Consider the following 72,089-nt stretch of genomic DNA (forward strand, 5'->3'; position numbering starts at 1 on the left):
AAAAGGAAAAAAATAAAAAAAACTTAATACATTCTGCTTCCTTTTAGGAAAGAAAACACAAGTTCAGCATCAATTTGCCTTCCGAACTTCCAAAATCCAACTATATTTCTTTCTCTTTTGTCAATAAAAGTAAGTTCTACAGCAAACAAATTACCCAGACAACTATATAAAAGACAAATATATAAATGGAAGACAGAAATAAGTGTGCTGTAAATGACTCTACCATGTTGCCATGGGATTGCTTATAATAATAATAATAATAATAATAATAAACATGTTGACTATTTAAAATGTTTATTTGATTTACATTATGTAAAAAAAGTTAAAAGACAAAACTTGAAATACTATTAACAAAACACCACAAAAAATGCTTATGAAACAAAAAACAGGTAACCCATGTCATCTTGCATTTATTCCTTTTTAACTGGTTTGAGTTAACATAGAAACAAAATTTAACAGTCACGTTTCATACTTGCAGTGTTTACCCTCTTCGCTCTGTTATCCTTCATAGTATTTTATTTATTTATTTATTTTTTTAGCAAATACCTCTTAACTTCAGAACACCTTCCATTATCCTTTCCAAACTCAGGCACTTGCATTTGTTGCACGTTTAAAGATGGAGTGCTTTTATGGATGCATTTATAGCAACTAGGAGCTAATGACCATAGAGCAAAAGTCAGCACACGATTGTTGGTGCTCCCAGTATTGTCAAGTCAAACTGGGCACCTATTTAACACTGATTTAGTTTTCTGATAAACAAATGAATGGAAAACAAAACACAAAAACATTTTTAGTAACATAAAAACCCACACTTCCAAATGTAGTGTTAACAATAAACATGTTTATCAAATGTATGCTTGAAGCCAGTCAAGCATGAATGTTAAAACATTTGACAATGATTGTAAAATATCTAAGCACCTTTAGTCAATGGTATGAAAATACTTTGTTTGGGCAATACTGACATATAAAATAATGACAATATTATGGCTGCTCTGAGGTAATCCATTATTCCCTAATGCTTTTTATATCAATGTTTGCTATAACATTATCATGACAGAAATCAAATATAAATGAAATAAGAATAGAAATGGGTGCCAACGTTCTGTAAACATTAAGGCCATGTGTTTATGCGTTTCCTGCTTCTCCTCATTCTGCATCTTCTCTTTACTCATCAGTTCCAAAGTGCAGAGTTCTATGCAAATTCTATAAAAAGTGCAGCTTGAAACCAAAAAATTTAAAATTAAAGTAGAGTTTTGTAGTGTTAGAACCTGAAAGCAGACCCATTTTTATGACTATTTGCATTCGGCTTTAATCTAAAAGATTCAAAATAAGAAATGTAGCGTTATAAAGCTAGAGTGTTTAACAAGTTCTCTAAGCTTCGATTTTGGCGTTTAAGCTCAAACTTGCTCATTGTAAGGTTTCATAGTGTGTAATATAGAATCATACTCAAATTCTAAATCTAGACTCAATCTGCTGATATACACTGCTCAGACATCAAGTTTTACTTTACTATTTGCATATACTACGCAAAAAGCACAGAACACTTTGCATATTATACTGAGGCACAATATCATGGAGGCTGTGAAAAGTCATTAGTTATATATTGCTAGTCACTTAAACCTTTAGCGATACATATAAGGTTTGATTAACATAAGAATGGGCAAGTAACGTGATGTTACATATAAAGCACACATGGTTTTCCCTAAAAGGCAGAGTTACAAAATACAAAAAGCAAGCAAACCAATTATTATGGCCTGTTTGAACTTGCAAAAGGATGGAATGTAGTTTAAAAAAAAAAGGTACCCATAAATAAAAGATGTTAATTAAATAAGTTTTCTTTAGGCAGCTATGTCAAGAGTACCTAAGGTTTCTTGGTCAGGTAATTGGAAGGAATCCAGCCCTCCATCACTGGCCCATCACTCACATTTTTACAAAACCACCAGCCGCTACCACTTTTCTCCAGCACTTCGAAGACGGCGCCCTCTTTAAATCCAGGCGTCTGCTCGTCTCCTTCAAAGTCTGCCACGGCTAAGAACAGCTCCTCTTTGGCTGGCTCCTTGATAAGGGGTGGGAGTTTGTCTCTCGGAGGCCCTGGTTTTTCCGTCTTAATGAGGGGCTTTGGTGGCACAGGTACTTTGGGCTTGGGTTCCTCCTTCTCCTTGTCTTTGGAGGCAGGCAAAGGGAAGGCTTTCGTTTTGGGTGGAGGGGGTCTGCTCTGAGGAGGGGCAGCTGGCTTGGCTTCCGGCAAGTCTTTTTGCGGAGCTTTGGTGTCTGTAGGACTGGCTGGCTCAGAACTCTTCTTTGGTGGTGGAGGTCTTCTAGGTGCCACAGACGGCCTCTGGGGAGGCTCTTTTGGCGGTTTAGTTGTTTCTGATGGGTTATGGCCGTTTTGTTGCTTAGGGGGGCATTTTGGCTCTCCATTTGTTCCGCCATTATTTGGAGGGTTAGTGGATGACACATCATTCTGTTGGTTGGGATCACTTGAGTTGCCGCCGAGCTCTGGAGGCTTAGACGGACGAAGTTTACTCCGAAGGTTTGTGATGTCCAGCTCATTCTTAGCTACCGGCTCTGGTTTCGCTGCAGGGGCGGGCTTTGGTCTGACCACTGGTTTTGGCTTCAGGAACGGGGCTGGGTTGGCTGAATCAGGCTTCTCTTCGTGCAAGTCTGGTTTGGGTTTGGGAGGCTGCTTGGCCACATGCTTTAGGTTAAACTTTTTCACCTCCTTGGCTGAGATATTGTGGCCACACTCCAAGCCCATTTCATTGCGCAGATAGAGTTGCTTGTTCTTCTCCTCCTTCTTCATCTCTGGGGGTTTATCTGGTTTGAGAGGAGCTGCTTTTGGTGTCACCAATGGGACGATGACCCCTGGGGCCGGAGGTTTGGGTGGGAGTGGTTTAGAAACCTCTGCTTTGGGTTTGTCCTCCAATTCCAGGCTCTTGTTGATGGATTCTCTCCTTGGTGGTAAAGCTGGCTTCTCTTCAGCCGTAGGTGAGGATGGAGGTGGGGGTAGGGGCCCAGAAAAATGGGAGCTGGCCTTGACCGCGTTGGGCTTCCATTCTCTCAGCTTGGAACGGGTGGAAGATTCAGAGTTGGATGAAGGTTCGTCTGGCAGGGGTTTGGTCCAACTATGTTCAGAGTTGGTATTATTGCTTGAGGTATCATCTAACTTCAGCTGGCCCATCTCACCAGGAAGGGGAGCCAAAAAGTTAGGCCTAGAGGCATTGCTAGTCTTCTTGTATTTATCAATGAATGTGATTGGAGCCCAGCCTTCTTTATCATCAATCTGAATGTACCACCAGCCACTGGAGTTCTTCTCAATGACCTGGGAATACAAGATTTGAGGTATATGTAGAGATGCATTTGGATGTATTCAAGTAATATGTTGGCCTCTGTTATACTCACTTCAACTTTTACTCCCGCCTGGAAGCTAATGCCATCTGGAATGGTTGTCTGAAAGTCAGCAATGGTGTAATATTCCTCCTCTACTTGTGGGGGCACTGGAGGTTTAGGCAGGTTTACTCCTCGTGGCTGGAATTAGAGACAGGCCAAAAGCACATGTCAACATCTTGAGCATCCTGTAGAACCTTATAGAAATATTTGGCCTAATGGTTAAAGAGTCAGACTGGTAACCCAAAGGTTGTGGGTTTGATTCTCAATTCCAGCAAAGCAAGGCACCTGACCCCCATTTGCATTGGCTGACCACTGCTCAGGATGTCTTCACTACTTACTGCTCCTAATATTGTTTTGGTCCAGTACCAGCAGGAAAGGACTTAGGTGCCCTTGAGCAAGGCACCTAAGCTTCATTCGCTCCCCGGGCGCCACAGCAAAAAGACTGCCCACTGCTCCGGGTGTATTCACTACTCACTACTCCTAATATTGTTTTGGGGCAGTCGTGGCCTAATGGTTAGAGAGTCATACTGGTAACCCGAAGGTTGTGGGTTCGATTCTCAATACCGGCAGGAAATGACTGAGGTACCCTTGAGCAAGGCACCTAACCTCCAATCTCTCCCCCGGCGCCACAGCAAAAATGGCTGCCTACTGCTCGGGGACATACTATTTCTAATATTTGTGCAGTAATTTGGATGGGTTAAATGCAGAGGACAAATTCCGAGTATGGGTTACCTATCTTGGCCTTCACACGTCACCTCACTTACTATTGTAAGATCCCGGCGTGGTGGAGGTCTCTGTCGAGCTCCTGCTTCTGCAAAAGAAAAGAGGGCAGAGTTTAGAGAGCCAGAAAAGTCTCTCTCACTTTCGGCTGCTCTTGTTAGGGGTTGCCACAATGGATCATCCGCATATTTATTTGGCAATACGTTGGATACCTTTTCTTATGCAACTCAGCACTGGGAGTGCACTACAATCTTTTCAAGCAAGTAAATGCAACTAATCAGTCCACTGAACAAACTGTTGCTTACTGCGCTTGCTGTCTGAAAATGGTGAAAACCGGTCACGCTGATTCTCCTTGTTTTCCTTGTTGGCATTTTGCTGTTTGCAAGCCACTTCTAAGTCATTAGTGCTGGCATGAACGGGGGCACCAGCAGCCATCTTCTGACTGAGGATGTCAGCCTTCTTCAGATAGGACGCCGGGGCCCAGCCCTCTTTTCCTTGGTATCTATGGGGTGTAAAAGGCACAATGCTCTGTCCAAGAAAATGCTTAAGTACTTTTGTCCCTTTTCTGAGGACATTTACATTTGTTTTTACCTGATCTTCCACCAGCCTTCCAAGTTTTTCTGAATGACCTCTACAGTCATGCCTCTCTCCAAATCAATTTCATCTTGATCACGTGCAGAGTATGGATAAATTGCAGTGTATTTTTCCTCTGAGGATATGAAAGGGATATTTCAACTTTTTTAGTTAAATATGCTGTTCATGAATAACATTAAACCACTACAGCCAATTTACCACTTAAGTTTTCATTAACTTTGTTTTGCTCGAATTTAATACAAATAACATTAATGTTCCACTAGAGCTTGACAGCCAGAAATTATCCGAATATTAATTATCGAACCTAAATTATCCAATCTATTCCTTTCATCTTAATTTGAAAGTTTATCTTTGTTTTACTAATAGATATGTATAATTCTTTATTTGCTAAATTTGATATTTTGTTATGTAATGCAATGACATCCATGCATTTTTGAAAAGATGCTTTCACAGTTTTGCCAAAAAAAGTTGAATGGAAAACGTGAAGTGGTAAATTGGATATAGAGGTAACATTTTTACTTTTCACATATTTTACAATAAATGACTGCTTGAAATTGCATTTTCTCTTTCTTTTTTGAACTTTTGAATAGCAGATGAAGGAGGGTGGGGGAGGATCTGATCAGAGTATTGACAGCATAAGCACATTTGCAGGGAAGAATGAATATTTTCACATGCTACCAACAAAATCACGATCTAAACATAACATGACTCCACCAGGCTTCTTATCTCTATTCATACATTCAGATCTATGCCAGATACAAACTTTAGTTTGAACTCTTGACGGCATCTCACCTGCTCTTTGCTTGTGTGATTAATTTGTTTAAATTGTGATTGTGTTTTATTGTCTGACAGTTTTCATGCATCAACCAACACCATCTAATGGTGGAGTTATTTCATGTGCTTTGGCAATTATTTTGTAAACAAGATATAACTCAATAAATAAAGTAAAAGGAAAGTATTGTACATATAATGATAATAATAATAATAATGACACCTGTGTTACAATGCCCTGATTCATGCTTTGTTCAGGTCTAGGAAATACAGTGCAGTGCATGCATTGGCACATGCAGAAGTCACACATGCAAGGGGAGAGGGAGAGACCATCACATGATAAAGCAGTATGCTTTCCACCTTGGCCAAAGCCTGTGCTGAACAGATCCCCTAAAGTACGCCGGCGACCAACGTGCCTCGGCAGTGACCAGAATCTCCGGCACACTCCAGCAGAGAGCAAGCAGACACATGTGAAAACCTTCAAGTCTTTATACTGGATGTGTTGGGCTACCAAATATCCAATCTTTGCCATGTAGTGCAGAAATAATCTAAAAACTGCACTTAAATTTGAAAAGCTGAGAATAACTCTATCCTTTCCCATCTCTCTTTCTGAATAACATTTGAGTGACTCCTTTTAAATAACTTCCTAGAATGGTAAAGTGTGTAATTTTTGTATCACTAAACATAATTGCAGAAATAAGCCGATTATTACTAAGACCGTGATGCTAAAGTGTTGTGGGTGGTTGCCAGGGTGTTAAAATGTTCAGTCTGGTCGCTAGGGTGGTTGCTTACTTTCCCAAGTGAAAACATCCCCACCTCCAAATCTTTATGGCTTAGCAAGATTTACCATACACAACACTTAAGCAAAGAATATGAACCTAAGAACTCCAGACTTCTAAAGAAAACAACTGGTTTGCTAACTTTATATTGTTTGGGAAGGGAAAAAGTTGACACTCTGTGGTCTTTTACCTGCTCAATAGTCATAAGATGTCTGATCTCTTAAGCCCAAAGTATACATGCTTTTTTTTTACGTGTACATTAGTGTATGCATACAAACTACTGGAGTCGGCATCAACAATAGAAAGGTTTCAGAGATACCCGCAGATCTAGTTTAAATGCATACAAAGACTGCACAAGGATAAGACTTTCTAGTGTGCATGTGTTGAGCCTCTATGTTTGTGCACACTATCAAATGGAGTTTACCTTAAAAAAGGTTGTGTTTGACTATACTCATTCACTAAGCATTCACGTCAAAACTGAAGAATACTTAGTGGTTTTGAAATGTAATAGCAACTCCCCTCAAAAATTCTTACTATTTGAGGTATGGTATACTTCATTTTCAGAGCTGAATGTGCAAGCCTTTTAAAGTTTATCTTGTTGACCTTTCTTTTCATGTGCTCAAATCACTTACATATGCTGATGTTTGCACGAACACAAAAAATGGGCTGCTAGTGAAAGGTGTGCTCAGACATCAGTAGACTGTGCTGATGACAGAAACTACATCACGCTGACTGTCTGCGAGTCGGCGTGGAATGCGGATACTTTCAGCTTTATTCAAACAGTGCGAATGAGTCTTGCAGCAACGTTTTATACTTAAGGCTACTGGTTTCTTGAGGTCACTTGTTTGAGCCGGAAGCTGAGACTTTCAAACAAAGCAATGTTGTGAAAGTGCCACAAAAATAGTGATTGAAAAACTATGAAAGACTTATTTATATTTGTCATTCTTAAGGGGTTAGTTCACCCAAAAATGAAGATTCTGTCATCATTTACTCACCATCATGTCAATCCACACCACTTTCGTTCATCTTCAGAACACAAATGAAGATATTTTTGAGGAAATCTGAGAGCTTTCTGTCCTTCCATTGACAACTACGCAACTACCACTTTGACGCTTAAAAAGTTAATAAAGAGATCGTAAAACTAATCCATATGAGTTGAGCGGTTTAGTCCAAATTATCTGAAGAGACACGATCGCATATGATGAACTGATTGAATTTAGGCTTTTATTCACATATAAACATTCAGTTGTGGTAAACGGAAGCTCAAGCATGTTTGCTTTATGTGCGAGAAACAATGAGGTTCATTCTCGTGTTACGCAGCACATTTGAGCTTCTGCAAGAAGTAAAAAGGTTCAGATCTTCATTTGTGTTCTGAAGATGAACGAAAGTCTTACAGGTTTGGAAAGACATGAGGGTGAGTAAATCATGACAAAATTTTCATTTTTGGATGAACTAACCCTTTAAGGTGAAATTTTCATGGGCAAAAAAGGTCTATTGTCAATAGCGTAGCAATGTTTGAAGCACAGCTCACACAGAAGTCACTTTCAAACAAAGCAGCTTTCTGTGAGTCAATGCAGCAAATAAACGTGACCAACTTGAACAAAATGCAAAACTTACATGGGGAAATCTTTTACCCTCAAGTGAAACTCAAGACCATGTGTTTCTATTGAAATGACCACACATTTACTCTTATAGCCTCTGCATTAAACATTTAAAAAAAAATTACACACTTCACCTTTATGAGATCCCAAATCTGAATAAACAGAAGGTAGCACTTTTTTTATTGTTGTTGACATTTTATTCAGGTGAGATTGATGTGGAACATTTGATGACAAGCAGGACTCACCTTCTTCTGCTGGAAATGAGAAATCATCAGGGTCATCCTGAGCTTCCAGACATGTGGCTGGTACCCAACCTTGAGCATCCTCGGAGCTAACAAACCACCAGCCTGGGAAAAGGAATATTAAATGCTTTTTCAGGAAAGACTACACTCAAGCCCATAGAAGAAAGAAAATCATGCAGGTTTAGAGCATCATGCAGGCTGAGCTTCATTTAACAGCACAGGTTTTTCTTAATCCAGTCTGAATGAATTAATGGCGATTGACAAGGATCCTACCGGACTCATTTTTCTCAATGACCTCCACCACCTGCCCCACATACAGGCTGATCTCAGAGCTCTCCTGTTTCTCATAGTCGGTGACGGCCACGTATTGGTCCAGCAGCAGCGGGTCAGCTGAGGACGAGTCTCCTCCTGGAGGGACAGAGTGGACAGGTATCGACAACTCTCCTAGCGTTCCACCACCACGACAAGAGAAGAAGGAAGCAAATGTGATTGGAAAAGATCAAAGCAGGAAAGCCAGAGTTTTTAGTGCTGGGAGTTTTGCAAGGAAACAAACCCACACCAAATCAGCAACACTGCTGCAGCAAATACGGACCAGAGTGGAATAATTATCAAATGATTCATTTTGAAGGCTTTCTAGATGAAGAAAAAAAGCACATTTGCCTGAGCCTAGAACAATATTACCCATTGTATAACCAACACTATTGCAGCGCATGATATTAGTTTGGTGATTTATACCAAATCATTGAAGCAGAGACTGATTGTGTTCCAGCTAAATCGATTTGCCCATTTCTGTGAATGATTTCATGAGAGACATTCAAAACCATGTCTGTCCATCTTAACTATTTCAGTGATCTCAGTTTTGGATGAAACTGAAAATGGTACACTACCACTGAAAAATGTATGGTCAGTAAGAAAGAAGTATCTTGTGTTCACTAGGGTTATATCTTTTTAACCATTTTTCAAATAAAAGATTTCCTGTATCATAAATCGATGGACTTTTGCTTAAAAACAATGGGAAAAAGGTCACCCCAGATAAAAAAATTGGAATAACCATATAACAAATGTTACTACTTTAAGTAAGTAGCACTTCCTAAAACTTTCTAGAACTGTTTAGAACTTTCTGGAATTTTCTAGAACTGTTTTTCTACAACAATCAAAATCTTGGTATACATATATATAGAAGAGAGGGACAGAAAGAGAGAGAGGGAGATTTATGAGCAAACAACTCAACTTGATATTTCTCGATATTTGTGTCAGTAGCAATATATAATGTTGCACAAGATACTACCTTACAAAAGAACAAGGCTATCTGGACCAATAATCTAGTGAGATTTCATCAATAGAAGAAGAGGAAGTGTGTCCTTAGAAGAATCTTCACTAGAAAAAAACTGCAGAATGCCATTCCAAATGCAAATTATTGGACAGTACCAGTTTCTTGGAGCAGAAATCAAAGGAAGAAAGGAGTGAATAATGGAAATCTCCAAAGAGGTCACAAAATAATGTATAAATAAATTGAATTTTCAAATTCTCAACAGTCCTAGGAATTTCCAGAAAGTTCTAAACAGTTCTAGGAAGTTTAGGAAGTGCTATTGACTTATAAGCAGTAATGTTTGTTATACAATTATATTTTTTATATCTGGGGGGAACTTTTTTTTAAAAAACTTAAAGGAATTATGGCATTTTTCATTGTTTTTAAGCAAAAATGCATCGATTTATGATACAGGACATTTTTTATTTGAAAAAAAGTCAAAAAGTTATAACCCTAGAGTTCACCAAAGCTGCATTTATTTGATGAAAAATACAGTAAAATCAGCAATATTGTGAAATATTATTACAATTTATAATAAATGTACTATTTTATTAAATCTTAAAATGTAATTTATCCCTGAATGTGTATATATATATATATATATATATATATGTATGTATGTACCTTTGTGTATATGCTAAAACTGCTTGACTACTTAAATTATATGAATATGTTTACAACAAGACAATAGTTTATTCAAAAATGAAAATGAATTTCTCTCTCTCGTGTCATTCCAAAGCCATGAGACTTTACTACTTCTGTGAACAAAAAGGAGATATTTAGCAGGATATTCATGCTGATGCTTTCCATACAATGAAAGCAAAACAGGGCTGTCAAGCTCAAAAAGGGACGACAATAATCGCCACTCATGTGCTAAGCCTTCAGAATTCATAAAACAGCTTTGTGATATAGACCGCCATTTAAGCTGTTATTCCCAGATAACCTTCCTTTGCAGCTCTGAAATCTCATTTGAGGATTTTCAAACTCGGTGTATAAAGACAGATTGTTCCACGTCTGACATCAGTGATACCAAATGTGAATGCACTCTGTGAATTATGTTTAAAATTCCTCACACAAAGCTGTCCTATGGATAACTTTTAATGTTTTTTGGAGACTACACAGCTACTAGCTCCTGTATTATTTCAATGCATAGAAAAATATGCATGACCACTCTTCAAAGTCTCTCCTTTATTGAAGAAAAAAAGCAACAGACATAGCTTTGGAAGTTACAACATGAATGAGAGTAAATGATAACCAAATATCCCTTCAATGTAAAGCATCCTGACTACTACAGTATATATGATATTCCTCTTCTGATTTTGAAACCATTCACAGAAAAAGTGTTATTTCTATTGAATTCAACAAAAAAGACGCAATGAAATAATTAAGACCTGATGAACATTTTAATCACAAGGTTAAAGAGAGCAAAATTGATTTATAAGAACCACCTCTCATGCACTAAAATATACAATACTAAAGTTATGTTATCAATTTTCCCACATTTAATTTAAAGAATACTGCAGTACAAATCTATTTGGTGTTGGCACTGCTCTCTTTTACCTTGTGAAAAAACAACGTGTTAGCTGTGTTACTGTTAAAACCACCACTACTGTAGTTAACACTAAAACTATTCAAGTACCATTTCACACTAGTTGTAAAACTATCCTGAACAAGAGATCTGCTAAATGGTCCTCCAGTAAACCGCCACCACACTGCCATGCACATCACACAGGAACTGAGCACAAAGCTTTACCCTTGCCCACCTAAGGAACACCCTTCTGCGGGAGGGCCGCACTTCGAGGGTCAAACACAAAGAGCATGGCTAAGCAAGTGTCTGTTACTACCTCTCTTTAGGAAAGAAGCCGCTCGATCCACAATGCCTGATGAGGGAACATGAATGAGAGCAGGAATGAGGGGGAAGGTGGAAATGTTCAGGTAAAAAAAGGAATGAAAGCATCCACTGTTAAGGGTGCAAGCTGCACATACTGTATACTTATACTTGAGGGATTTATAAAGTGTGTGGTCACCAGAGGGCACACTAACCTCAGTCAAACTCCAAAAATACAACTTACTCATGGCACTTTCTCAAAAAAGAAAAAAAGGAAATTTCCTTACCTGATTTCTTTTTTCCACTGGGTTCCCTGTAAATAAAGACAAGTTAAGTATTCATATTCTTAGTAATGTTAAATATATTTTTCTTAATGCAGAATTGTTTTAGGACCACAATATACGGTTATTATACAGGCAGTGTTAGTTTTAGTATCATTGATAATCTGTTTTTGTTAAAGTTTTGAATTAGACTTTATTTTTATATTTTCTGTTTTCATTTTGAAATTATACTAATTTTACAGTGTGTCGGTGTCTGTCCGCTGAATGTGACCCTCCGATTCTCCTCCGTGGCCATATGGGAAAGTGAATATTTACAAAGACAACATTAAAACTACAGTTACATTTACACCCTTCCAACAAAGAAATGGATCGACTTCTGTCAGCTTGTTGAACACTTTATTTTATTTGGATATTTTCTACCATATGATAGCTGAAGCAGCAGCATGTGACACGGTTTCCATGGTGAAAACACCAAACGATCATGCAAAATAGCTTCTCTTCCCTGCAAATGTTACCATGAAGAATGTGAATATTTAACTAAGTCAAAAACAACAAAGGTAAGCAGGTATCCATATTCGCAAAACGCTATTTAAAAAAAAAAAAAAAAAAAAAACGTAAAAGTTACGTAAACTATTAAAGCTCCTTGTGGTTTCTCTGTTTGATCAGTTTGAGCAACTATAAAAGATGCAAAACAGGAATTTTGAGTTTGTGATAGCGATTCCTTTATAGAAAAATCACTTCCTGCCCTCCAGCTCTATTTCGCGCCACAGCAATGACGTCATGTGTGAACAACCTATAAAAAGTATAAATTTTCCAGATATTATTCTAATAATTTGCTTTGGGTTTAACAAGATGCCAATTTATTTATAATCAGAGGTGTAAAGTGTTTGAGTAAATGTAATTCCTTACTGTTCTTAAGTATCTTTTTTGGCTACTTTGTAGTTGTATCAAAGATATTGGCAACTTTTACTCTCTACTTGACTACATTTGAGCGAGTAAATGTACTTTTTACTCCACTACATTTGTGATGAGTAATGCAATCACAGATTACATTTTTCATGACACCTAACTTTTTCTGCAGCAGTTTGTTTCTGATATAAAGAAGCGATATCGTCATCTAAGGTCATTGAAGGTACTATATCTTAGTACATATCTATATACTTTACGTGAATTTGAGCGCATTAACGCGTAGTTTCTGATCGCATGTTTTTGATTTATTAGATGAGGAATGAGCAGGTGATGAGGATCAAACCAGCACATACAGTAGACTTTCACTATTTAATTTTACTTAACATTGTTTTATTTATCCACTATATTGACAAGACCTTTTTAAAGGATATTGGTTTTCTTATGACCTTTCTGTGCACTTGAGCTCAACTGAGACTTGAGAGTTTGTAGACATTTAAAAGGTTGTTGTGTCGACCTTGATTTATTGCAATATTGAGGTGTTCAGTTTTTTTTTTTTTTTTTGATTTTAGAAAATAAACTTGATTTCTCATATTACAAATCAATGGTTTCTTATTTTCACCGGCATGTCTGTCAGGTGTTGAGGACTAGTGCATCTCTGAGCCTACATTCAGCATGAGTAAAATACTTAAGTACTGTTAAAATTACTTTTACTCAAGTCAAATAGGAATTGGTTACTTGTAACTTGTAGTGGAGTCATTTTCACTGTAAGGTATCTGTACTTTTACTCAAGTATGTTTTTTTAGGTACTCTTTATACCTCTGTTTATAATACAGTATATATTGGTGTTTATATGTGTAATATATATATCTACCTTTATATATTTATGAAGGGGTCCCTTGCAAAGGGAAGATCATGGGGGTCCTTGGCATCTCATTTTTGAAAATCTCTGCTAGTGAATGCCTACAAGATGACAAGATTCTTTTCCCCAATAAATGCTTTCTACAGCGAGAATGCTCAGAATCCTCCACATACTAATGATCCTCATTAATGGTGATTTATTTTTTGACTGATTTATTGATTTAACAAACAAACTGCTCAATATGAATCAAGCCTCATTAAGCTATCTGTCATTGTGATTGATTTTGAATGTGTGTGTATGTGTGTGTGTGTATCTTACTCTTTAGGTGGGTTCAGGTCTTCAGGACGTGTCTCGAAGAACACACGAACCTCCTCGCATTGGGAAATATACACTGGCAGCTGGATCAGAGCCTAAGAGGACAATATCCACGAATACTTGTTATTGTTAAGGTTGTTTAGTATGATTAATTTCTTCAACAATCATCTAAAGAACATACTTTTTCCATGTACATGGGATTCTTTATAACATAGCATGATAAAGTCAAACCCCGTCAGTGCTACTGGAAGTCATTCATTAGGGCCCAAGCACAGATGATGTGAGGACCCTATTGGAATTGCTCAATTTCTTATGTTTCTTCTCCGAAATGAATCGCATTTTTGAGGGCCTACACATGCTCGAAAACTCATGAAACTTTGCACACGCATCAGAAGTGGTGAAAATTTACGCCTGATATGGGTTTTAGAATTAGGTGTGGCAAAATGGCTCAATAGCGGCACTTACAAAATTTCAACAGAGTGCCCCTCACGCTACATTTCACGTACAGGTATGAAATTTGGTAGACACATTTAACAGCCCAAAACCTACCAAAAAGTCCCTGGGTCTAAAATCTGCAAACCAACAGGAAGTGAGATATTTTGAGTTGCCTTTCATGGGAACTGTCGACGCTGCGTGGAAACGCATTGGGAACCTTCTGCGTGATGTCGTCACTGAAGCACTCATGTATCTAACCAATCGCGTAGCGAGACGTCAGAGACGGGTGACGTCACGGACCAGGAAACTATAAAGCATACCTGCAATCTGTGGCGGTCCAGAGGTTCCTCCCCCGCCGATCAAGAAATCCCCCAGAGGCTGCTGAGCGGGAGCAACCTCAGCCGTCTATGAGCTCCTCAGCGCACCACAGAGCGCAATAGAAAGTGAGCGTGGCTGCCCGTGCTCCCCCGCAGAGTGCTTGGGGATCGGGTCGGTCCGCTCAAAAGAAGCCTTCCAAGGGTAAGACGGACCTGCGGGCCGCCATTATCGCTAGGAAGGCTTCAAAGCGGTCCTGATGTCTGTGGGTCAGGAACCGCTGAGGGCGACTCCGAAGGGTGCTGGGGAAAAATATATCTATCCCCCGCTCACTTCGGCGCCCTCCGGGGATTGGTCTGTTAACCCTGCCACCCAGTGTGCGTCAGGACACAACGGTCTCCGCCGACCCTCCGAGGAGGGCCGGCCACTTGATTCGTCTCTCTGCCGGTGCCGCGTCAGAGCAGTGAGTCAAGTGCTCAAAAAACACCAGAGGCCAGTCTCCAGAGACTGGTTCCCTTAGTAGATTTTATGGCAGAATGGAAACTTCTACCGAATATATCGAAATGGGTGCTGCTCATCATAGAAAAGGGTTACAGAATTCAGTTTGGGTCGCGCCCGCCCAAATTCAACGGGGTCCTCCCCACAGTGATGACCCCCGAGCAGTCTCTGGTTATGGAACAAGAGGTTATGACACTCTTGCGAAAAGGAGCTATAGAAAGGGTTCCTCCTCCCAGCAAGCTGTCAGGCTTTTACAGCCGCTACTTCATTGTTCCAAAGAAGGATGGAGGTCTACGTCCTATCATGGATTTACGTGTGCTAAATCACTCAATCCAAAAGCTCAAGTTCAAGATGCTTACACTCAGACAAATTATCCCACAGATCAGGTCTGAGGACTGGTTTGTGGCCATAGACCTGAAAGATGCATACTTTCATGTGTCCATCCATCCTTTACACAGGAAGTTCCTCAGGTTTGCTTTCAGGGGCGAAGTATACCAGTACAGGGTTCTGCCGTTTGGCCTATCATTATCACCTAACACATTCACTAAGTGCGTGGATGCAGCGCTGGCTCCGTTGAGACTCCAGGGCATTTGCGTGCTGAATTACATCGACGTTTGGTTGATCCTAGCTCAATCAGAGCAACTAGCAGCTCAGCATCGAGATACTGTTCTGTGTCACATGAAACGGCTTGGGTAGAGGGTCTGGCTTTAAAACACTTTCTCCCGGACCTGAGAGACCACCATGTGTTGGTCCGCACGGACAACACAGCAGTGGTCGCATATATAAACCATCAGGGGGTCTGTGGTCTCGCCAACTGTATTACTTGGCCCGTCGGATCCTCCTGTGATCCTCCTCTCTCTGAGGGCAGCGTACATCCCAGGGTATCAAAATGTTGGAGCAGACGGTCTGTCGAGGCAGGGGCCGAGGCCCGGGGAGTGGAGGCTTCACCCAGACCTCCTATGGAAAAATTTTGGTCGTCCAGAAGTCAACCTTTTTGCTTCGAGAGAGTCAACCCAGTGTCCGCTCTGGTACTCCCTCACACATCCAGTACCCTTGGGGCTGGATGCCATGGTACAGACGTGGCCGAGGCTGCGTCTGTACGCTTTTCCCCCGATCGCTCTGCTCCCGGGAGTTCTGGACAAAGTACGCCGGGAAGGGGTCAGCCTAATACTGGTGGCCCCCTTCTGGCCAACCAGGATATGGTTCTCGGACCTAGTGTCCCTTCTAGACGGCTCCCCAATGGAGCTTCCTCTCAGACAGGACCTTCTGTCACAAGCGGGCGGCACGATAATACATCCCCGCCCAGAACTGTGGAAGCTATGGGCCTGGCTTCTGAGGGGCCAGGCTCATAGACACCGGTCTCCCAACTGAGGTTGTGGAGACCATTATTAACTCCAGAGCTCCCGCCACAAGGAAGCTGTACTCCTATAAATGGAATATATTTGCTACTTGGTGTAGACAAAATAATACGGACCCAGTCCATTCCTCTATTAGCTCCATGCTAAGATTCCTCAAATGAAAATTCTCGGAGGGTTTATCTCACTCAACTTTGAAGGTTTATGTGGCGGCCATATCGGCGTATCATGCTCCTCTTGAGGGGGATTCCTCGGTAGGACGAGACCCCCTCGTCACACGCTTCCTCCGTGGCACACTGAGGTTGAGGCCTCCTGTGCGCAAAAGGGTTCCGGCCTGGGACTTTGCCGTGGTTTTACAAGGGCTGGCTGAGGCTCCCTTTGAACCACTGGAGGAAGTTCCTGAGAGGTTCCTCACTCTGAAAACTGACTTGCTGTTAGCCATCACATCTCTTAAAAGAATAGGAGATCTCTAAGCACTTTCAGTTGCTCCTTCATATCTTGAATTTGCTCCAGGAATGGTGAAAGCATTCCTATATCCTAGACCTGGCTATGTCCCAAAGGTCGCTACCCACGTTCCAGGCCCCATTGTGCTCCAGGCCTTTTATCCTCCTCCTTTCGAATCCTCGGATCAGAAAAAAATTAAATCTGCTCTACCCTGTGAGGGCTTTGGATGCTTACGTGCACAGAGCTGCCCTGTGGCGTAAATCAGATCAGCTGTTTGTCTTTTATGGGTCCCCTAGGAAAGCGGGCCCAGCATCCAAGCAGAGGATGAGCAAGTGGGTGGTCGAGGCCATCACACTTCCTTATGAAGCGGCCGGTCAGCCTTCTCCATTAAATGTCCGAGCCCATTCTACTAGGGGTATGGCGGCATCAAAGGCTTTGATGTCAGGTGTATCTATCAATGATATATGTGATGCAGCTGGATGGTCATGCCAGCACACATTTATCAGGTTTTACAACCTTGATGTTGGCTCCACTCCGGGGTCCTCTGTTCTGTCAAGATAACTTTGACAAGTATTTGAAGCTACGGCACAGTTGGGATAGCATTCCCAATGCGTTTCCACGCAGCGTCGACAGTTCCCACGAAAGGGAACGTCTCAGATTACAGATGTAACCCTGGTTCCCTGAGTAGGGAACGAGAGGCTGCGTCTCCTGCCGTACCCCCTGCATACTTGCGAGTGCTTGCTTCAGACTTTTTCAGAAGATGGCGTTCTCTGCATCCGGGTATGCTTTATAGTTTCCTGGTCCGTGACGTCACCCGTCTCTGGCGTCTCGCTACGCGATTGGTTATATACATGAGTGCTTCAGTGACGACACCACGCAGAAGGTTCCCAATGCGTTTCCACGCAGCGCCTCGTTCCCTACTCAGGGAACCAGGGTTACATCTGTAACCTGAGACGTTTTCTCTGCAAAATTGTTGCAGTTTTTGCCATTTCCAGACGTTGTACTTAAACTCCTCCTGGATATTTAATGAGATCAACATCATATTTGGTCAGTCTAATCTAAATGGCTTTGCGACATTAAATTGCGAAGATCTTGAGTTTCCTCTGAAGGGCATGTCCGTGGCGGCCTGACAAAGTTCAATGTTTTGTCATGAAACAGGAAGTTGTTATAACTCAGGCATACAATGTCCGATCTTCCCCAAACTTCACGTTTTATTAGAGCCCTGGCCCGAAGACATCTACATGGCAATATTCAGTTAGTCATAGTGTCTTGGTGAGCTGCAGTGATTCAGAACATGTAAAATCACTGACATCATCCTCTAAATCTCAGTTTTATGCTTTCAAATCAGGGGCATGACATGAGGGCAGATGGGGTGTGTTTTGCACTAGGTCTTGATGGCAAGCTGTTTAGAGGTGTCTGCTTTATCAGCTGCAAGTCTGAAATCTCAATGACCCAAATGAGCTTTCTGCTTAAAAAAAAAAAAACAAACTTAAGTAGGCTTCAAATCTAGTCCAACATCAAATGCAGTGCCTTCTGGCTGACACAAGATGCATTTTGCTGTTATATATTTTGGCAGAGGAGCTTTTATTTAATAAAGCTGAGTGCTGCCTCGGTGTCCTTCAGATGGGCATTGCAGAAGGAGGTCCCTTCTGTCCACATGCTGAATTATGTCTGACCTGACAGGAATTTTAAAATTCAAACCTGGACACATCTGCTCAAGGTGCCCTTTTCTAAACTGGCTTTTACATTTAGCATTGCAGAGTCTGGGCCAATTTTTCACTGTTGGTTTCGTCTCGCCAATTACTCTTACAATTTGCCTGTTTGCCCAATGCTCAATTTTCTTAATGAACAAGGCGTTTTTATGGCAAAAACATGCTTATTTTATTAAGAGAAGAGACCATTGGAGGCTGTTTGAGGCTGATGTAAGATCTACCTCTTAGCATTGGGTTTGCATGACGATTGGATGGAAATGGATCTTATTCATGTCTGTTTCCATGGATATCACTGATGTCCACAGATTGATGTCTCCCCAGGGTACAGTATCTGACCTCCCCACATATTAGCATTCCCTGAAGACACTGGGTATATGGAGGCCAATTATAGTAAATGGTCTTTATTGGGTGCTCTTTACTGTGGGTGCATTACCTTGATTGTTTTATGTGAGTGGAAGAGAGAGCGGGTGAGAGACAGAGAGAAAGAGAAGCATGTTCATGTATATGCCCACATAAGGGCATGGGCTATGTTCATAAAGGAACAGGTTATTGCTCACTAAATACTGCAGTATATACTGTAAACTGCCTAACTATTTAAATAATGTCTATTACTGCAAGTGTTGTCCAGTTGTATCTTGGAAGCTTAACCCTATAAAGCCTACTTTAGCAAATCTGATACGCAAGATCTCTAAATTATCAGCATGATCAAAACTTGGCTGAAAAACAGCAATACTGCTACACAGATCTCTTTGATTTACTTCACAAGCTATAAGAATTTCATCTTACTTTTTGGCCATATGTTTTTCATCCTTGAGCATGAGCTCTTTATTGTCTATATTCATTTATATCATACTGAGCCAAAAAAGCCTGATGTTGAATACACTGACACTCAAATAACAAAACAAAAGCACTTTATGTATATTTTCTCTAATGTATATTTTCCATAAGGAACTGTTCAATTAAAACAAATATTTAAAGGGGTTTACAGGGTTAAATGGTTATTTTTCAAGCAAAGCTAAATAAATAAAAATAAAGCATTGTTTCATGTTCAACTTTTAGCAGTCTGATGAAAAAAAAAATAATAATAAAATGAAATAAAATTAATAAAAATTCAGATGACCAAAAACCATATTCTGAAGCAATCGCTATAAAAAATGCTGGGTTAAAAACAACTCAAGTTGGGTTGAAAATGGACAAACCCAGCGGTTGGGTTAAATGTTTGGGTTATTTAACTCAACTACTGATTAGAAATTACTGTATTGCTTGCTTAAAATGGACATTGGGTTGTTTTAACACAACCCAATCGCTGGGTTTGTCCATTTTCAACCCAACTTGGGTTGGTTTTTAACCCAGCATTTTTTAGAGTGTAAAATACCTTATTATCCAATAAAATGACCTCTCGAGTACCATGGGTTTCCACTTACCCACAAAACAAATATCTTAACAGCATTTCTGACCTTTCACTCCAATTAATATAGATCATGTTCCAGCATACAAAAATGTGAGTAGGTCAGCTGAAGGGTCATTCACACTGACAGTTATTAATTTGCTGGAGAGTCTCTGTGCTGTTGGTTGCTAATGGTGGGTTTTCCCACTCGACTGCCGTATCCAGCTGAATCAGGCCTTGAGCTCAGCTGTCTGCACTTAATGATATCACAAAAACCTGCCACATCAGCTTCAATTATCAACTCTTAGTGAAAATAAATGGCTTCAGTATCATGAAAGATTCAATCCCAATCCTCTTTGGACCTCAAGGGTTAGTTCTTTGTAATGCCTAATCAGAAGTGTCCGTCATAGTGTTCTTCTCATATATTTATGAGGATTTTGTGTCAGTGCGTCGGAAATGGTTGTTGCAGCAATAAGTGCACGACGAAAGAAAATCAATAAAATAGTCTTTAATTTATTCAAAATCCAAAAAGGAAACACTCAGGAGATCAAAGGAATTAGCTATTCACGTAAAAACACAGACAATTAACACCGAACAAACTGAAGGCTTAAATACAAGACAGGCTAATCAACACAAACTGAAACAGGTGCGTAACATGATCAGTAACCAAGGACACTAACTAGTGAATACGTGACACTGTTTTCAACTAAAAACTGAAAATTTAAGCATTTTGGCCATTTATTTAAACAACAATGGCGTTTTGGGGGCCTGAAAACTAGACGTTTGGAAACGGGTTTCAAAAATGCACATTTTATCATCTCAATGTTAAACGTTAGACCATACTTTTTAACGGACATAAATTTCTTATTCAAATACAGTATCTACTTATTTTACAAAAAATAAGTTTTAATTAGAAAAAAAATAATTGAATTTAAAAGACATGAATTTACATATTTTCATGATTAGGAGGACAGAAAAAATGTTGAAAGCAATACTGCAGAAGATAAACAGTTTTTTCAACCACTGGAATCAGTTATTCAGGGTTCAAAATTGACTGTCTAAAAGAACTGTCTCATAAGTCATTTGTAAATCAGACTGCAATGATCTGTTTTTCTTCATTTATGCACATCCAGTTTAGGCATCATTTCTTATAGCCAACCACAACAGCACTGATTCACCAGCTGATGATGACAGTTACAGTAAAACCCAACAGTCAAGTGAGAGGAAAAAAGGTAAAAACCAGTCAAGAGGTGAAATCCTCCTTCAACGAGTCACAGATCATGACCGCTCACACAGGCAACTTAAAAAAACCCCACTTAAAGCAACATTTTAAAATACAGTTTCCGTTGGAAACAGCCCTTTAAAAAGTCAACAAAAAGCCATGATGTGCTGACGAAGGCTAACTCAGCGCAGCTCCAAACCCCTGCCCTAAAGCAGACATTACGCTGCCAAATGTGGATTCCTAGTTTTTTTCCCCCCTCTTAACCCTTCTACCAAAAGCCCAACAGTTACTTAAGACGGAACAGTCTTTCATGATAAGGAAATACAAGTCACACAGCAGACCACTGTATAAAAGCTGATCTGAAGTTGTAGAATTAATATTTGATCTCTCTGGAGTCAACCTACTTCCTACTTCATTGAAAAATCTCTATAAAAATCTTATAAAGGCCAGTTTGTTGAATGGCAAGATGTACACTATCTTTTATTCAGCTAATGCATTACATTTATCAGAAATGATTTATCAAAATGTTTCTATTTCAAATAAACGCTGTTCTTTCTAACTTCCTGTTCATTAAAGATTCCTGGACATTGACATACAATGGACATCAAAGACAATTTATCTAGGAACATTTCTATTTTATTTTTTTCAGTCATTATTTTCTGAAAATCTTCCCAGTCAGAGCAGAGTAGCTCTCATATATAATCTGCACTTCCATGTATTCAAAGATTAGGTATGAAACGTGAGAACTTATGCCATTTGCTGTCACTGGCGTCAAATCTGATGCGACACCTTTTGATGTGCCATATTTGAATATATTGCACCTGAATGAGATTTGAGATCTATAGCAGACTACTATTATAGTGCTTTTGTGTCCTTTGGTCACCATAAAAGAAAAGAACAGCTTTCATTTTGTGTTCCACAGAAGAAAAATAGTCATACTGATTTGGGATGACAAAAGGGTGAGTAAAAGATGACCGAATGTTTATTTGGGGTGACTTCTGCATCATGGACTGGGCTGTGCATTAAAAAAAATTGTAAATGTAAACAATTGATATTATTAATTTTATTGTGTAAAAACAATGCTAATCACAGGTGAGATGGTTTGTTGTGTTGTTTGTTGTCTTACCCTACAGTACTCATTTATGGGTTTCAGGCGTTTCATGGCCACGTCTCTGATGTGGCTTCTCCTGAAGAGAATCTTTCCTGTAGGGAAATGAAGATGATCATTATAAACACACCCTCAATTCACAAGCATCTTCATTCTCAAATTCATCAGCACTCTTTACAGGCTTTGAAAGGCACTTTTGGGAAAATTTTGGGAATGTCCCTCCATGCTTTATGACCATTTTATCAGATGTTGGAAGACCACAAGCATGAAACTTGCCCAAACAAAGATTGTGGCCCATAAAACAATACCAAGAAATGAACACAAATGAGACTCTTAAGTTTTATGACTCATATCCTGCTGAACTAAAACCATATACTGTGGTCCATTTTTGCTGATTGTAATAAAAAAATTAAAGTGAGACATGTGGGAAAACAACTAGTCTATCCCACATAAGGCCCTAGGTCATAGATCTTTTAGGAATGGCACATTCAGAAAAATGAGGGTGAAAACACCTTGGTTTGTGATGTGGTGCGTATGTGTAAATGTGTTGAGTTAGTGCCCCAGACCTCATGAGCTGGGTAGGGTCCACACCCTCTCATAATGGCCTCAGATTAGTCAATTTATAACAAACCCTGTTTACACCTGGTATCACCAGCCACCTCAACTGATTCAATGATCCAAAATATCAAGGCAAGACAGACCATTTACACCTGATATTTTCATGTGTCTTCTGTAATCACTTTTGATCAGATTTCAAGGGGAGGGTCTTTTTACCAGAGCCATAGCTTAGCTTGTCTTAGCTTGTATGCATTAACATTCTTTTTTTATATCTGAACTGAAGAAATGGTTTTTGGAAATGGAATTTACACTGGCTAAAGGTCAGCTTACACAAAGACGAATATTCAGAATGATACAATTTGAATTTGAATGAATGGCTGTTAATGCGTCTGTTCAGACCGACATAAACATTTGCATGTCATCAACATGACAGTTTTTCCCACTCGAATGGGAACTCACACTGCGTCCAAAGACACGTCCAAAGACTCCAAACCTGCCATCAAAGCCGTTAAGAATAACATCAAAGCTGAATGGCAGAGCATCTGAGGCTGTGGGTCAGGCCGGTGGGGCTTTGCACACGATGGCGGTGTTGCAGTCCAACCAAGCCGACCTGCTTAAAGACCTGGATGATGGCAAAGGTCTTTCCCCTGAAGTGGTGATTGAGCTGTGCTGCACCACAGATCACCAAACAGACAGCTGCCGCGATCAGCCACAGAGAGACATCTGTGGAACAATCTGGTTGACATCTGGGAGAAAGAGAAACACTTTCTTCTCTGAGCTCTTCAGCACATCCATCGAGGTGGTGGTCGATAAGTTCAAAGAGGCGAGGGCATGGTCTGCAGCTTATTAAAAGATTAATACCGCGCCATTCAAGAACTGTGCCTCAAACCTTGGGGGATACTGGGCTGTCTGGGTCTGTGGATCACAGACAGGCCCAGAGTGTCGCCACTTGGGCTACTCCTCCTGTCAGGAGCAAGACACAAAAGAGGCGGACTTGAGGAAACCCAAGAAGGATTTGAGGGAGGTTATTGAAGCCAAGTGTGCAGGCAATAGAAATCCTCACCACGGAATAACATTTCCCTTCCTCCTCCTCCACACCAAATATGCTGGCTCTGCCAGCCACCTTGATAGCTGCGTTAAAGACTCAGCATTCTTGGCCTCCTTTCGCTATAAAGAGATAAGCTGTGATAAGCCGTCTTTGATTCTGAGCAAGCTTGGCCTCCTCTAATTCTAGAAAGTCATTCTGCTGAGGCCTTTGCTCTTCTGAACTCTATTTAGGCCAAGGATGGGCAAACTTGGTCCTGGAGGGTCACTGTCCTGCAGAATTTCAGTCCAATCCTAAACAAACACACCTGATACAGTTAATCAATGTCTTCAGGATTACTAGAAAGCTACAGACAGGTGAGTTTTTTCAGGGTTGGAGCTAAACTCTACAGGACAGTGACCTTCCAGGACAGAGATTGCCCATCCCTGATTTAGGCATTGATTCCAAGCGGGCTGGCTCTCTGTGGGCCGCCTTGGTAAACTGTCCTTTAGGGTGAGTTTGGTTTGTGGGCTGCTGTGATAAGCTGTATGCTAGGTGAATGTGACTGGCCTCTTCTCTCTCTGTTGAGCCCTCCGCTCACCTGAGCTGCAGCTAGATAGCGACATCAAGAGTGTTGGCTTTCTCTGGGCCACTGTGATGGGCTGTCAACTAGGTTGAACATGGTAGGCCTTCTCTCTTTGAGAGAGTAGTTTTTGTTTAGGCCTCTGCTCACTTGAGCAAGACGGTGAAGTGTGTTGGCTTTCTGTGAGCTGCTTTGATAAGATGTATCAAAAGGTGAGCGAGTTTGGTCTCCTCTCATTTTTGAGAGTCATTCTGCTGAGGCCTTCACTCTCCACAGGACTCGTCTCTGGCCCCTTAGTATTTGGCCAAGAGATGCTGATTTTGAGTCAGGCAGCATTGAGCTTTTAGCTCCCCTGAGGTCTGTAAGGGTTGAAACAGATCCTCCTTGTATGATGACAGGCAGAAGAACTTCAAGGACACCCGCCCCGGTAAGGAAGAATTAAATGCCGGGTTTTTTCTTCCATAGGTCATGAAGCTTAGGTTGTGGCCTTAGTGAATAGTCACTGACAGTTCCATGTTTAGACCTGAGTAAGGGATTGGTCACTGGCATCTAAGTCTCTTGAGCTTTTCTTTATGCATGTCATAGGCAGTTGTCGTAGGCCATTTAGGCATTCCCCAAACTGTATTTGGACGAAGTGTCTCATTCCCCTTCTCAGGGAACCATGGTTACATGCGTAACCTGAGATGTTTTACAAAGATATGGTCTAATCTCTTTTCCATTGCACTGCAAAGAAAACTGGCCAACTGAAAGTTGAACAGTGATTTATGTACCGGAGTAACTGCGGTATTTTTGCTGTTCTATTAATATCACTTTATCACAGAAAGTTTGCATTTTTATTCAGCCTATCTGTCGTTTTAATGCATTGGTCTGAACAGACAAATCACATGTAAAAAATGGACCAAATTTTTGCAACAAACATTTGTGTCAATGTGAACAGGCCTTAAATTGTTTGTGCACATGTTGGGGGGGGTTATAACTCTTTGACAAGGACAATTAGGAAACTTGACAATAATAAACCTGATGTTTTTTATAATGGAAATGTGCAATGATACAAAAAGTTATCCACACTATTAACAAAAAAAATTCATCCACTTTTTTTCATGCCCTCCTACAGCTAAAAGGATGAGTAAAATAAATTTTTTACGGAGGAATTAATATAACGGTGAAAATACTGGGGTACTTTTTGACTTGAAATCTTAAAACATCACGTTCTGGAATAAATATCTGAACAACATTCACAAGCATTTTGGTACAATGTGTGGTGGTGAGTATTGTTGATATTATGTGATGGTAATGACAAAAGGTGGACTGCAATCGCATGCTTTGACATGAGTGTGTTTACAAAGCTCACTAATGGATGTTGAGTGTGTGTACATTATGCTCAGCTAATTACAAGACTTTCTGTGTAGATTGTTGACAAAGTGCTGTGTCAGTAAAGCCCAGACACTTGTTAAATGGTTGTAAAGCTCTGGTATGTAAGACAACATTCAGGTGCTTTTAGACTGTCTGATCCACAAGCAAAAAAACCAACCTTAATTACAGCCAGATGTTCATTCTAAACAAATTAACTGTAACATTCTAAACTGGTTGTAAATGGTGTTGAGCTAGTGCTGAGGGGGTGAGCGAGGCACAACCTAACGCAGGGCTACTTGTAACACACATGCTACGATGATAAAACTTAGTGTATTTACTAGTTGCGTCAAAATTAAAAATGTTTGGAAGATATCACTGAATATTTTCAGCTCAGTTTTTAGTGTTAATTTTAAACGAGACAGATCTTCTATTATTTTAATTTGCCCATATTTGCCCTATGTGCTTATACTTAAGTATAATTTGCTTATTCCACGCATGGGCAAACACTGTCTTGCAGAGTTTAGCTGATAAAACTCACCTGCCTGGAGCTTTATAGTAATCCTGAACAGAGATGGTCTTATTATTGAGAGATATGAGGGTCTGTGGCTCTACCATTGGAAAAAGCATAATGACTAATTTGGATCATATGTGTGACAGTCAATCACTGTTTGTGGATACTATAGAAATGAATGAGAAGTGCCATAAACTGAATCATACCTGACATGCAATTGTCCGTGACGTCTCTTATAAAACTGCATTTTTTTTTTTTTCGGCGTTAACTAAAAATAGATCAATCCAAAACTAATGTTTAAAGGATTAGTTCACTTTCAAATGAAACTTACCCCAAGCTTTACTCACACTCAGGCCATCCTAGGTGTATATGACTTTCTTCTTTCTGATGAACACTGATATCCTGACGCATCCAAGCTAAGCAAGGTAATGGCAAGGTATTGGCAAGCAAGGTAATGGCAGTGAACACGAGTTCACGAGTATGAGCTTAAGAAAGTGCATCCATCCATAATAAACATATTCCACATGTCTCCAGAGGGTTAATAATGGCCTTCTGAAGCGAAGCAATGCATTTGTGTACAAAAAAACTGTGCCTTTATTTTATGGAACCGTGTGGAGTATGTTTATAATGGATGGATGTGGATGGAGACACTTTCTTCAGCTCAAACTCGTTGATCCCGCTCACTGCCATTATAAAGTTTGGATGCATCAGGATATTTATTAATATATTTCTGATTGTGTTCATCAGAAAGAAGTCACTCATATACACCTAGGATGGCTTGAGGGTGAGTAAAGCTTGGGGTAATTTTCATTTGAAAGTGAACTAATCCTTTAAGAGCAAACATGTTGAAGATTAGCCGATGGGCTCTTGATTCATTAAATGATAAGCTATTTCCTCACAAAAGCAGTTTAAAAAATGCCCTCTTGTCTCCTTCCCCAGTATTAGCAGGCGTTATGCTTTTTTTGGCTAAGGTTGCAGGCTTGCCTTCCAGTGGCCTTGTCCTGAAGACAATGATCAGCTTGTTCAGGTGTGTTTGATTAGGGCTAGAGCTGAACTCTGCAGGACAGTGGCCTATCAGGACCGAGTTTGCGCGAGACTTAATGAAATGCAGAAAAATGAAGTATACCTAGGCCAAATAATACATGGGTGACTGAACTTGAACTTATATATATATATATATATATATATATATATTGATATATATATATATATATATATATATATATATATATATATATATATATTGATATTTGCCTGGTTTTATTGACGATTGTTCCACAAGTAAATTGTAAGTATAAGTTAAGTTCAGTTAAGTATACTTTCAGTATAATAACTATTAAACTGTACTTAAAAACTACTACTGTAAAACTTTTATAACATAAAAAAAGAGTCAATTTAGTCCAAAGACGTACTGAAATAGTACGCTTACAAGAATTCTACTAGAATATAGATTTTGGAAAATATACTTGAACTTTACTTAAGTTTACTTAAAAAGGAAATTATAATTTAACAGCATTTCCTATATGAAAGCAAGAAATGGCAGCAAAGGGATTCCAAGAAGTGGCATAAGATATACAGTAGATCTGTGTATTTTCTGTAATCTATGACTTGTCTGTATGCAAAGGAGCGTTCTGGAATGATGTTTACCTGGTAAAAAGGGAATGATTCTGCGTTTTGGATCCTTCTGTCCACCTTCCACGGGGAATTTATCCAGAAGCTCCATCTGGACAACAATAAAGAAAAGCTTAACATCAACATGAAACAACAACTCATTTTGGTTCTGCAGTGTAAAATTTCTGCAGGATAGAAGAAAAAGTAGGGCAGGACTTGAATGAATCGATCAGGGGTTGACTGGATAGTGATAAACCAAACCTAAATGTGATTTTGCAGTGAAGCACCATTGGTCGCTGATTATAATCCATTTAACAAATGGTCCTTCCCCCTCTCTGCGTGGCCTGCTCTACATAGACCTACTGACATAGTGGAACATTTTTATTCCCTACACGTCCCTCCGTTTTTACTCCAGTCCACTTACAGCTATACGTTATTTTTCTTTGCTGGCACCAATTAACATTTTCCTCCCATCTGTAGAGATTTGGTTACAGGCCCTTATTCCAGTCCAAAAGCAGCTGCAGACCAATGAAATCACACCTGTGCCTTTCCAAAGTATGTTAAAGTAGATCATATGTGCATTTTACACATTCATTCACTAATGACTATAGCAGAGCTTGAATTCATCAGCTGAGCAACGTTTTCCAACGCAGCAGTTCTGAAATCCGAAAGGCCTAACAATTTACCCACAATGGTAAATGCTAAAGCTAACCAGTGAAAAAATAGCTGTCATCTTCAACCCAGCTCATTGGAAATACGTGCCTGTGGAGACACTTCTGCAAAGCGATATTACGTTGCTTAAAGTGCGTTCAGTTTTATCCAAAAACAAATGAATGTGCATACCAATAGTGTTAACAAAAGCAAAAGTAAGATGCATATACTGAATCAATTTTAGTTTGCTTCTACAAATCTTCAGTGGTGTAAATTATTTGAGTAAATGTGTACTTGAGTATCTTTTTGGCTACTTTGTAGTTGTACTGAGTATCAAAGATATTGGCAACTTTCACTCTCTACTTGACTACATTAAATGTACTTTTTACTCCACTAGATTTGTGATGAGTACATTACATTACATTTTGCATGGCACCTAACTTTTTCTGCAGCAGTTTATTTCTGCTATAAAGAAACGATATTGCCATCTAAGGGCATTATAGGCACTATATCTTGGCCGTTTTGTCTTTACTGACCCAAACTTGTCAAAAAAAGTTATGAATGTGATTGTGAATGTGACTGCATTAGCAGATGAATTGCGGTTATTTGATTTATTATATGAGGACATTGGATATTGGTATACGTATGGCCTTTATGTGCACTTGAACTCAACTGAGAGTTTGTAGACGTTTAAGAGGTTGTTGTGTCGACCTTGATTTATTGAAATTTTGAGGTGTTCAGCTTTATTTTGACTTTAGAAAATAAATGTCATTTCTCATCTTACAAATCAACTGTTTCTTATTTTTAATGGCATGTCTTTAGGTGTTGAGGACTAGTTCATCTTTGAGCCTACATTCAGCATGAGTAAAATACTTAAGTGATGTTAACATCAGATACTCAAGACTTTTACTCAAGGTGACTTGCAACTTGTAATGAAGTCATTTTGACTGTAAGGTATCTGTACTTTTACTCAAGTATGGATTTTAGGTACTCTTTACACCTCTGCAAGTCTTTGATCTCTTTTATCATGACTCCTGTTTCATGGGAATCAAACCCATGCGCTCCGCATCGAAAGTGCATTGCATTTTCCAGGTGAGCCACCAAGCACGATTACTACATCAGAAAAGCTGGTTTATGTGATGCAAACATCAAAACGTATTAGCTTACAAATCATGCATTGTGATGATAAAAGTGTTTTGAGGCCATAACACAGTATTGTGCAAGGAACTGTATGCAAATTGTTTATTTGTCAATCTGTCTCTGTAATCATAATTTGTGTGAAACTGTATGTATAGGTAGTTTTACAAAAATGTAGGTAGAGGAACATTTTTCCAATGAGCCTAGGTTTGGCATTTCAGATCACATAGTTATATTGTGTGATTAATTTTGCTCATAAATATAATGTGGATTTATACAGCATGTGTAATGAGATGCAAATGGCTGAGGGGAACTGCATGATGTAATTTCTGAATTTAAATAAATGACTTCTATATTGTGTAATTGAACAAGAAAAAAACAACAGATGTAATGAAAACTGAAAGCCTCACTAATCTTTAACATACACTTTTCCGTAAACAGCACTAAAGGAATGCACTGACACATTTAAATGTTAAACATTAATAGTGCCTTAGGTCTCACTCGTGTTTTTTCGAGACTAATGACGAAGCAAAGAGAGACTGTCATTATGCCAGACAAAGCTTTTACTGTTGTCTGCCAATTCATTAATCTAAGGAACAATGTCTTCTACTGTGACTCAGCACCATCTGAATGACGGCACATAGATAAAACTCTTTTTTTCCCCGCTTTCGCACAAATAAATGAGCTGCATTGGTCCATAACAGAGCAGTGTCTGCCTCTTCTGAGATTTCATTTTATAGCTCCACATAACTGTTTCAATAATAAAACCAGTGGTCTTCAGCAAGCCTGTGAGTCATATAAATGGCTTTGATTTTAATATTTTACATTTTAAAATTTTACAAACACTACCAAAAAAATAGGACACAGCTATTCATACGTCATTACTATTTTCAACATTTTAGAATAATAGTAAATTCACCAAAACAAATGGAAGTATGGAAATTATGAAAACAAATCTTCAATGTAGCCACTTTCACCTATATTTGCTTAATCACGCTCTTCATGATTGTTTAATTAAAGAATTCATTCTGCATTGTGTGTGTTGACTACATCATGACAGATATGTTGTGTCTTTAGTATTGTGTCTGTTGTTATAGTATACTGTATAGTTTGCTTGTTCTGTTCAGATGTAGATGTTTATGCTTGAGTAGTGAGTAGTTAATGCATCACATCTACATGGTGGGCCGCTCCATGTTGAGTAAAACAGCTTCTCCTAGAAAACTGCAAGTGTTTTTTGCTAGTTTCAGCCCGATGCAGTTATCATTTTTGTTTACATAGAAAATGCACTCACGCCCATCTGTTCACCCATGGTCTTAGAAAGGAGGTGTGTTCAGGTGCATTGTTGTTATTTTGAGGCAACTGTGTCATTGACCAACAAAAACCTGGTCTTACTCTCAATGGTGCAGTACTTTTTTGTTATTTTAAGTGCACATTATAGTAATACACTCCTATAGGCGGGAGCACAACACACATACACTCTGCTTATTACACACACAGGGACGCGCAGCAGCACACAAACATATAACATATTAAAAATAAAAGGATTGCTCTCCGAACAATCTTTCCGCTAGCAATGTCCGCCATGTAAATAACGAATCCGCCATGGTGCAAGTGCAATTGGCTTTTAAAGGGAATGGGAGAATGGACTCTGATTGGTTTATTGCACGGTATGCCCAAAACACACCCATGACTCATTAAGAGACTAGGTACAACCCTTTTGGACCATTTTTTTCCATGGTTAAACTAGCAAAAGTGGATTCAGGACATGCTCTAAGTGCACCTGCACCATGCGCTTCAGACCATGCGCTTAACAAGGCCCTTCATCTCATGTGAGTGTACATCATTTTAATGATATTTTTCAAAAGTGCTGTTTATTTATTTATTTTTTTCATTTGCAAAAAATTACTGAGTACCCCTCTACTGTAGCTTTCAAATATCATTGCCTTTTGTGACCTCAAAATATGTTGAGTTGAGACGCATCGAGCCAAGATTTATGTCAATGATGGTACATGGAAGCACAAATAAAATTGTAGAACTACTGCAAAGAGCTTTCAGTTAACCTTGGCTTAAATATAATTGTAACGAATCATCACTCGACATGGGATCCATTTAGCAGGCTTTATTGCAATATTCGTGGTCGTACAGGCAGGGGTCAGAACCAGCAAACACAGCAAAGTAGAACGGGCAGAATCGTAATCAGAGGCAGGCAGTAGATCAGGGTCACAAGCAAGTATCACAGTCCAGAGAACAGGCAACAAGTCAAAAGGTAGGCAGCGATGAATCAATAAACGGTAAACAGACAGGAATGGCAACGGGAGACAAACAGGGTATATAAACGCTCAGAAATGATAGCCGGGGCAATAATCAAGACTTCGCGGTGAGGTGGTGTATGTGTGAGTCCTTTATAGTCCAGGTAATGCGTATCAGCTGGGTGTGGTGATTAGTGTGGAGTGTGCATGACTGTATGTGGCAACAGGTGATTGGTGGAGTGAGTGCATGTGATAGACAGGGGGAATGATGGGAAATGTAGTCCGAAACTTGACAGGGGCAGACGGTGATCGTGACATAACGCCCCCCTCCCGGAAGGCGCGACCTCGCGCCGTAGATGACACCAATAAGGGAGGGGGGGTGGGTGCATTGGAGATTAAACAGCTGACAGGAACGGAATCTCCAATGCAGGTTCCAGAACAGCCACGGCAAGTCAGGTGCTACGGGCAGCCACGGCGGGTCAGGTGGCTCAGGCGGCCACGGCAGGTCAGGTGGCTCAGGCGGCCACGGCAGGTCAGGTGGCTCGGGCAGCCACGGCAGTTCAGTCGGCTCGGGCAGCCACGGCAGGTCAGGCGGCTCGGGCAGCCACGGCAGGTCAGGCGGCTTGGGCAGCCACGGCAGGTCAGGTGGCTTGGGCAGTTCAGGGACCGCTGATGACCGCGGCCGTGCAGGGTTCCCACCCACAAACTCCCCACCCCTAGGTATACTGCCCCCCCCCAAAAAGTTCTTAGGGATTTCAGCGGGGCCCGTCGCAGGTTCGTGGGCAAGGGGTTCGGGTGGCGGCGGCAGGGCCAGGCGTGTGGGTGAAGCCGTCAGGGCAAGACTCCTGAGTGGCGCCGGCAGGGCTGGAAGCGTGGATGGCGCCGTCAGGGCAAGACTCCTGAGTGGCGCCGGCAGGGCTGGAAGCGTGGATGGCGCCGGCAGGGCTAGAAGCGTGGATGGCGCCGGCAGGGCAAGAAGCACAGGTGGCGCCGGCAGAGCGAGGAGCACAGGTGGCGCCGGCAGGGCAAGAAGCACAGGTGGCGCCGGCAGGGCAAGAAGCACAGGTGGCGCCGGCAGAGCGAGGAGCACAGGTGGCGCCGGCAGGACAAGACGTTTGGACATAAGAGAGGGAAGAACAGATGGAGCCTTCCTCCTCCTTCTCCTCCTCTTACGAGGATGAGGCGATGGTTCACCGACTGGAGCGGTTTCTGGAGCAGACTCACTGGCTGAAGCGGACTCAATGGCTGGAACAACCCCTGCATCCTTGAGCACCGCAGGGGCGGCCATCTTGCCCGTGGGCACTGGCAAAGCAGCCATTTCGTCCATCGCGTCCAGGGTGCATAAGTCCACTGCAACCGGCGAGCTTGAGAGCGTTGAAACCGGCGAGCTTGAGAGCGTTGAAACCGGCGAGCTTGAGAGCGTTGAAACCGGCGAGCTTGAGAGCGTTGAAACCGGCGAGCTTGAGAGCGTTGAAACCGGCGAGCTTGAGAGCGTTGAAACCGGCGAGCTTGAGAGCGTTGAAACCGGCGAGCTTGAGAGCGTTGAAACCGGCGAGCTTGAGAGCGTAGCAACCGGCAGTTTTGAGAGCGAAGCGGCCGGCTGGCTTGAGAGCGACGCGGCCGGCGGGCTTGAGAGCGAAGCGGCCGGCGGGCTTGAGAGCGACGCGGCCGGCGGGCTTGAGAGCGACGCGGCCGGCGGGCTTGAGAGCGACGCGGCCGGCGGGCTTGAGAGCGACGCGGCCGGCGGGCTTGAGAGCGACGCGGCCGGCGGGCTTGAGTGCGAAGCGGCCACCGAGCTTGAGAGCGAAGCGGCCACCGGGCTTGAGGACGAAGCGGCCGACGGAGACTTGGGGATGCCAGCTGCTCGGACTGAAATCAACGGTGGATCGGTCACACTGGAACGCAACCCTCTCCACTCCCGGACTGATCTAGAGACCTGACGTGACTCTGGGCGATCAGCGGCGACGTGACGCTGCTCTGGGCGATCGGCGAAGGCATGGCGTTGCTCTGGGCGATCAGCGAAGGCGTGACGTTGCTCTGGCGATCAGCGGAGACGTGACGTTGCTCTGGGCGATCAGCGGAGACGTGACGTTGCTCTGGGCGATCAGCGGAGACGTGACGTTGCTCTGGGCGATCAGCGGAGACGTGACGTTGCTCTGGGCGATCAGCGGAGACGTGACGTGGCTCTGGGCGATCTGCGAAGGCTTGACGTGGCTCTGGGCGATCAGCGGAGATGTGGCTCGGTGTTGTTATGGTGGTAGCCGCCATTTTGTGAATGTCCTTTGGCGCAGCGGCCATTACGTGGTTTATCTCGGTGTCGCATTCCTCCGCGACCCCCACGGTAAACGGAGAACCAACAGTCAATAACACATAGTCCAGGAAATGACTGAGAGAAGAACGGGGTCCCTCACGAATTAATTGTTCTTTGAGTGGTTGGTTGACACCATCGCAGAAAAAGTCAATAAGTGCACAGTCAGGCAGATCTGAATAATATGCAATGTTCAGGTATTCTGTGATGTAATCCTCCAGTGATCGTGTGCCCTGCGTACTCCACAACAACAATTGATTGATGTCCATACCGTGTAGAGATCCTCCGGGAAAGCTGCTGGATCGTGGTGGCGGCGAAGTCTTCTGTAACGAATCATCACTCGACATGGGATCCATTTAGCAGGCTTTATTGCAATATTCGTGGTCGTACAGGCAGGGGTCAGAACCAGCAAACACAGCAAAGTAGAACGGGCAGAATCGTAATCAGAGGCAGGCAGTAGATCAGGGTCACAAGCAAGTATCACAGTCCAGAGAACAGGCAACAAGTCAAAAGGTAGGCAGCGATGAATCAATAAACGGTAAACAGACAGGAATGGCAACGGGAGACAAACAGGGTATATAAACGCTCAGAAATGATAGCCGGGGCAATAATCAAGACTTCGCGGTGAGGTGGTGTATGTGTGAGTCCTTTATAGTCCAGGTAATGCGTATCAGCTGGGTGTGGTGATTAGTGTGGAGTGTGCATGACTGTATGTGGCAACAGGTGATTGGTGGAGTGAGTGCATGTGATAGACAGGGGGAATGATGGGAAATGTAGTCCGAAACTTGACAGGGGCAGACGGTGATCGTGACAATAATTGTATCATATAGATGATTTGATAACACTTTGGAATGGGGAACACATATTCACTACTAACTATGACTTTTGCCTCAATAAACGCCTAATTTACTGCTTATTAATAGTTTGTAAGGTAGATGTTGTAGCATTTAAGTTCAGGTATTTGGCAGGATTAAGAATGTAGAATAAGGTCATGCAGAATAAGGAATTAATATGTGTTTTATAAGTACTAATATCCTAAGCTATATCCCAAGCAAGCTAATAAGCAACTAGTTAAAAGTGAGAATTGTTCCCCAAACTGTTATTTTCAGACTATTTTTGACACTTTCATTCCATTCCTCTCTCTCTTTTTGGAAGTAAGCAGTGTTTACATTTTGCAAAATACCTAATGTTGTGGTGCACAAAAGAAGGAAAGTCAAACAGGTTTGGAATGACAAGAGAGTGGGGAAATCATGACTCCGGGTGAACCAACTACTACTAAGACAGTAGGTCTTGTTCACTAACTGTGCATAAATACAAATTTGTGCAAGAAGTCTGTGTATGAACATTTTCACGAACAAATCATGATTCATCAACAACTTTCATACTAAAATATAATATAAATTTCCAGGGAAAAAAGGAAGGAACAACTGAAACCACATGTATGTAAATATTATGTACTCAGGGTGGTCTTAAAGACTCACAGGAAAAGTTGCATTATAGCTTGAGCTATGAAGGTCCTCTGGATAACACAGATACATGCATGTACAGCTGGTATCAGAGGTCTGTAATCTGGGTCTGTATAAATGGCGTTTTATTGTGTTTTTGTTTTTTATACCAGTTTTGAGAATGGTACACTCAGCATTGCTGAGCAATGAGCTTCTTCAGAGTGCATAAAACCCTTATCTGGAGATGGTTTGGGTCATGTTTTATGCAAATTAAAACCTTGCTCAATCAGAATACTCCAAATTCATTAACATTAGAAGAAAGTTAAAGGGACAGTTCATCCAAAAATGAAAATTATCCCATGATTTGCTCATCCTGAAGCCAGATGTATTTGACTATCTTCTTCCTTCTTTCAGATATTTAAAAATATCCTGGCTCTTCCAAGCTTTATAATGGTAGTGAATGGGGAGCCTGTTTTGAAGCCTCCACCCCACACCCACGGCTCCAGGGGGTTAATAAAGGCCTTCTGAAGCTAAGCAATGGGTTTTTCTAAGAAAAATATACACCAAGGATGGCTTGATGGTGAGTAAATCATAGGATAATGTTCATTTTTGGGTGATCTATCCTTTTAAGAGCAAATTCATGTGCGTGTATATATACGTTATGAATTATGCTCATTTATTTTTGTAAGAAGTTGCATATAAATATGAATAATTTGCATTATTATTAGTGAATGAGACTCTGTTTTCAATAAAAGAGAGTAAGTCAGCCACTCAGAGTAACAGTAGTGGATGTGAGGAACTGAGAAGAGAACAAACAAAAGCTGCCAATAACATGACTCCAGTAAATGTTGTTTATAGCAGGAGTTGAAATTCCTTTATGATAAATCCATACGATCAGATCTTCCACTGCTGAGCAAAGAGAAAAACCCTCCCCACATGACAGCCATCTATATCTAATGTGATGAGCAGATATACCTCTCTCTGGAGTTCACATATGCTAATCACATCCATATGTCTGAGAACCACGCCTGAGCTTGTGTTCAACAACACTTGAGCTGTTTGGACAAGTAAGCTGCTGACATGCAGCTGAATTCCTCTCAAAAACTTGCTTTCAAATGAGTTTTGCATATAACTTGTCTACATACGAATATCTTTACAAATCTGGCTGGTTGAAAGGGTGTCCAGATTTTGCAGAGCTGTAATCTAGTAAAAATTGCAGCTCAAATATACTATAGTTTTGAGTTTTAAAGTTTTTGTTCACAGCATAATAACATTACTTCTATTTGTGGCATTTTATAATGTTTATACTATTGTCCACACTTTTCACTGCTAGTGTCCTTTGTGAAAAAGAAGTGCACTTAATTGTATTCAATGTGCACTTGTGTACTTCAATTCTTTATTTTTTCCCTCATTTACATTACAGTTACTATTTGTATGTATGCCTAAACCAAGGTGCTGCATTAAAAGAAGGGTGTGGTGCATTAAAATCAGCATTTGGTACATTAAAATCATGCATGGTATATGTTAGGTGTTGATTTGGTTATTTTTTTTATATTTTAGATAATTATTATTATTAATATCACTATTCTTTTATTTATTTATTTAACTATTAACGGTATACATTATACCATTACCGTCCTTATATTAAGCAAAACATCATCACACCGCCATCATTCCATTACTGCTAAATGTTTCTATGATATTGATAATATTAATAACAATAATGTCAATAATAATTATAATAATGAAAATACTCACAATATTACTAAAACCTTGTATAAATATGTAAAATAATAAATGAATACAAAATTAATCAGGATGAGTGTGTCAGATTTGTAATAGTTGAAGGAGGTCTGATCAGGAGTGTTGTGGTTCCGATATACAGTTGTAATTAGGTGAAAAATATTCTAGGGAGATGTAGTCTACGAGCAAATTTTTCCAATGCGTTATGTGAATAGTGTTTCGGGATTTCCTTTTCAAGAAGATAGTGAGTAAGATGGCTAAGGCTACAAGGAGCATCCTTTTGTTTGTTATTTCCTGAATGAGAGTTGATAGATCACCCAGTAGACAGAGTAAGGGGGATAATGGGATGCGGCAGCCCAGAAGTGTTTAATGGGTGGGCAGTGCCATGTGGCGTGGATATATGTGTCCAGACAGTTTTGTGAGCAGTGTGAGCAAATTATTGATGTGAGTCTCATTTTAGACAGCCTTTCCCCAGTGTAGTGTGTTCTATGAGGAGTCTTGTACTGTATGAGCTGAAGGTTGGCGTTTTTAGTCATGGAATATATATTTTTACAAATTTGAGTCGGTATCAGGAGTAATCGAAAGGTCTTCTTCCCATTTAATTGTTGGTAAAGTTATGGTTTTATTTGAATTAGTTATAATTTTGTATGTTTTGGAAACTAATTTTTTCGGGGAGGATAAATTAACTAAATCTGCTAATGCGGTAGGAAGGTGAAGATTGATAGTTCTATTGTTGATTTTGGATAAAACAGCTTATTTGAATTGCAGATAATTCAAGAATTGATTGCTCCCGATACCGTACTCCTGGACTAAGTAGAAAAATTAAACATGTGTGATGCCCTTTTTGTTACGGTATGCTGGTGTAGAGATGAGGCAGATCACGGATTTCCACAAATAGACAATACTTTAATGAACATAAGCAAGGAGACATCAACATACGCTTAACACAACAGAGAACGGACAAGGAGTGAAGGGAGTGAGTGCAATATATAGGAGTGCTAACAATAGAGTCCAGGTGCAGGTGATCCGTGATGATGAGGAACTGACGAGGGAAGTGTGTGCAGGTGAGGAGAACAGGAGGATTCTGGGAAATGGAGTCCAGGGAAACAAGGGATCTGTAACAGTACCTCCCCCTCCCGGTGGGCGGGCGCCCTGGAGACCTCAAACCGGAGCAGGGGGAGGAGTAGACTGGAGTGGAGGTCTCCAGGGCAGGTTCAAAACCCATGGTGGGTCAGGAGCCGTGGGCGGCCATGGCGGGTCAGGGGCTGAAGGCAGCCATGGCGGGTCAGGGGCTGAAGGCAGCCATGGCGGGTCAGGTGCAGCGGGCAGACATGCAGCGGGCAGACATGGCGGGTCAGGGGCTGAAGGCAGCCATGGCGGGTCAGGGGCTGAAGGCAGCCATGGCGGGTCAGGTGCAGCGGGCAGACATGCAGCGGGCAGACATGGCGGGTCAGGTGCAGCGGGCAGACATGGCGGGTCAGGTGCAGCAGGCCGCCATGGCGGGTCAGGGACCAAAGGCTTCATGCCGTAGTGCCCAGGCGGTGCTGAAGGACCGGCGGGAGATGGCGGAACCAGCGGCTCCGTCGACCGAAGCGCAGCCGGTGCTCCAGAAGGCCGCAGTGTAAGACAGACGACATACAACAAAGTGAACACTGGGGAGAGTGAGGAGGCCAAATGGAGCTGAGGGACGGAGTGACGGAGCGAAGACGGAGGAGTGCAGTCCAGAAGTGAGGGCAGGCCGACGAAGGAACAAGGTGTGAACGGGGGCAGGATGGAGACTGGTGACACTGGTGGACTGCTGGACAACGGTGGAGCAGAGGGAGGTTGGAGCCGGGGTGTAGGTAATCGCCCAGAGGTCCGAGGTGGAGATCTGGGCGAGGGGGCTTGAGGTGGAGGTTCAGTGTAAAGACAAATGGACGGAGGCGGGAGAGGGAGGCAGGGAGGGGAAACAGTCTTAGGGCTGGAGGGTTCAAAGACACAGTTCATAGGAGAGACTGGCTCGGCGGCTGAGACTGGAGATACTGGCCCGGCAGCTGAGACTGGCGCTGCTTGCTCGGCGGAGACTGGCGCTGCTTGCTCGGCGGAGACTGGCGCTGCTTGCTCGGCGGAGACTGGCGCTGCTTGCTCGGCGGAGACTGGCGCTGCTTGCTCGGCGGAGACTGGCGCTGCTTGCTCGGCGGAGACTGGCGCTGCTTGCTCGGCGGAGACTGGCGCTGCTTGCTCGGCGGAGACTGGCGCTGCTTGCTCGGCGGAGACTGGCGCTGCTTGCTCGGCGGAGACTGGCCCTGCTTGCTCGGCGGAGACTGGCGCTGCTTGCTCGGCGGAGACTGGCGCTGCTTGCTCGGCGGAGACTGGCGCTGCTTGCTCGGCGGAGACTGGCGCTGCTGGCTCGGCGGAGACTGGCGCTGCTTGCTCGGCGGAGACTGGCGCTGCTTGCTCGGCGGAGACTGACGCTGCTTGCTCGGCGGAGACTGGCGCTGCTGGCTCGGCGGAGACTGGAGAACTTTGCTCGGCGGAGACTGGCGCTGCTGGCTCGGCGGAGACTGGAGAACTTTGCTCGGCGGAGACTGGAGAAATTTGCTCGGCGGAGACTGGAGAAATTTGCTCGGCGGAGACTGGAGAACTTGGCTCGGCGGAGACTGGAGAACTTGGCTCGGCGGAGACTGGGGTTGAGGGCCATTTCATCCCCTCAAATACAATTAAAATCCCCACAGGCACTGGAGCTGGCTCTGTGGGGACTGGAGCTGGCTCTGGAGATACTGGAGCGGGCTCTGGAGACACTGGAGCGGGCTCTGGAGATACTGGAGCGGGCTCTGGAGATACTGGAGCGGGCTCTGGAGATACTGGAGCGGGCTCTGGAGATACTGGAGCGGGCTCTGGAGATATTGGAGCCGGCTCTGGAGACACTGGAGCCGGCTCTGGAGATACTGGAGCCGGCTCTGGAGATATTGGGGCCGCTTTCTTCCTCCTCCTCCGCTTACTGGGCCCAGTAGAGGAATATGGGTCCAGCCTGGGGCAGGCAGGGAGTTCGCTGGAAAGGTGTGCGGAGGAAGCCGGAGGTTGACTGACTGGTCCGGCCAACCGTGTTTCTGGATGGACTGGACGACAACACTGATCCTGAACCTCTTCCACTAAGAATTTGGAGCCATTCAACCACAAAATTAAATTGATAGTATTGCTTAAGGAGAAACAAAAAACAGGTTCATCAAAACGGATAGTGTCGTCATCCAATCCATCCAAAAACAGGGAGATCAACTGAGCGTCGGGCCAGTTAGTCAAGTAAGCAAGCTCAACGAACTCCTCCACATACCTCTCCAGCGAACGTCCTACCTGCAGGAGCCCGATAAGGCGTTCGCTGGCTGTTAGGGTGAGAGGTGATGGAGGAGCTGGATCCAGGGAGCTGGGGAAAGTCTCCATTTTTTTCCCTGTGGAAATCCCAAGTTTAGGTCCGTTCTTCTGTTACGGTATGCTGGTGTAGAGATGAGGCAGATCACGGATTTCCACAAATAGACAATACTTTAATGAACATAAGCAAGGAGACATCAACATACGCTTAACACAACAGAGAACGGACAAGGAGTGAAGGGAGTGAGTGCAATATATAGGAGTGCTAACAATAGAGTCCAGGTGCAGGTGATCCGTGATGATGAGGAACTGACGAGGGAAGTGTGTGCAGGTGAGGAGAACAGGAGGATTCTGGGAAATGGAGTCCAGGGAAACAAGGGATCTGTAACACTTTTGTGCCCATTTATTGAAATTGAGTGTTTGTTTTTGTTTTGTTTTTTGCTTCTGAAATCAGGGTTGTTCCAGAGTGGGGTGAGTTTAGATGGGGCCTGATTGGAGTTTGTGACACAGAATTGTTGACATTTTTGCAGATTTATTAAAAAAGAAAAACTGAAATATCACATGGTAATAAGTATTCAGACCCTTTGCCGTGACACTCATATATTTAACTCAGGTGCTGTCCATTTCTTCTGATCATCCTTGAGATTGTTCTACACCTTCATTTGAGTCCAGCTGTGTTTGATTATACTGATTGGACTTGATTAGGAAAGCCACACACCTGTCTATTTAAGACCTTACAGCTCACAGTGCATGTCAGAGCAAATGAGAATCATGAGGTCAAAGGAACTGCCTGAAGAGCTCAGAGACAGAATTGTGGCAAGGCACAGATCTGGCCAAGGTTACAAAAAATGTCTGCTACACTTAAGGTTCCTAAGAGCACAGTGGCCTCCATAATCCTTAAATGGAAGACGTTTGGGATGACCAGAACCCTTCCTAGAGCTAGAGGTAAAGAAGAACCCAAAGATCACTGTGGCTGAGCTCCAGAGATGCAGTCGGGAGATGGGAGAAAGTTGTAGAAAGTCAACCATCACTGCAGCCCTCCACCAGTCGGGGCTTTATGGCAGAGTGGCCCGACGGAAGCCTCTCCTCAGTGCAAGACACATGAAAGCCCGCATGGAGTTTGCCAAGATGGTGAGAAATAAGATTCTTTGGTCTGATGAGACCAAGATAGAACTTTTTGGCCTTAATTCTAAGCGGTATGTGTGGAGAAAACCAGGCACTGCTCATCACCTGTCCAATACAGTCCCAACAGTGAAGCATGGTGGTGGCAGCATCATGCTGTGGGGGTGTTTTTCAGCTGCAGGGAAAAATGCAATGGTAAAAATGCGGTGCTTCTAATCCTCCTATGATTGGGTTTTTGTAAAGTATATATACAGCTATGGAAAAAATTAAGAGACCACTTAACATTGATTTCTGAACTTGGAGTGGTCTCTTAATTTTTTCCATAGCTGTATATATTGTCCTTTCATAGTACATACCTATTATGTTTGCCAGTACATTCGTCAGTACATAATTTTAACCATATTTCAAAGACAATGGAAGTAATTATGAAATACATGTACTACTTGAGTGGATTGAGTGGAAGTAATTGCATACTATAACAGATTTTCATTTAATTGTAAATAGCATGCAGCTGAATCTCCGAAAACTTTACATTCAGGTATTTTTAAAAGTATGCTAAAGTGTACTTATTTTTCAAAAGGGCTAGCTCTGTTTATCCTGAACAAGAATTTAGAGAGCACAGATTGATATTATCTGATAAAATTATGCTATGAAAGATTAACTGAACTTCAAGAAATTCTTCACTGTGATGCCATTAATCAAATACTAAAAAAAATGGTGGTATGAATTAAAGGGGTGTGTTCCACCATTTGCAAAGAGATTCTCAAATCTCTAAACCCCCTCTAAAAAAAACTGAAACAGCATAACCACATTCAGACGACTGTGTCATAAGATCTGATTCACTATTGAAATGCGTTAGTGGTTGTCGTATTTACTCTCTGCGTGCCCTGCCTCATTGCTGCTATGTGCTGCATCAGCACTAGAGTTCCTCAACAACTCTCGCTTCTTCATAGAAGAAAGAAAAGTGGCAGACAGTGAGAGAAATGGGGGATTTTTGTTTTTTTGATGGGTTGAGGGGTAGAGTTAGTGTAAGGGAATAGAATAAACAGTCTGTAGAGTATAAAAGCCATTACGTCTATGGATAGTCCCCATAAACAAAATATTTTCCCATTTTCCGTGACCTAAAGTGAGAGCTATTTACTCCTAATAACCAATTAACAATTCCTTTACTACGAGCTAATTAAAAAACAATAATTGTGTTAATTACAATGACAATGAATAAAGAATTCACTATTTGTATATAGTCTATTAATATATCAACAAAATAGAGGCTACAATATCTTTACTATGAATTAAATATAAACTAATAGTTTGTTAATGATTTGTAAGCACTTTATTACTGTTACTGTATACTTATTATAAAGTGTTACCATGTCCATGGAAGTGAATGACAACTATTTCTTTATATTCAAACATGAAAAAACACCACTTGTTAAAATGCAGCACTCAAGATAGGATGAAGTTAACTATATTATCATATTGCATTTCTAATCACCCAGAGTACCCTAGCAAATGCATAGCAACACCTTAGCAACCATCCAGAGTACCCTAGCAACCGCATAGCAACACCTTAGCAACCACCCCGAGTACCCTAGCAACTGCATAGCAACACCTTAGCAACCACCGTGAATACCATAGCAACCACTCAGATTACCCTAGCAACTACATAGCAACACCTTAGCAACCACCCAGAGTACCATAGCAACTGCATAACACCCTAGCAACCACCTTGAGTACTATCTATCTATCTATCTATCTATCTATCTATCTATCTATCTATCTATCTATCTATCTATCTATCTATCTATCTATCTATCTATCTATCTATCTATCTATCTATCTATCGTCTGTCTGTCTGTCTGTCTGTCTGTCTGTCTGTCTGTCTGTCTGTCTGTCTGTCTGTCTGTCTGTCTGTCTGTCTGTCTATCTATCTATCTATCTATCTATCTATCTAACTAACTATCAAAACTACTAAACTTAAACTGAAAACTTAAACTTTTAAAACTACTTCAAACTTTCTGGACCGGCTTCTTCAAGCCAACTTAAAGTTTGTCTTCAAACTTTATCTAGTTATAAATATTACAATATAAAAAATAAATCAATTATGCCGCTACAGTTTACATTACATGAGCTATTTGAAGGGCATTTGTTCATTTGCTAAAAACCTGAAAATTTTTCCATGGTATGGTTCAAATTTCTGTGGAACTGCTCAGCAGAGAAAAGATCCTGTAACATCAGGAAGCTGTGGCACACCTCACAGTGGGAATTTCTGACAAATTGTACAAATTTAGTGAATAGTTTCAGTTGTGCTGAGTGCTATTCTAATAATAGTTGGTTTCCGTTATAAACTGTTTGAAAGTTTTTGGCTGCGATAGTTTGAGGGAAGAAGAGTCAGCACAACTCTACACCTTCAGACAGGAAGTTCAGATGCATTTGTTTTCTTGCAAGCCTTGAAGTTTGGTCCTTTGATCTGCATGTAATTTATATTAGGCATTAAACTGGTGACCTCAATCTCAAGAATGACTCACTACCTTCAGTCACACTGTTAATAACCTCCTGATCTTGATTTCACATTCATCATAATTAGGGCTGTCGACAGATTAAATATGTAAACTGAATAACTTACAAAATATTATTTTTTAGATATAAACTTTTAAATCAATATTTGCTAAGAAAAGCCTCCAAATGAAGATTCAATGTCAATTCAATATCATTTCAAAAGACATTTTTTGTTTAAAATTATTATTCCATTTGAGCTATTTTAGTATTATTGTATTAAGTGCAAGTCTTTGGACATTGAATTTAGCCTCTCTGTCAAGAGATGTTTTTTAAAGAATAGTCATTTAAATTCAAATTAGATAAATGTTTTAATGAAATAGATTTAAAAAAATAAATAAATAAGATGAGTAACTTGTAAGACTAGTCTGTGGTTGGTTTATTCTCTTTCTGACAATGAACAGGTTTAATTTAATTTAACTTTATAAAGGCAAGATTATGAAGTCTGGTTATAGTAAATTGCTATGATGTTAAATTAAATACATACCAAATCTGAAAGTGTGGCTTACTTAAACTGAAAAGCAAAAGTAGCACTTCTCCAGAAAGCAGAAATACAACTAAAATAAAAGCTGCAAGCAGCAATGAAAGGGCCCTCGCACCCGGGGCCACCGCCACCTGGTGGCCTTAGGAAAACAGTGAATAGTGAGTGACATGCACGTAAGCGAGTAAATACAGGAAAAATATGGCAAAGTCATTTTGACGTGCCACACTTCCTGCTGCCAACAGATGGCGCTTTGACTATAATTGAATATTGCCATGTAGATGTCTTCAGGCCAGGACTATTATGTAACTCGTAGGCCTGAGTTACAACTTCCTTTTTCATGGCGTTAATCGCATACTTTAGCACTTAGCCAAGTGTTGCATGATTTAATGTGTTTCTAGCATGTTTGGTACTTCATGGCATGTTTAAATGTGTTTCTGGGAGTGAATTACAGTGTAAAGTATGCCATTTCCTTTTGCCAGCAGGTGGCGCTATGGCTAACTGAATATTGGCATGTAGATTAGGCCAGGACTCTTATCACACATGTGAAGTTTGGGGCAGATCGGACATTGTATGCTTGAGATACAACAGCTTCCTGTTTCATGGCAAAACATCAAAATTTGTCAGGCCGCCACAGACACGCCCTTCAACGAAAACTCAAAATCTTCGCAATTTAACGTTGCAAACGCCTTTAAATTAGACCGACCAAATATGATGCTTATCTGATAAAATCTCTAGGAGGAGTTTGTTAAAGTACAACGTCTGGAAATGGCAAAAACTGCAAAAATTTTGCAGAGAAAACTCAAAATATCTCACTTCCTGTTAGGTTTACAGATTTTGCACCCAGGGATATTTTGTAGGTTTTGGGCTGTTACATGCGTCTGCCAAATTGCATACCTGTACGTGAAACGTAGCGCGAAGGGCGCTTAGTTGAAATTTTGTAGGTGGCGCTATCGATACATTTTGCCACCCCTAATTCTGAAACTACTTCTGACACATGTGCAAAGTTTCATGAGTTTTCGAATCTGGGGTGCATTTCCCAAAGCGAGCTATGGTCACAAGTTCCGTCGTTACTAATAGAGTTCAATGGGACCTATGACCATAGTTGACTTACGACGCTTTCGGGAAACGCACCCCTGGACGTGAAGATGCCATTGCACAACTCATGAAGTTCCTCATGAATCAAAACATTCAGAATCACAATCACTGTAATGCCCAATGAAACCCTCCTCTTTTTGTCTAATTAATGTTTAATTAATTGAAATTATGAAACATATAATTTATTAACTATTTATTAAAGTCGGAATTGGAAGATGCAATACTTTTCTTCCCTGTTGTGACATATATCCTAATAAACCGGCTTCTCGAACAAGAAAAAAAATTTAGTCACCAGCCTAGTCACAGAGGTCTACTCAAAGCAACCTATATCTTAAGTAAGTTTCTACACACTTCTCTCAAATGGAGCCATGAATATGATGACTTTTCCTGTTGCACCACTGAACCATCTAATCCGTGCCACATAAACTTCAGCAATTCTGTGGCCATCAGTGAAATCCATGTTGATCTCTCCAACTAATAAGCTTTTAGTTCTGCACATGACATCAAACTTAAGGTTTGGCATCACTTCATCAAGGTTCCATGGCAAAGAACAGCCACACTGTTTAAGTTCTGCATTATGCCTAATGTCAGCAAAAAGGATGCTAATATTTGAATTCACATTTTCATTATCACATTAGTATACTGCAACTAGTCTAGAACTCACCTGAAGGTCGAAAAATTTACTGTAGCGCCTGAAAATGATCTCAGTGCTGCCATCAGACCAAGCCACTTTGATAATGTAAACCTATAGTAAAAAAAGAAAGAAAATGAGAGTTAACCCACATTTACAGTTCATTGGTTAAAGGTTAGTTCATCCAACAGTGAAAATGAAAATTTTCTGACCCTCATAGTTCCAAACTTGTACAAGTAACCAGTACTTTGCTCTCTTTTTCATGCAACTTTGATGAATGGGGACTGGAGCTTTCAAGCTTTAAAAAGATGTAGAAGCATCATAAATGCATCCTAAAAGTGTCTCTAATGACCTGTGCACTACATTCCATCTGAAGCCATATGACAGCTTTGACTAAAACTAAGCCACACACTGAAATTGCCCTTGGTGTGACCTGAATCTAAATGATTTGTTCATGAATCAGACTAATTCACTCGTTGATTTAAATTTTGGGTGCATCCAACTGTAGGAAAACTTTATCATTTGATAATTACTGAATTTTGATCTATTCCTCATACAAAGACAGTGTTTATACTGAAGATTACACTTTCACTTTAATGATACTTTCATGGTATTTTTAAAATCCTTTTGAAGCTTTTTAAGCTGCAGACCTTCATCAACACTTTGCATAGAAAACAGCAATTGCACAGAAAACAGAAACCAGTGCAATTCTTTATAATCTCTCATTTTCTGTTGCACAGAAAAAAAAGAAAGTAATTCAGTTTCAAAACAACATTATGACTGATTTTTTATTTTTCAGTAGAACTTTAATGTAACCCTGATCCCCACCTAGAAGCTCATCATTTAATAACAGCTTGCTATAAATATTTGTTCATGGGCAAGCAATGCATTATAATATTAAAGTGATAGACTTCTTCTGTTAAACATACAGGGCCCTATAATACACCCGGCGCAATGCGACGCAAGGCGCAGCGCAAGTGTGTTTGCTAGTTTGCGTCCAGCGCTGTTCACGTTTTCCCGTTCAGCGCCACGTCCTTAAATTAGTAAATGCATTTGCGCCAGTTAGTGCGCCCATGGGCGTGCTGGTCTAAAAAAGGAGGTGTGTTCAGCCGCATTGCCGGCGCATTGCTATTTTAAGGAGCTGAAAATAGACTGCGCCATAGACCAACTCAAACCTGGTCTAAAGTCTAAAGTCAATGGTGCAATATTTTTTTGTTAGAGCGCGTTGGTAGAAACTGCGCCTCTGGGCGCGTCCACAGTGCGCGTCGACTGCTTATTACACACAGCGATACGCATCACACAAACATGCCAAATATTAAAAACAAAAGGATTACAGTGTAAAAGAATATTATTGTGTAGGCTACATAAATATAAAAATGTAATGATGAATAGTCATTGTGTGTATTAGAATTAGGATACCTATTTTCAATTCAGCCTATTACTACTTATAATGATGAACGAAATTGGCTAATTAATTGAATAATCGTGCCAATACACACACATATATATTAACTGACTCATCGCGCGGAGCTATTTGAAAGCCTGCATTTGCAAGCCCGCTTTAACTTTGTGCACGAGCAGATCGGTTTCTTCGCTTGAAAAGCGTTCAGCTTTTCCGCCAACAAATTCCGCCATGTAAATAGCAATCCGCATCTCGCTCTTAAAGGGAATGGGAGATGACACTCTGATTGGTTTATTGAACGTTCCGCCCATTACTCATTAAGAGAATAGGGACAACTCATTTCAAAAATGCGCCCCGGCGCACGGACCGTTTTTCCGTCGTTAAAATAGCAAAAGTGGATTTGGACACGCCCTGAGTGCACCTGCGCTTTACACTTTGCGTTTAGATCGTTAAAATAGGGCCCACAGTGAGACCTCTTTATTAATTAGTTTTTGCCATGTTGAGGTTAGGCTTGCTGCGATAGTCAGTTTTGATGGTGTTACCGATGTTCAGCCGCAACACCGGTTACATCACTTGCCCACCGTGGCACCACCCCCCACCGTCGTTTTAATCTTTTATAGTAATAAAAATCATTTAGTTCAGGTAGAAAACAGACACTGCAATTACAAACGGAACACATCTGCTCAATTCAGCATGAGCCGAACGAGAGTCACAGCACAGATCAGCAGCAGGAAACAGATTTCATTCATTACAAGAGTGAGGAGCTGACTGACAAGACAATGGCGGAAGATTTTTGGATTTTTGCAATTTTGGATTTAAACCCAGTGCTAATAGGGAACCTGCAAAGGATTAGTTGTGCTTTCTAGTTATTGTGTTTTTCATTAAGAATAATAACCCACCATTCAAGCAATTGCCGCCCCCGAATTGGCGCTAATTTGAAAGCAAAAGTAAAATACACATGGCCGCATGGGCATTCATAACGGTGCGTGTCTACCGTTAAGCTCAACTTCCATATGAATTAATTGAAAACGCTCGCTCTGCTATGCACCGTGATGAATGCCTGTGCAGCTGTGCATATTTTACTTTTGCTTTCAAATTAGAGATTTAAAAGCAAGGTGCAAAAGAGGGAACCCCCCCATCCCCCCAATTCCGGTGATACGGGTGTTACCGGTGCTGTCGCACGTTGATTAACCGGTGGCAAAATTTCCTCACCGTCACAACCCTAGTTGAGGGAGATTCACCTGCTTTCTCCATTTTGTTCACGTGCAGATAGATTGTGTGCATACTGAATCATTATTGTCAACACTGTTCTGTGATTTACCAATGAAATATATTAGATACTGAAAAGTTCTAGCATATATTTCTTAGTAACTACAACCCATGCAATCACTCTCTCACTAATGCATTCGTATGAATGTAATCTTTACTGTGCTACTTTATCTGTATCTGATTTAGAATGAGCAGAAAACTGTGAGAAATATAACAACCCAAAGACTAAAGAACTGATAAAAATAAACTTACGTAGGAGAAATAGGCAGTGTCGTATGCCATAGCTGTGCAAAAGGCAATCCGTGTTCCAGGTCATTCACACAGAAAGCATTTTTGCTTTCAAAAACATGAAAATCAGGCAGTGGAATAGGGAAAAAGTTTTTTTTTTTTTAAAGTTGAACTGATTTGAACTTGAGCGCCACATTTTTAGAACACCTAAGGTGCGTGTCCCAATTTGTGTACTTATGCACTATTCTATGACATTTTTAAGTATAAATAGTGTGAGTAATGCGTTCACACAGAAAATTCCAAAAAGAAAAAGTGCACTTTTAATACCCGGATGATGCACTAAATTAGCGGAAAAAACAAAGTGTGGAATGTTGGACACTTCATGCACTCAACTGTCGCAACTTTAATTACATAGCAGAGGGTACTGGATTCCGTTGTTAAATTACAAAATAACCTTATCAAATTCACGCACTACATGGATGAGTACATAGTGCATAAGTGCATAGTGCGTCATTTGGGACGCAACTTTAGTCATGCACAAGACACTGCAAAAGGCGCAAGATGCGATCCCAAAGTTCTGTCTGTGGAAAAGGACGTTATACCTGAAGACAAAAGGGCTACAAACAATAAATACTGTTAGCACCTCCCACTGGAGATCCTGCAATCTACAAGAAGTTCCTGAGGAATGCTCTTCCTTTGTTATTCTAATTGTATGGACCATTTGGTTCACACCTTTACAGACACAGTTTCAGATAAAATGGATCTGAGGCACAGTCACAAAATGCATTTAATGCGACTAAAGATAACTGAAATACACATAATCTTTCAATCTTTCAGCGACAGACTGATATGTGACAGCTTTTAGGTGATTATTTAAGTGATTATATTCACTCTCGAAATTGCAGTGATTGACATACAAACAGTCAAATATCATAATCTATGATATTTGACATAAATAATCTTATAAATCCCTCACTGTGCATTGCTATTCTTGTTATGGTGGTTCTTAAATTATACACCTTTGTTCCATTGCATAACAGAAATGTTACATGTTTCACACACATTCATATTTTGTTGTGTTATTCATTTGGGATATATCTATTTTTATTTATGTTCTTTGGAGTGTTACTTTTTTGGTTCAGTTTGCATAGCTTTTCTATAGTTAATATATATTCATATTTATATTTTTAACAAAGTACAATACATTTTCATAAGCCTCGTTTCCACCGAAATTACCCGGAAAGATTCCCAGGAATCTTTTTTCTTCACGGTCTAAAGTACCATGAAGATTAGACTTAGGACTGCGCGCAACTTTCCAGTTCCTGCTGGATTTCGTCCTCAGCATATAAACTTAATAAAGGCTGAACCTCGTCGTCAGAATTTTTTAAACTCCATTGCTGATTTGAATAGCAAACAACTCTTACTGCACGCACCGCAACAGATTTTTAAAAATGGTGGTTGAAAAAAAAATGCTATGTGGAGTCAACCAATCAAAATGCAGCGTGAACTTAACCAATCAGCAATCAGCCCCCAAGTCCCACCCCCAAAAGTTCCTAAACTTTGAAAAACTGCTACCTCATGAGCAGGGACTTTCTGAGGGGGAAATTTTACCCAGAACTTAATTTAGACCCTGGTTCATGTGCCATCACAAAGTCCCTAGTTCCTGCGGTGGAAACACAGCTATAGTTCAGTCAATACTGTTTATTTTTGTAATAAACTTCAGCACTGTTTTACTTTGAATGTTGTTTTAATTCAGTATTAGTTTGAACTATCTGTGAATTAATTGGTTATCAGCAGGGACTGCCCAACTTAGACCTCTACCGGACACTTTAAGTGTTTAATACTCAGTTTAACAGAAATAAAGAGATAAATGTCAAATACTCTTTTAGATAGGTAAACTGAGCCTCCTGATCACATCTCCAGAATATTATTTTCATAGGAAAGAAGGCCTGCCTTCACCAATGACCTGCTTCTTTGAGCAATATAGCATTGTTTTATTGTTTCTAAGAATGTAATGTTGATTCCCCACGCATCTCAAATCAAGGGTCCTTTATTGATCAGCATCAGTAACTCAGTCCTGTGTTTTATAAAGCGTGTGCCGCAGGCTATTAATGATGTTTATAGTAATCGACTTGTTTTTTTATGCTGCATTCTACCGAGAGAGCAACACCATCAAAGGATTTTCTCAGGATAACTGACATCTACGATGACGTTTCACAACACTGAAACCTGGATCACATTTAGATTCTGGCTTCCTGGATCATGCCGTTCTGATAAACACTACTGAGGATCCCATCACACTATCCCAGCTGTTGGCATTGCACATGGGCAGCGGTTGTGTTCATGTGATGTTTTGTTCTGAATGACGTAAAAACTGGTTGCTTCATTATTTTTAAAATGACTGACTCATACTAACTGGAAACTGCAGCGACACAAATACAGAACTGAAAATAAGACTGAGCCATTAATATTAACACCTTCTATTCTATTTCTTTTCTGTTTATTAAAGAAAAACTTAACATATTGTTGCCATTTTGTTGGCTTCTATTGTTCTCCTTATTTTTGAGTCTGCTAAATGATTAAATGTAAAATGTAAGACTAAAATAACTTCATTATGTCTAACTTTTCTCTGGATTTCATGCCACTTTCTGCTGCCAACAAATCAAGGTCATGGGTTTGATTCCCAGAGAACACATATACCGGCAAAATGTAGACTTAGAATGTACTGTAATATGGATTAAAATGACAGTCAAATCAAATGCATGCATGTGGGTTGTGATTTGACAGGGGGGTGGGGAGATTTCCCTGCCTCTGCTTTTGATATCCCCCTTCTGTTCATTCATTTCTTGAATCCCCAGGGATACATTTTGTTCCTGCTTCTGGACAGAGGATGGTGAAATAATTTTTCCTTCTGACATATGAAAACACGTGTTACAGACTCTTCAGAGTAGAGCGGTGTAATTGGACAAATATTATGCTAGAATGTTATGTCTAATGTTCATAATGCTAACGGTTGTACTAGCGAAATCCGTTGACACGAGGCGAAAGATTATCTATAGTCACTGCCGTCACTCTTTCATGACACCAAAACAAATTTCAATTTTATCTTGTGTTATAGAATTTATTTTAGCGGTGCAAGCAGCTTAGTAAAATGTGAGTAACACTAGACAAAAACAATGCTGGGTTAAAATTCACCCAAGTTGGGTTAAAATGGACAAATCCAGCGACTGGTTTGTTTTTCTGTTGGGTTAAATGTTTGACCCAGTCTGCTGGGTAGTTTTATTTAACTCAACTAATGTTTAAAAATTACTGTATTGCTCACTTAAAATGAACCCAAAATAGGTTGGAAATTAAAATGCATTAATATTTTAATAAATGAACATTTATTAATAAGTTTAATACATAATTAAATAATAAACATTTATTAAACAGCTTAATAATAAATGTTCACCTTTTGATTATTACAGTTGCCTCTAGAGATTATGTGTCTCAAACCTATTTTGGGTAACTTTAATCCAGCCATATAGTCATTTTAATCAATAGTTGAGTTAAATAAAACTGTCCAGCAGGTTGGGCAAACATTTAACCCAAATGCTGAGTTTGTCCATATTTAACCCAACTTTTTTTTTTTTTTTTTTTACTTATTCTGGACTAAGATAAAACGGAGACAAATTAATCAAAATAGGTGGATGAAATGTATTTAAAATGTTTGACAGCTTTCCTTTATACCTCATGGGGCCTGCAAATCACATAAATAAATAAGTACAATAAGGTAATTGTTAAACAATGTATTTAATTAAGTTAGTTCAATTTAAACAATTATTTTCTCTAGTTTACTCTTCATTTTATATGAATTACAGGGTTTTTGTACATTGATATCTAGATATCTACATATCTACATTAAATTTTTGAAAACATGTCCAGGTCAAATGACAAAAAAAAAAAAATTATTTGCATGACATAAAGCAAATCTAAAATAACTTTTTATTATTATTATTATTCCCAATATGGAATTATAATTAGCTATTGCCAAAGACATTTTACCACAATATAAGAAACAAATTATTGTAATTCAAAAATTGTATTTTTAGCATAAATAAAATGAAATACAACAAATAAAACCATAATGTATAAATACTTTACAACTTAAATATTGATGAAGTTTAATTTTTGCTTCTTTCTTTCTTTCTTTCTTTCTTTCTTTCTTTCTTTCTTTCTTTCTTCAGATTGAGGAGTGAAATATGACTGGGGCATGTATTTGACAGGTTCAGGTCTGTTTAAAAGCACAGAAATAAAAAACTCTAAATCTAGGGAAAATAACAACATGGTAAATCAAACTGACAACCCTGAGCTATAGAGGCTTACAGAGTGTCAGATTGTCTATTATGCAGTTTAAGTAAGCTTTTAAATGACACTTATTTAAAAGCTTATTTTGTCGTCTCAAGAGTTAAAACACAAAAAAAGTACAATTATTGGCATACTAAAATATCAGGCCAAAAAATGCAAAATAGTAAGTGCATCATTGCATCCCTATTATAATTCTCGTTACATTCCTGGATTCTCCTCACCCAGTTTCTGCAAAGCATATGCCCTTCCATTAAGTTAACTAGAAAAAAAAAACAACAACAACTACTATTATTATCTCCAAAAGATTAATTAAAATACACACAACTTTGCCTTTGTTAGACTGGAAAATCTGAACCTACGGCTGGCAAAACAGCATTCAATAGCAGATCCCAGGCTAGAGAATGACCTCAGAGTGCTGTGGAGTGGGGTTAGGGGTGTGCAGAACTTTAAGGGTGTGGTGAACAGGACAAACATGGAGGTATCACAACAGCTCAGCAAAGTACTTTAAAATGAGTTAGTACTCAAGTTATGGATAGAAACCACTTTCAAAACTTACAAAAAACACATTTCTACTATTATATATATATATATATATATATATATATATTTATATTAGAATATATATACTAATATATATATATATATATATATATATATATATATATATATACAAACACACTAGTTAAAAAAAAAACAGATACAGTCATAGACTCATAAGTGTCTTTGTTATATTTATGCAGATGTGAAAACATCTGGATTGACTCTATTACTGCAGTATAGATAACTTATAACCCACATCTGTCAGGAGACACTTTAAGAGTTTAAAGCTCTGCAACAGTTACACAGAAATAAAGAGATACATGTAACATAGAAACTCTTTTAGCGTGTTGTGCTGATGTGTAACTTGATCCTCCTGATCACATCTCCAGCCTCTTTGTTCAGACCAACCAGCGAAACATTCTCAAAATACATCCCTAAACACTTTCATTAGGAGAAAAAACAGCAGGAAAAGTTCATTAAAAATCTTTAAGGATGTCAATCGGTGTCAACTTACATAGTGTTTGTTGGGGTTTCTTCTCTTTTGCACGTCTTGAACAGTTACTTCTTGTACAGTCCGCCGTGGCATGTTGTAAGATTCTCAGACTAAAACAGATCAACAATAAGGTTCAGAGCCACAGCAGAAAATCTGAGAAAGTTTTCCGCATCGATTTATAGTCATTCGCGTGTTTGTCTATCTATCCGTTTCTGCGGGTTTATAGTCCACGTCTTATTTCCTGCAGTCTGGACCGAGTGAACTCCCAGCCTATCCCAGCTCACCGACTCTAATTTAATTAAAGCCCACCGTATTCTCAAATCCTACTATGGGATTTCATGGCTCATGAATATTAAATACGCACCGCGACGTTCGCCCAACACCCCTCACTGATTGGCTGGAAGGTACACATTGGTAAGTGGGCGTTCGCCAGCTGCCGAATTATTCATTCCATATATGGTGAAGGATTGGCTCATAAATATTAATTAGGCCGAAGACAATATTTATATTCATGAATTAATCCTTCGCCATAGTATGATTCGTCATTTTGCTCATCTGAGACCAACCCAACTTAAAGGCAAAGCGCACAATCATTTCCTTTGACACAAATGCTGTTTTTACCCTCTGTGTGTACAGCTCAAGGCACAAATGTGCAAATATTTCACTTTTATTTCAGTGAACATGAACTGTGTTACAACAGGAATACTAAACACAAGGCCTGCCAGTGCCATAACATGTTTTTTTCTCTTCCTCCTTCTTCCTCCACAATCGATTATGCAGCATCATGCATGCAATTTTCCCCGTTGGGATGCCTAAAAAATAGTTACCATAACAACTGCATTTTCTTCAGAGAGCACCTATCTTTCCTATGCAAGGGCAATGTTAGTCATCCAATAAAATGAAGCTAGAATTAACAGTAAATGTCATATGGAGGGATATCAGTATATGAAAAAATAAAATTGAGATGTATTTGCAAACATTGATGATCAAACCAAACATATTCTCATTAAATAATTTGATCACAAATCTATGTCTGAGATGTTTATTTTCACATCATTTGAATGTAAATCAAGCGAATAAGTAGGTGTGGAGACAAAAAGATAATAGGCTAATAATAATAATAATGATAATTATTATTATTGTTATTTCCCTGTTATTCTGTAGAATAGTGCTGCCATCTTGTGGTACTTTATTTTCATTCTCATGAAATGATTACATGTATTGCTTGTAAAAACAGTCAGTTTATCATGTTATTTAAATTAAGTATTAAAGCCATGCACTAATGAAAAGCATTTATAATGACTGGTGTAATCTTCCATAAACGTGTCTCAAATGAAGGGCGAGGGATCAGAGCCGTCACACATCTGAAGTTCCAGATGTGAAGTGATGCCAGAGAAATTCTCCTGTTGTGGTAACAGGTAACCCATGGCCTTTCCCTGAACAACAGAGCCAAAGTAACCATATGGACGGATGTTGAAGATCTTCACACAGTGCACTGTGGACATGGACACAATAAATGAGTAATTAAGTAAATAAATAAAGACAGTTATGGGGCATGGCTCAGCATTTCTACTAACAGCAGTCGATGTAGAAGGAGCACAAACTTTATGCATTTTAAACTAGACATACGCTTATTGTTAACCCATAGTTACATGGGTTAACAATAAGCGTATGTCTAGTTTAAAATGCATAAAGTCCTTATGTAATGTAACGACATGTTCATAAACGAATGGATAGTTATTTTATGTTTCATGGAAGTCGTTGTGCCATTTACCTTTGTTATAGAGTTTGACACCATCATATTGAACAGAGTCTCCCACTGCTCTCCCAACAGGACCACCAAGGTTTCCAGAAAAAGGAGCGTTGATGATGCCATAATCACCACACACAATATCAATTCCCTTGTGGATACACCCATCACTGAAGATACAAGATAAATCACATGCTTTAAAAAGCATCAATGAAGCAAGAGTTGTAGTTACTGTTATGAAAAATGCTTAAAGGTGCCACTGAATGTTTTTTTTACAAGATGTAATATAAGTCTAAGGTGTCCCCTGAATGTGTATGTGAAGTTGCAGCTCAAAATACCCCATATATTTTTTAGTTATTTTTTTTAACTGCCTATTTTGAGGCATAATTAGAAATGCGCTGATTCAGGCTGCGGCCCCTTTAATTGCTCGCACTCTCCGCCCCCGGAGCTCTCGACTCAAAGTTCACACAGCTAATATAACCCTCAAAATGGATCTTTACAAAGTGTTCATCATGCAGCATGTCTAATTGCGTAAGTATGGTATTTATTTGGATGTTTACATTTGATTCTGAATGAGTTTGATAGTGCTCCGTGGCTAACGGCTAATGCTACACTGTTGGAGAGATTTATAAAGAATGAAGTTGTGTTTATGAATTATACAGACTGCAAGTGTTTAAAAATGAAAATAGCGACGGCTCTCTTGTCTCCGTGAATACAGTAAGAAACGATGGTAACTTTAACCACATTTAACAGTACATTAGCAACATGCTAACGAAACATTTAGAAAGACAATTTACAAATATCACTAAAATTATCATGATATCATGGATCATGTCAGTTATTATCGCTCCATCTGTCATTTTTCACTGTTGTTCTTGCTTGCTTACCTAGTCTGATGATTCAGCTGTGCTCAGATCCAGATGTTAATACTGGCTGCCCTTGTGTAATGCCTTGAACATGAGCTGGCATATGCAAATATTGGGGTCATACATATTAATGATCCCGACTGTTACGTAACAGTCAGTGTTATGTTGAGATTTGCCTGTTCTTCAGAGGTCTTTTAAACAAATGAGATATATTTGAGACTCACTGTATGTCATTTCCATGTACTGAACTCTTGTTATTCAACTATGCCAAGGTAAATTCAATTTTCAATTCGATGGCTTCTTTAAGCCAGGGGTGGGGAACATTGATCCTGGAGGGCCATTGTCCTTCAGAGTTGAGCTCCAACACTGAAAAAAAACACTCCCCTTCCTGTAGCTTTAGTAATCCTGAAGACCTTGATTAGCTTCAGGTGTTTTTAATTAGGGTTGAAGCCAAAGCCAAACTCTGCAGGACAATAGCCCTCCAGGATCAACATTCCCCACCCCTGGCTTAAACAAACAGGAAAATGTTTTGATAGCTCCGTAGGACAGCATTGTTTACACTTTATGGGGAAATAAACTATGAATGGCTTACTTTGTTGTCTTCGCACTTTGACTGCAATATGAGCACATATTTTAAATGTACACATCTGTCATTACAAATTAAAAAAATAAAAACATATATACAACTCACCTTTATATTAAAATATGTTATATTAATTATATTGTATGATGTTATATTGTGAACCGTGAAATGGATAGTTCATCCAAAAACTTTAGATTTTGTCATCATTTACTCAACCTCATTTAATTCCAAACCTGTTTGACTTTCTTTCTTCTGGAACACCAAAGATGATCATTTGAAGAATGTTGGTAACCAAACCGTTTTGGTGACCATTGATTTACAAAATACAGCATCTTCTTTTTATGTTCTATAGAAGAAAGAAAAAAAAGTAGTTTTGGAACGACACAATAGTGAGTTAGTAATGATTTCATTTTTGGGCAATTTAGCATGACCTTAGGTGCCTTATTGCTTTTATATAACAAATGAATAAAAGTTTCTAATTTTGTTCCTGAATTCTGATTGGTCAACAAAGCGTTTCGGCCACAATAAACTCCACAACATAATAACAGCTATGATGCAAAACATCTGTTCATCATATCATTGTATAGCACCGAGGTGTTTTTGTTGCATATCATGTTCTGTTATGTTAGGAAATATAAATTTAGCAGAAAAATGCCACTTAACTCTCTTTGGTACGGTGTTGCCTCCAGGCATCATGGTCTATTTTAGTTTGTTTTTAATAAAATAAGGCACCAATTGATTGATCAAACATATCTCAGGACCGAATAACTCAAATACTAATCAATAAAAGTGCAAAAAAAAAAAACAAAGCATGACCAACAGGGGTCCGTTTTGTGTCCTGTTTCAGCACGTCACATGACTGTGCTTTTTTCACTTGTTTGTAACCATTTAATCACCCACAAAAAATATGAGTCACCTTCACTGTCAAGTTAAGAATTATTTTTAAGAACTTTACATATCATCAAATGTTTTGCTTCAATGTTTTGCCTCAAGGCAACATTGTACCATAATGGAATCGCATAAGGCCATACAGGCATAATAGGTTACAAATGTGTCATATTTGTAAGGAAAAGAGTGAGAATTATCTAAATATATTTCCATTTTCACATGATTTTGTAATGCACTTATAAGAATAGTAATTGACATACTATATCTGCACATATTATGATCTGCACTATTTTCTATAGCACTTCAAAAAGCTATAAAACACAGGTAACAAAGCCAGTTGATGAGGGTGAGGATGAGGAGTTAATGAAGGGTCATACTGTGATGAAGAAGATGAAATCATAGTGACAGTCCATCAGGGAAAGAGTGAGTGTGACAGAGAAGATGGAGATGAGGATGAAGATGAATATGAAAACTTGATATAATAACATGTTCCACTATGGTACAATGTCACCTGAGGGCAACAGCTGGATATAAAATGTTACTTTTTATTAAATATGAAACTTTTAATACATTAAAAACTAGATACATTTGTTTGTTTAAGTGTCTAGTTAAAGAAATTGATGTTTTCAATAAATATATTTCTTTTTTCTACATGAAAATGCCAAATGTTTAAATTTTTCGATTGTGGTACAATGTTGCCTTGAAAATTATAACAATTAAATACATTTAAAAATTATGAAAATGTTTATTGATATTGTTAAAGTGTCCAATTTTAAGCAGGAAAAACAACACAAATATTTTTTTCCTCATTGATATCATATTGCGTACCATAGAGGGTTAAGGAATTTGCTTTGTTTAGTTTCTTACAATGGATTTGTAGGTCTTTTTGTTTTCTGTATCATAAAGTTTCCCATTACTATTTCGGTGTGAGAAACCCCTGCAAACAATTTAGTGCATGATCATTGAGTCACAGACAATTTCAGGTCTTTTTGCTAACACGTTTGACTGATTGATCTGCCATAGCTAATTCTGTTACTAAACATCTGACAGAAAACACTCAAATTGATTGCTGAAATATTACCAGAGAAAATTATTCTCGGGCCGATACACATTCTATTTACATATAAGGATTTATCAGTAATATTTTACTGGGGTACTCCAGGGCTTGTGTCCCAGTGAAAAGGGTCTAGCAACATTCCTGCCACCAGTCCTGTCCAGCTTGATTGATTCCACCCAGGACTATAGCACTTCCTCCTTCTCTGGTGGACTCCTTGGTTTCAGCCAGAATCCTAGCCTTTCTTGTTGCATCAGCCAAGGTTTTCCAATCCTCAGGCTCCACCTTAGCTTTCCGATGCCTTGACTTCACCATGGTCCTCCATCCTCTTGGTTAGTGTCATTCGTCTCCCCAGCTCCACTTTGGTTGGTCTTGGCAACCAATTAAGGACATTTTACTGGCTGCATCTAGCTCTGAGGTGTTGGATGTTGAATATGGTGATGTTTCCACACATCATACATCATACAATGTCTTTTCTTTCAGAACTTCCACAATAAGTTGTAGAGGTCCTGGAAGCAGTTATATTATGCTTGTGTTGTATTTCTCATCTATCACTTGGTTGACAGAGTATAGAAATGCAGTGATATCTATCTCTCACCTTCATCTGCATCATCCTGGAGAGGGATATATCTACTCTTCAGACCATGTATAATTACATTCATCACATCATACGGTTCTGCAAGCAGATCTAAACTGAGATGAGGGCATGGGATTAACTCCTGAAGCAGTAAAATTAGTTCCGTTGGGCTATAGACTTGGCCCTCTGTGACACCAAGTCAACGGCCAAGTACCTCAGGTCTGCTTTTGGATGCTAAACATACCAATTTTGGATTCTTCCTTCTGGACTGGCTTTGTCACTTCACACCATTACGAAGTGCATAGACACAGCAACTCTGTTGCGAATGGAGATGGGGAAGTGGAGGGATGCCAAAATAGCTGATGCCGGAGCAAGGTGAGTGGCTGCTTATATGCTCCGGCAGTTAATTGAAAGATTAAATGGGTTCACCAGCTGCCAGTAAGTTATTGTATATTTTACAACAATCTCTTTACAGTGTATCTCTCAGATTGAATCCCAGGAAAAAAAAATTGCTTTCTCTAATACAGGGGACAACATTTCTAGGAGTGCAGTGGGATTCAACCACGGTGCAGGCATCTCCTGCTCGTGTGGAGACCATTACAATAGTGACTCAAAACCAGAGGCTTTCATCCTTGGTGGCACCCTCTGCGAGTCATAAGGGTTGCATGCATGTGCCTTCGTAGCCTTCTTCTGTGGAGGAGACCAGAATTTTTGGCTCAGGGTGTCCCGTTGAGGGCATGTTGCCATCGAAAAAATATTTTGATGGACACCTCTCTCATAGGCTGGGGTGAAGTCTTCGAAGGTCACCCACCTATGGACTCTGTCATCTCACTTGGCCAATAAATTGCCTGGAGATGTTGGCAGTACCTCTGCCCATTCTTCCAGACCTGAGGGGCTACCATGTGTTTGTCTGGTCAGACAACATATTGGTGGTGTCATATATACAGTATAAATTGCCAAGACATTGCCAAGGTTGCGTTCGAGTCCACTGTTCAAGTTGGCGCAGCATACCTCGCTTTGGACTCATGGCAGACTACTCTCACTGAGAGAAAAGTCCATATCCTGGGACATCTGAATGTAAAAGTAGACGTCCTGTTGAGGCAGGGGCTGAGGCCTGGAGAATGGAGACTCTAGCCACATGTGGTGGGGATGATTTACTAACAGAGTGGAAGTGAATCTGTTTGCCAAAGTTGAGACAACCCACTGTCCCCTCTGGTTCTTTTTCATTTCATTTTTCACCCATGGGTGCTGGATGTGATGGTGCTTGATGATGATGTGATATGCTTTCCCCAATAGCGCTGCTCCCGGGAGTTCTGGCAAGACTATGGGTAGACAGAGTACACCCATTGCTCGTAGCTCTGTTTTGGCTAGGCTTCCCTTGGGAGAGTCAAACCAGAAGCATCTCAAGTAAAGGATTCAATATGGTACTCTCATCCTGAGATATGGAAGATGTGGATTTTTGTCTGGAAGGGGGACCCATTCCAAGGTTACGCTCTCTCGACTGATGTGGTCAAGACCATCCTGAATGCTAGAACTCCCTCCATAAGGAAATTGAACATTTCATTAAGGAGACATTCCCTAGTATCTGGCTTTTTATGTGGAGACAGACAGCTGAGGCATATCTGCCCAATGAGTGTTCCTTCCTGGGATCCGTCTGTAGGAGTCAGTATCTGAGGAGCTTCTGACCCTTAAGGTGGTCCTTTTATGGACCTTCTCTTAAAGAATAGGGGATTTGCAGGCCCCATTTTGTTGTCTCACTTTGCTTTGACCTTGCCTCTGGGCTGGTCAAAGTATTATTTCACTGTAGACTGGATTTTTATTTTCTGAAGGCATCCTCTTGTACAGCTCAGTTGGTCATACTTCCCTCCACTGTTTCTGTCACAGGAGCAAGAGAGGCTTCATTTATTTGGGCTTTGATGGTTGCAGCCTCAAAGCATTGTATATTGCATGGGATCATGCGATTGCCCTAGACCAGGGATGGACAACTCCGGTCCTGGAGGGCCAGTGTCCTGCAGAGTTTATCTCCATCCCTGATAAAAACTCACTTGCCTATAACTTTCTACTAATCCTAAAGACCTTGATTAGCTGTACAACACTGACGTGATATCTCTCCTCGACATTTATCCTTTAGGTATCTGCCCTGACAAATGTAGGTATTACGCTGACAGATGCCTCCAATGCTGGTGCAATCCATGTCATTTCTTGGCTTAGTTCCTCTTGTCCGGGTTAAGACCTTTCTGCCTCTTCTAGTCATGGTCAGTCTCTTATCAGGTTGGTCCTGGAGGGCCAGTGTCCTGCAGAGTTTATCTCCATCCCTGATAAAAACTCACTTGCCTATAACTTTCTACTAATCCTAAAGACCTTGATTAGCTGGATCAGGTGTGTTTGATTAGGGTTGGAGCTAAACTCTGCTGGACACTGGCCCTCCAGGACCGGAGTTGTCCATCCCTGACCTAGACTGTGAAACTCACAAGTTGTATTTGCCTCTGGGAGTTAAGGCCCACTCTTTTCTAAGGTGCTCCCCATGGGTGTGTCTTTTCATGGTATTTGTGTTATTTTAATTGTTTAAATAAGATGATTACAACATAATAAAAATATAAATTACTACTATATTCATTAAAACATTATTTTACCAAGCAAATTCATTAAACACTATTCTTCCATCTGTTCGAATAAAAGTTCATATTTAGCCTCTATAGGTGCTGTCATAATAAAAGTAACCAGTTATCCCAAAATATGATTGTAACGTAAGGCATTTTAGGTGTTTGGATATAATAGATTATGTTTCAGGAGGAATGCTGTTTCTGAAATACCTTTTGGAGTTAAAGCCACCACAACCATAGCTGTCACAAGCTCGCACTCTGTTGTGATGACTACCAGCACACAAAGTACTCCACGCTGCAGCTAAAAAAGAGGCAAAGAAGTTATTCTGACTAATTTTTTAAAAGAAACCAATCTTGTCAAATCTAGATTCTAGTCAAATAGTGGAAAATCAGACCTGGTGTACAACACTGACGTGATATCTCTCCTCGACATTTATCCTTTAGGTATCTGCCCTGACAAATGTAGGTATTACGCTGACAGATGCCTCCAATGCTGGTGCAATCCATGTCATTTCTTGGCTTAGTTCCTCTTGTCTGGGTTAAGACCTTTCTGCCTCTTCTAGTCATGGTCAGTCTCTTATCAGGTTGAGTGATTTTCATTCGCTCCTCCTGAACTTTCCTTTTTGTTGCTTTCTTATCATTTTCAAGGGAAATACCCATGAGAAACACTGTAAGAATGAATATATTGACAAATGGTTTAACAGAGTTTCAATTTAAGCTGTTATATTGTAAATATAGTCACTACCTGTATGTCTTGTTTTGGTGTTGTTTCATGTTCACGTTATATGGTTTATTTTTTGTAGTTATGCTTTGTTTCTTTGCTTTGTTTGTTTTCCTTGTCTTGCCATGTGCTTTTGTGTCATGTGATTTCCCTTGCCCTCATGTGATCATGTCATGTGCTTCCCCAGTCTCATGTGTCATGTTCTCATTGGTTGTTATAGTCATGTGGTTTCAGTTCTGTCCTCTCATTGGTTCTTTGTCTTGATTGTTCACAGGTGTTCCTTGTTTGTCATTAGTCTCTTTGTATAAATAGCCCTCCTGTTTCATTGTTATTTTGTCTAGCTTTGTTGTTTATGTAACCCGCTATTGGTGAGTGTGTCTGTTGCCAAGTCATCTCAAGTCATCTCAAGTCATCTCAAGTCATCTCAAGTCATCTCAAGTCATCTCAAGTCATCTCAAGTCATCTCAAGTCATCTCAAGTCATCTCAAGTCATCTCAAGTCATCTCAAGTCATCTCAAGTCATCTCAAGTCATCTCAAGTCATCTCAAGTCATCTCAAGTCATCTCTTTGTTTGCAATATTATTAAAACTGCACTTGGGTTCTCACTACGCTTGCCTCCAGTGGACTTAGTTACACTACCAAAAAAGTACCGTTTGAGAGTACTCTATATTGTCCCTATAGTTTCAGTGTCTTATTGCGGTTATAAATTGATTATTACTTAAAACTATTAAGAACACAACATTATTTTTTTAATTAACATCTTTTGTTCTGTAAATATTTTTTCAGTAACACTGAAAGGTGTTTAAGGTGATGTAGTTACACTTTACTAAATGTACTTACTATAGTAATAACAGTAAATTATGCATAATTACAACCCTAATCCAAACCCTAATTGTAACTCTGTATTAAGTACATAGTTAATATAAGTACTGAGTAATATTAATTAAGTAGAATATAACTATGTCACCTTAAAAAAAAAGTGTAACCATTTTTTCCAATCTTTTCCACCAAAGTAATTTCAGGGGGGAAAAAATTTAGCCTGACTACGTCAGACTTCCTACTTCCGCTGTATTTAATTTCGCTTCTGTACTCAGTCTGGAAACAGCCGGGCCAATCAACGAACAGAGGGCGGGCTGAGAGTCGTGACGTAGATGCTAAGCGCCGAGTTTTACATTGTAGGTTAGAGAAATCGAAAACCGAAACGACCGCGGAAATGGGAAACGAGACACGGGATGCAATTCGCTCTGTTATGGAGAACATTCAACTCTTTTTCAAACTGAAGCCAGAACAAGAAGAGTGTTTGATAAACATTTGTTTTATCATGTGTTTGAAGTGGAAGTGGAAGTTCAATCATAGATTTGAGTTCGATGCATGATGTCTGTGCTTCGATGCGGCTGTACAGGCACATAACATACGTCATAACTAAACGTATCTGATTGGCTTACGGGTAACCAATGATTTTAAACTTCAGACAAGCGCCCCCTGGTGAGAGAGAAAACACTTCTCTATTATGCCATTCCAGACTCTGTCTACGAAGCAAAGTGAAGTAGCAGAGTCTGGTATTACCAGGCTAGAAAAAATTCTGTTTGTCTGAAAAGAAAAAAAAAAAAGTGTTCTAAGCTAAAAATCAGCTATGAGATGTAATCGAAACATAAATGTTACAATATAACTTTATATAATGTTCTGTAGACAAGCATCAGTGCCTTGAATTTGGACCAGTGCAACAGGTGACGTGCACACTTCAGCTCGTTAAAGACCACTCTTGCTGCTGCATTCTGGATCAGTTGCAGATGTTTGACAGTACATGCTGTACAATAGTCCAGTCTGGATAGAACAAGAGCTTGGACAATGTGTTGTGTAGCATGCTCCTGATAGGAAGGGCCATATCTTCCTAATGTTGTACAAGGCAAATCTGCATGACTGTGGCAGTTCTAGCCATGTGGCCTGTGAATTTTAACTGATCATCAATCACAATTCCAAAGTTCCTGGCTGTCCTGGATGGTGTTATGGTTGACGAACCTATCTGAAGAAGTTGTGACATAGTGTTTTGGGTTGGATGAAACCACAAGCAGTTCTGTATTTGCAATGTATTGAAGGTGATGGTCCTTCATCCAGCAAGAAATGGCTGTCAGGGAGGCTGAAATCTACTATCGGATCATCTGGCTGGAATGAGAGGTAGAGTTGTATGTCATCAGCATAGCAGTGATATGAAGAGCCATGTCTGAATGACAGATCCTAGTGATGACATGCAGATAGAGAAGAGAAGAGGTCCAAACACTGAGCCCTGAGGCACCCCAGTAGCTAGATGTTGCGATTTAGACACTTCACCCCTCCGAGACACCCTGAAGGACCAACGTGAGAAGTACGACTTGAACCAGGTTCCTGAAATGCCCTTCGTCATGACAGTTGACAGGAATAACTGGTGGTTAACTTTGTCAAAAGCAGCAGACATATCCATAAAGATGAGTAATGCATTACCATGAGTGCCTCCTATTTCCTGGAGATTTCCTTGAGCTCCATGCAAACATTAGAATCTCATCCCTCAGGAGAAAATTAAGCAAGGGCAGAGATTTCCGCGAATGCAACACAAAGAGTGCACTCATCTTTTATCTAACACGCACATACATACAAAAGCTGATGACGTGTAATACAAGCACCCTTTTTTACTCATGGGCACTTCGCCTGTGATGTCATGGACTGTCGTCGGCCAATGAGATTGGCATGTTTGGTACATGTTCTTCAGACTCGCTGATGGCATAGAACTTCGATGCTATGTTATGGAGTTGGTGCTATTTCAACTCCATGCGTAGCGTCAAAGTTCGACTTCGAAAGGGAACCCCTGTTGTAATGCTTGAAGGGTTAGTTCACCCAAAAATGTCTTTAAATCCTCACCCTTATGTTGTTCCAAACCTGTAAGACTTTTGTTCATCTTCGGAATACACAAATGAAGATATTTTAAATGAAATCTGACAGCTTTCTGTCCCTCCATTGACAGTCTATGCAACTACCACTTTTAAGCCCCAGAAAGGTCGCAAAGACATCATGATAGTACTTTATGTAAGTCCAGTGGTTTAAACTCAATTTTATGAAGACTTGTTTGCACAAAAAACACAATTTTCCACTTTATTTACAAAATATTAATCTCCAACGCACATTCACAAGAGCACCATGACGTATGTGTTTTGTTTTGACACGAGATTGTCGATTTTCTAACATTTCAAGAGAAATCTACATAATACTCATGCTGTCTTGGTCTGGACATTCCTTAAATTTTCTTATTTTGTGTTCCTGAAAGAAACAAAGTGGTTTGGAACAACATGTATTACCGACTACTGACCAATGATCAGCTTGATTAGAATCGATTTCTACAATAATTCATAAATATTTTCTTGCAAGAGGTTCAAATTTCATAAATGTTAATGACAAATTGCTATATTCTGTTGTCTAATGATCCAAAACACATCTATTCTTGGTCTTGTTCAGCAGCATGTATGTAATTATGGAAGTCAGTAAGTGGAACAATCTCATTAATCACAGCATTATTACTGCATTATTTCCTCAGTCAATCTTCAGATTCATTTGATCCAACTAAAAAATTGTAAGAATGAATCTGTTCATATACATCACATATTGATTTCTTATGGTATTTGGAAATAACTGACCTCTTTTCAGTCAACTATGAAGTTGACTCTTTATGATGATTTCATAGAATGGTGTTTCTTTAATTATTGTATTGTAAAAAGTGGAAATCCGTTGACAATACCAGTAGTTTAAGAAACCCAAACTAATAAATATATATATATATATATATATATATATATATATATATATATATATATATATATATATATATATATATATATATATATATATATATATATATATATATATATATATATATTAAGATGCCTAAATAGTCAGTCTACTTACAACATGCCAGGAAAAGAAAAATCAAGGAGATTTTCATCAGCATCTTTTGAGGTCAAATGTCTGGAAAAAGCAGGAAATAGTTGTTGAAATAGTTATGACATCATAAAATATGGAATCATTGTTCAACTGAATATCCAGATCCTAGGTTGTATCTATCATACATGCAGCTTACAATTAAAATAGTGCTTACCCTAGTGTAGAACCCAGAGCAGAACAAAATGAGCCCTGTGTCAGCAGAGGCAAACATGAGCTTATGCCACATGATGAGCCTCGCTTTGCCAGTGTTGATATTGGACTGTAAAGACGTTCCTTTGCCTCATATAAGAAACCTACTTTTAGAAAAGTAATTGAAACATGAGAGAAACATTTTAACTTATACCATCCTTGTCTTCTTCAGTGCCATTTTAGTATAAATTCTGATAATATAGATTTTGTTAATATTCTGAATTTGATTTTCTATTTATATTTTCTCTTTTCATATTAATTTAAGTTATAGTTTTAGCAATTTTGTTGTGCTTTATATGTCAATAGATGTTATATAGAATCAGTTAATTCCCCATTGATGGACATTCAAAAGTTGCTGTGTTAAATTCAAAGAATTTAATTGTAATTTGCATTTATTTCAACATATGCTATAATACTGCCTTTGCCAAATGGTCAGTCACATGACAGATGTTGGTTAAGGGCACTCGGATTTCAACCGGAACTGGGAACCAGAGAGAGTAAATGGTGACAAGTTATTTATTTTTCAGCAGTGAGCACATAAACGACATAGGGTGAACACAAGGGAGAGGAGAGCACAGGACACAAATGCTGGAGTGGATCGTTGGAGATTAAGGTAGGGGAAGATCGCTGGAGAAGTCGCTGGAGATAATGCTTGAGAAAATCGCCGGAGGATTAAAAGGTCCATAAAGTTCCAACACAAAGGACTAACAAGACTGGACAAAGTGGGAAGACAAGGTGAGTGTTCTTATAGTGGTTCTGATGAGAATGATGACTGACAGGTGCAGGTAAGCATGCATCTGAGAGCCAAGGAGGATGATGGGAGATGTAGTGAGGAGGAGGTGACAGAGCTGGTGACCGTGACAGTACTCCCCACTCATGGTAGGCGCGTCCTCGTGCCATGGAGAGTCCAACCGGGGAGGGGTGGCGGGCATCCTGGAGTCTTGACAGGAAGGTGAGCGGAGCGGTGCAGGCAGGTTATAAAGCCTCCAGGGTCGGAGCCAGCAGCTCAGGGGCCAGGGTGGAGCCGGCAGTTCAGGGGACCAGGGTCCATCCTCCCTGGTATCCTGAATTACTGGTGCTGGCCTGGTCTCTTGTGTTGCCTGCACCTGTAATTCAAGAGAACAGGAAGGATGGGCCTTCGTGGCCTTGCCCAGGACCCCAGGGACGTATAGCCCCCCTCCCCCCTAAAAAAAAATAAATAAAAAATAAAAAAATTCTTGAGAGGAGCAATGTGGTTGTGAAATGGAGTGGACATGGGAGCGGGCTCATGGGCTGGAGTGGACATGGGAGCGGGCTCATGGGCTGGAGTGGACTCTGGAGCGGGCTCAGGGGTAAGCTCGGGGATGAGAGTGGGAATATGAATATGAATACTCTATTCAGGGGCTGGAGCCTTCACTGGACACTGGTCAAGGGCTGGAGCAGTCTTGAATAGTGGCTCAGGTGTGGCAGCCATCTTGGCTGAGGGCTCAGGGGCTGGAGCCAATGTGTGTGCAGCCCACACACACACACACACACAATATGGCTGTGGCCATAATAGTCAGCGCTTCATTTTCAGTGGCTGAAATAAAAACTGGAACAGACTCTGGGATTCCACACACTGGAATGGGCTTGAAGTTTTCACATAGTAGGACAGATTCTGAGATTTCACACTCAGGGAGCTTTGTGACTATTGGATTTGGCAATGCTGTAAGCCTTTGAGTGGGTGTCATGACTGGGGAAGACTCGCATACAGAGACAAGGACAGAAGGGGAGTCCGAAACTGCTTCTTCAACAGTATAGGAGGATCCACACAACCACAGAATGTTATCACTGTACCTCTTCAAGTAGCATGTGGTTGTAGCTGCTGGTATTTTCCTAAAGAGTGGATCGTCTAAACCGCTCTAAAAGATGGCCTTGAGGGCAGCATCTGTCCAGGGTACCTGGTTGGCGAGTTCTAGGAACTCTTCGATGTAATCCTCTATTGGACGGTGGTCCTGGGAGATGGAGAGAAGCAGATCGGCAGGGTCAATTGGGGTGAGGAGAATGCCCATCATGCTGCAGTTTGTTAATGGTCCAGTCTTCTGTTATGGAACTGGGACCACGAGAAAGAGTAAATGGTGACAAGTTGTTTATTTTGCAGCAGTGAGCACATAAACGACAGAGGGCGAACACAAGGGAGAGGAGAGCACAGGACACAAATGCTGGAGTGGATCGTTGGTGATTAACGCTGGAGATAATGCTGGAAGATTAAAAGGTCCATCAAGTTCCAAACACAAAGGAATAAAGAGACTGGACAAAGAGGGAAGATTAATGGGTAAAGCTACAGTAATGTCTTCAGCTAGTCAGCTTGAGATCCTTTCCATATTTCTTAAGCCTAGTAGTGAATGTTTTATGAGCAGTAGGATAACCATATTTATCCGCAGTCACACAGAGCCGAAGCACAACCAAAACAATGTTTTTCTGTAAAATGCAGGTTTGCAGTTTTGTTTTTAGGTTTGCAGCTAGAGGGCCACCATTTACATAGTGTTTTTTTTTTTAATGTATATTTTTAAATGTCTTTATAGTTTTTTTTATGGCTATAGTTTTAGTTACATTCATTAATTTCACTAAGCATTTCCCCTTATGGGAGTATCTGCTTTCATAATGTAAGTGGGCAAGGGAAGTTTCTTCTGAGAGACCCTCAACTAGATGCCTTCACAGGTCCAGATATTGTACCCGAAACGGAAGAGACCCATAAATGTGCTACACAGAACTGACCTGGACCTGTTTATTATTTGAAAGTTGGATCCGGACACGTGCAGAAATGAGAAATGCCATAAATGTACTAACAAGAACCGGCGCGGACCAAACTATTATTTGAAAGCTGGACCTGAACCCGGTCGGGAAGACACACACCCGACTGGACCTGATCGGTACATATTCCAAAGCAAATTGCTTAACAAGTAAATAAACAAGTTGCAAAAATGCAACTTTTTGTCTTCTCCCTTGTATCTGACTGTGATGCATACAATCCTCCTTGCCAAGAAAGTTCCATCCATGTTATTCCTCTCTAATGCCGAATGAAAGAGCATGCTTAATCCACTCATTATTCCAGCTTCAAAAGTCCACTTGCTATGATGGTGAATTATGATAAACGTGACTTTATGTAAGCAGTTCTATCGACCAGGATTCGAACCGTGGTCTCCAGCGTGGGAGTCAGGGGCTCTAACAAGAAGGCTAACACTGCAGCTTCCAGCATCAGTCTCGTGCCTAATAGTGCTAATGTTTCTTTTTCCACCTTATTTACCTGCTCACACTTTTCTCATCTTAATTTTACAAGTTGCAAGTATAGACCCGAATATAGACCCGAACCCGTACAGGTCCCGTGTCCTTCGTGAAGACCTGTACCCTCAACCCCTTTAATTTGACTGAGGCTACAAACCTATTCATTTGTATATATATACTTTAACCAAACACTCATAGGCATATTGAAATATTGAAATATTATTCTGGTGTCATACCTGATCCACTTGTTAGTCCAGGCAACACAGCCTATTGTATGCTGTTACATAATATATACGTCATATCATAATTAGCATCAACTTTCAAACAACCTTCCACTATGTCACTACCTTTTTAAAGTGTGTGTGTGTGTAAAGAGGAGAATTATTGCTGTAGGGGGTTCTGGGAATTTGTAGCTTCAGGTGTATTAATTCAGAGAGGAAGATATTGTCTTTCTCTTGGACTCCAGGGGCTTCTGCTGCTGCACAAACTGAATTTTAATACAGATGAGAAAGCTCTGCTGCACAGTTTAATGTATTTATGGTGTGTGGGCTTTGATAGCACATGTGTTTATTGCAGAAAGTTGTGTCTAAAATCGATATGGCATCCAATAATGAAATTGGAAGAGGTTATGATGTCAACTGGGGGGTGTTGAAGAGAGACGACACTTTAGTTAACCCAGATTAACCTGCCTGAGTGAGACAATAACTTGACTCAAGGGATCTCTTTGATAAACATTTGAAAGTGCAAATTTGGGCAGCATGAAGATGTTGGATGAAGCCCATGGAGGGGTCACATGGCATTTCACTCAAGCTCCTTAGTTTGTTTGAATTGGCAAGGAGAGTGTGCAACGATGCCACAAGTGTTTCCTAGCAACAGTGTCCCAGCCCTCC

At 40.3% G+C, this 72,089-nt stretch overlaps 1 protein-coding gene across 2 annotated transcripts; it reads right to left on the reverse strand.

Annotated features, from left to right (window-relative positions):
- Window positions 1-212: 212 nt before the first annotated feature.
- sh3pxd2b (SH3 and PX domains 2B) lies at window positions 213-55,037 on the reverse strand. 2 transcript variants are annotated; one of them, XM_067376378.1, is made up of 14 exons: window positions 54,781-55,037; window positions 46,514-46,594; window positions 27,751-27,826; window positions 22,093-22,169; window positions 13,602-13,693; window positions 11,522-11,547; window positions 11,251-11,286; window positions 8,371-8,505; window positions 8,101-8,202; window positions 4,702-4,819; window positions 4,416-4,612; window positions 4,155-4,201; window positions 3,403-3,528; window positions 213-3,322 (listed from the first exon to the last, which is right to left on the reverse strand). In XM_067376378.1, exons 1-14 carry the CDS (start codon window positions 54,850-54,852, stop codon window positions 1,862-1,864), a joined length of 2,646 nt encoding a protein of 881 aa, XP_067232479.1. In that variant the 5' UTR covers window positions 54,853-55,037; the 3' UTR covers window positions 213-1,861. The 2 variants fall into 2 exon arrangements, with proteins under 2 accessions (XP_067232479.1, XP_067232480.1); XM_067376379.1 differs by lacking the exon at window positions 11,251-11,286.
- Window positions 55,038-72,089: the final 17,052 nt, after the last annotated feature.

This window comes from Chanodichthys erythropterus, chromosome 22, assembly GCF_024489055.1.
Source record: "Chanodichthys erythropterus isolate Z2021 chromosome 22, ASM2448905v1, whole genome shotgun sequence".
Taxonomy (NCBI): Eukaryota; Metazoa; Chordata; class Actinopteri; order Cypriniformes; family Xenocyprididae; genus Chanodichthys; species Chanodichthys erythropterus.

What these genes read in the sequence shown, in the direction of transcription:
- sh3pxd2b (XM_067376378.1), bottom strand. Translation starts at nt 54,852, where the DNA reads ATGCCACGGCGGACTGTACAAGAAGTAACTGTTCAAGACGTGCAAAAG. An exon ending in GGCTTCTTTCCTAAAGAGAG is followed by an intron (nt 8,506 to 11,250) that starts GTAGTAACAGAC and finishes CTGTCCCTCCAG; the next exon opens with GAGGAGACTCGTCCTCAGCT. An exon ending in GAAGGCTGGTGGAAGATCAG is followed by an intron (nt 4,613 to 4,701) that starts GTAAAAACAAAT and finishes TACACCCCATAG; the next exon opens with ATACCAAGGAAAAGAGGGCT.